The 60,948-nt window shown below is 32.4% G+C and overlaps 5 protein-coding genes across 15 annotated transcripts in view; 2 read left to right on the forward strand and 3 right to left on the reverse strand.

Moving 5' to 3' along the window:
* Positions 1-568, reverse strand: part of LOC117689894 (uncharacterized) — a 1,016-nt gene extending 448 nt beyond the window's left edge. The window contains exons 1-2 of the mRNA XM_034472308.2: positions 346-568; positions 1-87 (exon numbers count right to left, since the gene is read on the reverse strand). The exon at positions 1-87 is cut by the window's left edge and continues 93 nt beyond it. Coding sequence (XP_034328199.2) covers positions 1-87; positions 346-456 — 198 coding nt within the window. The 5' untranslated portion in view covers positions 457-568. The remainder of the gene's footprint in view (positions 88-345) is intronic.
* A 2,618-nt stretch (positions 569-3,186) lies between these two features.
* Positions 3,187-6,708, reverse strand: LOC105319938 (chromatin complexes subunit BAP18). Of its 4 annotated transcripts, none has more exons than XM_034472307.2 (7): positions 6,592-6,704; positions 6,258-6,352; positions 5,967-6,017; positions 5,603-5,784; positions 5,162-5,251; positions 4,891-4,929; positions 3,187-4,416 (listed from the first exon to the last, which is right to left on the reverse strand). In XM_034472307.2, the coding sequence occupies exons 1-6, from the start codon at positions 6,607-6,609 to the stop codon at positions 4,895-4,897; spliced, it is 471 nt and encodes a 156-aa protein (XP_034328198.1). In that variant the 5' UTR covers positions 6,610-6,704; the 3' UTR covers positions 3,187-4,416; positions 4,891-4,894. The 4 variants fall into 4 exon arrangements, with proteins under 4 accessions (XP_034328198.1, XP_034328197.1, XP_011415976.1 ...); XM_034472306.2 differs by having other exon boundaries at positions 5,916-6,017; XM_011417674.4 differs by lacking the exon at positions 4,891-4,929 and having other exon boundaries at positions 5,916-6,017; positions 6,592-6,708.
* A 173-nt stretch (positions 6,709-6,881) lies between these two features.
* LOC105319936 (major facilitator superfamily domain-containing protein 1) lies at positions 6,882-20,484 on the forward strand. 2 transcript variants are annotated; one of them, XM_011417673.4, is made up of 14 exons: positions 6,882-7,186; positions 9,294-9,502; positions 10,009-10,076; positions 10,723-10,831; positions 11,144-11,246; positions 11,633-11,731; positions 12,465-12,576; positions 13,980-14,036; positions 14,299-14,455; positions 17,465-17,562; positions 18,428-18,540; positions 19,020-19,067; positions 19,435-19,504; positions 19,756-20,484. In XM_011417673.4, the coding sequence occupies exons 1-14, from the start codon at positions 7,021-7,023 to the stop codon at positions 19,772-19,774; spliced, it is 1,428 nt and encodes a 475-aa protein (XP_011415975.3). In that variant the 5' UTR covers positions 6,882-7,020; the 3' UTR covers positions 19,775-20,484. The 2 variants fall into 2 exon arrangements, 1 of the variants encoding a protein (XP_011415975.3); XR_004602065.2 differs by lacking the exon at positions 18,428-18,540.
* A 10,563-nt stretch (positions 20,485-31,047) lies between these two features.
* On the forward strand, positions 31,048-46,598 carry LOC105319935 (buccalin). 6 transcript variants are annotated; one of them, XM_011417669.4, is made up of 3 exons: positions 31,048-31,201; positions 45,302-45,451; positions 45,666-46,598. In XM_011417669.4, exons 2-3 carry the CDS (start codon positions 45,414-45,416, stop codon positions 46,336-46,338), a joined length of 711 nt encoding a protein of 236 aa, XP_011415971.3. In that variant the 5' UTR covers positions 31,048-31,201; positions 45,302-45,413; the 3' UTR covers positions 46,339-46,598. The 6 variants fall into 6 exon arrangements, with proteins under 6 accessions (XP_011415971.3, XP_011415972.3, XP_065926231.1 ...); XM_011417670.4 differs by having other exon boundaries at positions 31,081-31,201; positions 45,305-45,451; XM_066070159.1 differs by lacking the exon at positions 31,048-31,201 and adding an exon at positions 42,543-42,666 and having other exon boundaries at positions 45,305-45,451.
* A 6,864-nt stretch (positions 46,599-53,462) lies between these two features.
* On the reverse strand, positions 53,463-57,803 carry LOC105319934 (collagen alpha-1(II) chain). Of its 2 annotated transcripts, XM_034472303.2 has the most exons (6): positions 57,696-57,803; positions 56,797-56,936; positions 55,973-56,062; positions 54,589-54,723; positions 53,777-54,480; positions 53,478-53,743 (listed from the first exon to the last, which is right to left on the reverse strand). In XM_034472303.2, the coding sequence occupies exons 1-6, from the start codon at positions 57,711-57,713 to the stop codon at positions 53,577-53,579; spliced, it is 1,254 nt and encodes a 417-aa protein (XP_034328194.2). In that variant the 5' UTR covers positions 57,714-57,803; the 3' UTR covers positions 53,478-53,576. The 2 variants fall into 2 exon arrangements, with proteins under 2 accessions (XP_011415969.3, XP_034328194.2); XM_011417667.4 differs by having other exon boundaries at positions 53,463-54,480.
* Between the last annotated feature and the right edge of the window lie 3,145 nt (positions 57,804-60,948).

The following is a 60,948-nucleotide window of genomic DNA, read 5'->3' on the forward strand; positions in this document are numbered from 1 at the left end:
TACAGTACAGTACAGGGGATCAAAATGCTCCATTTTAGTTATAAGATTTGATGGGTCCGCCAATTTCTTTTGACAACTTTTCCAGTCCTAAAAGATATGATCCTAATTTTATAAGTAAAACAAACTACTTACATGTACGTAGTCACGTGCAGCATTGTTTATGAAAGGGATAGACTCATGCGTAGAAAATCACGACCAAAAAAAATCTGCCAATCTTCAAAATCATAATAACGTTATTCTATATAGGTAAAATTCAGAAGAAAGGTCTGTTCCGAGAAAATAAGGGGGTGTCCCCTCCACTATTTTGACACCACGTGTCCGACATCAAATAGTATGTTCACTTACTTTTACATCCTCCGATTGGTACACGAGTAAAAGAAATGCCTTCATGACATCTACAACAACTTTTGGAGGGCTACAAAGACTCTTTAACGAGGCAAATGTCTTCTTGTCCATAACTATACATACACATTGATCTTTCAATACAGAATAAGGCCTTTTATTTAAACGGTACTTCTTTAAAAATTCGTTTAATCATGGCAGTAACATTAAACATGAATCAGGATTTTAAAAAATTGAAATCCCTTATGACTTAACAATGGGTTATTCCAATATGACGAATAAAAACTAATTGCCGATAGATTTAAATACTGATTACTTGTTAAATCTAATATACTAGTGTATACCGGTAATCCCTATTTGCAAAATCTGAGAGAGAGAGAGAGAGAGAGAGAGAGAGAGAGAGAGAGGCACGATTTAAGCTGAATTTTTAATGTATAAAATCTTAGAAGATTTGTCGAAATTTCAATGTCGACTGTCTTGTTAAATAGAATTTCAAGTGTCAAAAATGAATCTTAGTTCCAGGAAGAGTATATAGGTGCAGGTGTATAATATCCCTAACTTTCAAACCAAATCTTCATCTTAACTAGTTATTTATTCTTTATTTTGCCTTGTGTCGGAGATTTGTGAGGGGGGGGGGGGGGGTGGGTGGGTGTTATCGTCGCAAACTACTGCAAATATGTACGATTCTCTCCCATCTGGAGAGAGCTATGCTAAATCCGGACCGTGGTTTGAAACGATGGATCTGGATGGGTGTCAAATTTTAAGTTAAATCAAAACACGCCCAATTCTCAAAGGTGGATGGTGTTTGAGGTGTAAGAAACGGGACAAGCGTTGCAATTCAAACTACCTACATGTAGATATATATATATATATTCCAATTTAATAAACAAATATCAACTACTCGTTCCCAGTGTGTACGCGGGTTACGTATTTTTAGGTCACCTGAGTAAAGTAACTCCGGTGACCTATTGCTTTCTGTTTTCGTCCGTCGTCGCGCGTCGTCCGTCGTGCGTTAACACGTTAACTCTACCGCCCCCGGGGCAACACAGGTGGGGCCAAATATGCACCAAAAAAGCCAAATTTTCAAAATTTTCTTCTCTACTCCCACACATGTGAGGAAAAAACTGGTTGCATGGTTATGATGTCCATGAAGCCCTTACCAAAATTGTGAAATTCATGGCCCCTAGGTCAGGGGTTTTGGCTCTGGGATGGGGCCAATATGGCCATATAGTAAAAATGTATTGAATCTTAGAAAATCTTCTTCTCAACTCCCATATATATTTGTTAAAAACTAAATGCATGATTATAATGCCTATGAAACCCTCTACCAAAATTGTGAAATTCATGACCCCTGTGTCAGGTGTTCGGGCTCTAGGGTGGGGCCAATATGGCCATATAGTAAAAATGTATTAAATCTTAGGAAATCTTCTTCCTTACTCCCATATATATATTTGTTAAAAACTAAATGCATGATTATGTTAATGAATCCCTCTACCAAAATTGTGAAAGTCATGACCCCTGGGTCAGGGGTTTAGGCTCTAGGGTGGGGCCAATATGGCCATATAGTAAAAATATATCAAAACTTAAATCTTCTTCTCAACTCCCATATATATTTGTTAAAAACTAAATGCATGATTATAATGTTAATGATTATGATGTCCACTAACTCCTTTACCAAAATTGTGAAATTCATGGCCCCTAGGTCAGGGGTTCAGGACATGGGGGGGGGGGCAATATAGTGTTAATGCATATAATGTTTAAAAATCTTCTTCTCTATTCTCACACATCTGTATGAAAAACTGACTTCATAATTATGTTTACCAGGAAGTCCTCTACTAAAATTTTAAATTTCATGTGCCCTGGAGTATGGGTTTTGACTTTAGGGGAGGGCCAAAATGGATGTATAGGTGTTTTAAAATACACATAATGTTTAAATATTATATCTTCTTTACTCCCACACACCTGAAAGGAAAACTGAATTCATGATTTTGTAGACCAGATCTATTAGTTTTTTACCAAAATTATAGATTTCATAGTTCTTTTTGAAAGATTTCAGCCATGGAAGTGGTCGTCATTACAGATTTATAAATTTTTCTTACTCCAGAATGAAAACTAACTCAATGCAAATATGAGATTCCTAGACAAGTTTCTGTATGGGTTATCTGCTACTCAGGTGACTGTTAAGGCCAATTGGCCTCTTGTTTCTGCAGTACTTGCTGCTTTCATACCTGCATGAATCACCATAGAAAAAATAATTAAGATAGGCCTGCATAAATTTATGAAGAAAATACTGGTATATTAATAACGCACATGAGCTGAAAACTCTTGAAAATGAGCTTTTCCGATCTATCTGTCAGTAAACTTTATACATTTATGCTACCTTCACTAGAGCCACGAAGCTTTCACTTTTTTTTTAAAACAGGGCTAGTCACTCTTCCAAGGAGTGTTAATATGAAAATATTGAAAATAAAATGTACATATAGCTTCACATCTTCGCTAGATAAAGGTTTCTGATACACAACATTCCTTATCAATATGTTATACATGTATTTTTGGCTGGCGAAGAAAGCTTTAGATCCGTGATAAATTCATGAATTCATGATCATCAATTAATGCAGCTTCGAAACTCCACATAATTTTGACAAACACAACACGTAGAAGCAATGAAAACATTACTTGTGCATTCATACCAGTTTCGTGTTCTTTCCGTTTTTGAATTCGTAAATTTACCTGGGTCAGATTGAGGTCAACAGTTGGTCATTGTTGGTCAGATGAGCGATTTGGAACACTCAAGAATGTGCATAGTGTTTCAACACCAATTTTTTTTTTTTACCAGTAAATAAGTTTTAAAGTAAATCATTTATTTCTGTGACAATGGTTTACAATAAAGAATGTACATTTACAGAAATAAAACACCTGGTCCATTGGACTTTTAAGTCAATGATAATTCTAACTACATATGTGAGAATTTACTTTGTACAATTATAAAATACCACTCAAAAAAGAAAAAAAAATCAAAACTCTTTTCTTTGGTTCACAGTATTTAATAACGTAATTCTTCTAAAACACCAAAAAAATGATAAAACATTCACATCTAATGAGGATATAGTGATACATGTAAAATATGAACAGTAAAACTATTCTAAATATCAGATATCGACTCAGACACGCTCCAATGTGAGTGAGCCACAAAGTACTGTAGTACCAACCCACGGATTGCTAATGTGACATGAAAACACATTTTGTAAAGTTTAATTGAGACATAGTTATACAGACAAGAAAAGGTATTCCATGGAAGTCTAGCACCAATTTCTCCATCACGCTTGTTTTGAATGAAAAATTATGGAAAAAAAATGCCTGCTAATGAACAACATACATTTTTCCAAAGGTTCAAAACATTATTTAATTAACACATACTGTCTAATCTATGGGTATTTTTTTTTCTTTTGAATTCATTTGTGATATTCTACATTTTTTTTGTTCTTGTACATCTCAACAAACTGCATCTTTCCTGACATCATATTAAAGTTAAGGGTAATTTAATTTTCATTCTGAAACTCTGTGTAATTTTGAACTCTTAAAATATTTTAAAAGGTATGTAGACATATCAGGGGCAACAACCAATGCAGTAGGCATAGATTTATTACATGAACTTGTAAATAAATTACTTGTTTCACATATACATGTATTTTGTTCACTTTGATCAACTCACATTTTAATTTAAGTACCAGAATTGCATGTATTCACTTTTTCATAATAAGACAATTTTTAAATTTCGACAAGAAAATTGAGCAGAAGAGGACTAGTTATCTCCCAGATTAAGGTGAAGACAAGTTAACTCCCCTTCAGCATGAACCATCAATAAAAGTGGAGAATAAATATGATTACGTAACAGGAATCGCTTGAATTTCAAGCCTTTAATCCAAACAATGTAAAATCTGCAGATCCAAGTGTTGAAATATAAATAATTGCCGTTCACTCATCAGTGTGTCACAGAAGACCTAACTGTTAGTAAATGCTGCCATGGTCTGGAACTCTTAACACACTGAGTTCACAACATGCTGGAATCTACATCTACAATAAACAAGTAAGTATTCAGAAAAAGAAACATATACAGTTAAACTTCATTATCTTGAACTAGACAGGATGGTTTATTAAAAACTTTGAGACATCTAAGTACTAGTATTTGTGATATCAAGGGTAAAATACTTAAAAAATATCCATTGTATTCGAGATATCAGTGTTTGAGATATCAAAGTTCAACTTTACATATTTTTTGATTAAAAAATATAATATTTCAGAATGTTTGGTTCATTTTGCTTTACTGTCATATTTTTTTGTAAGTCTTGATATGCTTTTAAATTCACTTGTACTGTAAAACAATATAATATATTAATTAAACCGCAGTTTAAAATTCACAATAAGGCATGCAAAATTTTGTTTGAAATACAAAGACAAAATAATAAATAAAAATAATAAGCAAGTGACAAAGTATAAAAACGAATGCAACAAACTGTCAAAAATAACTGTATAAAATTGATATATAACCTTATTATTCCACTCTCTCCTGTTTTACAATAACTGTCCCTAATTTAAGAGTTTATAAAAAATAATAAAGCTAGATTTTACTTCTTAGCATTAATATGAATTTTATTCATCCACTTAATGATTTGTTTAAACTAGTTTTTATGTTCATCTTGTCATGAAAAGATAAACTACCTATCAGTATCATAAACACATTTTTTGTCTATATAAATAGAAATTGCTGTGATAATTTTATGAAATTAAAAAGCAAGGAGTAAAAATAATTTTCTCTTACCTGAATCAAAATCTAAGCGTTTTGATGAGGAAGAATCTCCTTCAATATCTACATCACTTTCAGGAGCATTTAGAGCACTTAATGTCACATCTAAAATAAAGATAGTTCAAACACAGCCCTGAGGAGTTGTTTTAGACATCAATATCTACATATGAAATTCTTTTATCGGAATATCAAAATAAATAATCAGAAGTAATTACTCTTCTTCTCACATGAATGATATCTGTGTTCAACTATTCATATTGTCATGCATTATTAGTAGACAGTTTGTCTGTATTCATATTTTGCATCAGATTCTTGGTGTGATATTTCAACTGACAGTTCACATTGAGAGGGATATCTTATGCATTAAAGATGCATTTTATAAACAATAATTTTCTTATCAAGTTAGCACTCTTAAGATCATTTACATGTATCTAATTTGAATATTAAATCATGTACCATTTTGGGGTTGCTTTTTGGGCTGAGATTCTACTGAAGCACTAACTGTGGCTGTTGTAACTGTAACTACTTGCGGAGTCTTTTCTGCTCTCACAGCTTGCTTTTTAGGGGATGGTTCTGTTGGCTGTGGAAGTCCTGCATCTTCATATGCCTTCCTCTTCATTTGTGTTTTAATTTGAGATCTAAAATTTAAAAACTTCAAAAAGTTTACACCTGAATCTCTTTGTCACTTTCATTCATCCAACACTTTTCTTCTCTGCATCTTTTTGAGCTTCTAATGACTATAATATAATTTTTTAATTATCTGACTTACATAGTCCTAGTTTTTATTATTTCACTTATATTGTCAAGATCATCTCCAAACCGTTTGACAGCATTCTTCAGCATGTCCACTTCATGAGGGGTCCACTTTCCACTAAAAGAAGATAAGTATATAGAAATTTGATTTTTTAAAACAAAATAATGGTCATAAATATTACTGGTAAATTAAAAGTATCCCATTTTGCCATTAGACCATTGAACAGTTAAAGTTCTGTTGAAATATATTGTGATTAATCTAGCCTCTCATAACAATTCTAGACTACAGATCATATGCATTGTTCAGGCTGGAAACATTTATTTTTATTTCAAGTAGACATTCTTTTCTTCTGATCACCTTGATGGACTTTGTTCTGATGTAGGGTGAAGTTGTAGAGTAAGGTCCCCTAGTTTTGTAAAGGCAGCACCTGCTGCTGTGAATATTTCACCAACCTTTAAGCAGACACACAATTTATCCGGTTATTAAATGTAGTACATGTCAAAATACATGAATGTGTAAAATTAAACCTACAAACATGATAAGGAATAAAACATAGTTATCTTGCACAATGCAAGTGCACATGCAGTGTGACTGAACGCTAACGGTGAATTAATTATCTTTTAATGCAAATGATCTTTCATTTGGGAAAATGATGAATAGGTAATTTAATTCTCGCTTTAACAAAATATACCTTGCTTGCAGAACTCATTTCTGCTGTGCAGTTTTGTGCACAAAAAATTAACAAAGTTTCTTTCTCATGAGAAAACTGTACCGGAAGTTTACACCGGAACTATTACGTTAATCTCTACTCAAAGAATTCATTATTATTTTTTTATGCTGATAATATTTTTGGATAAAAATGATCGTTAAAGTAAACAATATAATATCGGCATTACTTTGATGATCTTGAAACAGCATATGATTTAGAAGTCGTAACTTCGAACGAATCTAATTTTTTTTTAATTTAGAGGCTGTACGTTACTATTTTGAGAGATCTCGTGACCATAACGTATGATGATATATAATCACAAGTACTTTGAAGAGCCTGACACATAGAAACACTCGACAATGTCCTCGACTTAACAGCACATTTTCACATCACTGATTCCACGGTAGAGAAATGACGGATTCTCAGTCAGAAAAGAAGCCCCTGTTGGGAGCAGTGAATGAGGGAGACGATGGGGAGGAGGAAGTTTTGGATGGATGTGGAGGGACCATGGCATGCAACCCCCACCGTCCCTTGCATCGATACCTGGTGCTGGCCATCATGTGCTTCCTCAGCTTTGGTGAGAGCTATTCAATAAACTCATTAGATCCATGTTTTCTGTTTAAATCCCGAAATTTAGAAATTTTTGGCAATTTTAATATAATTTACTACAATTAAGTAGAGCTGCATATTTAGGTCTGTGTATAAACCATGCGAAAAACTTGAATATCAAAAGTCTTAATCATGTATTAAAGGATGTTGATCCCAGTTTTCATATTTTTATTGCGTTTATTAATTGGTTAGTTCATGGAACTGGTTTTATGATAGATTTATGTTTTTTTTCTTATTTAAAAATGCCTATAGCTGCAGGTCTGTAAGTTAATTTGGATGGAAGACCAAGGAGCTATTGCTCCTTATTCTTTTTTACATGTTATAAAGTTGCAATTTACCGGGCACAAAAGCTTACACTAGTTTTGGACTGATTAATCTTATTTTCCAACCCATTCTTTACAAATATTTGATTCCAGAAAATTCCTTGAGAAATTTTACAATCTTCGCTTTACTTGCTTCAGATATCCTTCCCCAGCTCTGTTAAGTGAAGTAGTGTAGTTTGTTGTAAAATGTCAACTCTCGATCTGCACATGAATTTAACACACTTGATTTTTCTAGGCCAGTTAGCATTGTTTAAAAGAAAATTTGAATGTGGAAAGTACAGGGACAGCATCAGTAATAAATTGTCGGAAGAATTCAATGGAATAAGTACTGATTATTGTCACAGAATTTGTGTGGAAACAAGGTTAATTAGTCCACAACTATCGCAAGTTTTTCAACTTTTTTGTTTGTCATAAATTGCAACTGAAGTACATGTAATATGCATTTGCCCATTAGTGATTTTCAATAAATAAGCCATTCTGACTTAAATGGTGTAGTTACATGCAACAGTTTGAATTCTACCATGGTGTGCAGCATGTACATGTAGATCTATATATTACCAGAGGAAGTAAATCGAAGCACCAAATACACCGTAAGTGTCCTTGAGTGATTGATACATTACTTCCAGAGCTAGACGTATTATGTTATGGGAAACTTGAGAGACCTTTTATCATCGATACCAAGTGGTTGATATCATTACATTAATGTTAGGGGTCATATTATCATAATAGCTAGGATTATCACAAGAAATATGTAACAGTATTATTATTTGGTTAAAAGTATAACCAAAGTTATTGCAAGTGAGTTATCTATGACCTAGCTGGCTTATACCAGTGTACTAATGATACTGCATTGAAATGAAAGGAATGTCTCGTGTAAAACCTCACATGACCTAACTTGACTGTGCACTTTGAAACTTCAGAAAAATGTGATAACATAATTACCAGTATTAAAAGGTGCATTAACTATTTCATAATATTTCTCAATTGAATTGCAGGAATATCTATTTCTGACCAATAATAACATTTAGTTTGAATAATTAGAAAACTGTTAAAGTAGATTACGGTAGTTTTGGCATTCTTTGAAGGTGAAGAAAAGTCTTTAAATGATTTAACACCGTTGACTTCAAAGACACACATATATACATCATGTATAGCTGGAGAAGGTTTTATAGAATAAAAATTTTGTCCAAAAAGATAGGTATTAAGAGCCCTCATAACATGAATGTTTCAAGCATGTACAGCACTTCACTTTACAATACCCAAATTATGATACATCATATATCATCTTAACGTAACAAGCAAAATGCGTTCAGATGATTTAAAACAGCTGAAATACTAAACTGATATAACCCCATCACACTAAAATAAATATTGTGTTCCTCAACACAAGTTGAAATTTGCACTTTTACATATAAGTACATGTAATTGTAGATGCTAGCTCATTTATTAGATGATAGCTGAATTGCATTTTTTGTTGTAGATTTACATTTATTGATCAAAAGTAACAGTTACATGTTTACAGTAAAACATGGTTATAGCGAACATGCATATAATGAATTGACGCTTACAGGGAAGTGATTTTCATTCCCCAACCCCCATGACTTTTTTTTACATGTTGTAAACTTTACATATATAACAAATTATGCTTATAATGAAGTAAAATCGCCTGTCCCTGGCTCTTCGACCGTTATTATATACCAGTAAGCGTGTTTTACTGTATATGTCTTCAGTAAACATTTTCACTATTTCCAGGGAGCTACTTCTGCTATGACAACCCTGCCGCCCTTCAGGACACGATGATCAAGGCCCTGGACATCTCGGAGAGCACCTTCATGGGCTTCTATTCCTGGTACTCTTGGCCCAATGTCATCCTCTGCTTCTTCGGAGGCTTTCTCATTGACCGTGTGTTTGGGGTCAGGATGGGGGCCATCATCTTCTCCTTGTTTGTCACTGCAGGACAGGTAGAGATCAAAACTCGTTCACATTACAGTCGCTATATCCACTGTAGATTCCATATATATTTTTCACAAGTACTTTATTTCGTGAATCCACTGTTTTGTATCAAATTGCAAGAACATAAAATTGTGAGCACCATACCTTTGTGAAAATGTCATGTAGTTCACAACTGACTGAAAATTTAAAATCCGCAAGAGATGCTTCTTGCAATTTTATGCGGATTTTAATTCCTCATGTTTAATTAGGAATCTACAGTTCTCAAATTATCAAGGGTCTCAAAGTGTTTATAATTAAAAGCATTTCAAAGACCCAGAACTGATGGTTGTTTTAAAGCTTTTCAATGAAATTGTTCATTACGCCAGCCGTGAGCTTCGTTAACATTAACATCACCTTCACCTTCACCTTCAGAAAAATTTTCATGCACTGTTTGTACACTGTAAATGCTTTTAATAAAGATTAATATCTTTTAGGAAAAATGACGTATACATATCAAATTCTAATTATTCAATAGGTGTTGTTCGCTGCAGGTGCCCTTGTAAACCATGTATGGCTGATGAATGTGGGCAGGTTTGTTTTTGGGTAAGTGAACAGTGATGAGAATGATGCATTCATGGATTGCTATTTAAGTAAACATGGGTGTGATATAATGATTAATTAAAAATCTATAGTGTGTATGATTAAAGATTGTCATTTTTACAATGCATTTCATTTTAAAATGTATTTGTTTCGATTTAAGTAAGGAAATGCCATGGTATACTAATTTGGGAAAGGGAAATACATGTAATTAAAAACTCCAACCAGTTGAAATTTTCTCAGACCATGATTATTAATGACTGAAGCTGCATGTGTTCTTAAAATTCTGAAATTGGTTATGTGACATATCAACTTTGTCACAGGTGAATGTTATATATTACTAATGCCTATATTTAACTTATTAGCCTTTTGGTAGTTGTGTCAAATGGGAATGTGATAAAGTTTTTTCTATTTCCTTGTTGGCTATTTTGTCAACACTTACTGAAATAAACAGATCTGACCAGCTCTAGTGCTGTTCCTTCATATCTCTGGATATTTTACTTGAGACCAGTGTCATTTTTTTGTTGTTTTAATCGATGCAAGTAAATAATTACATATATTATAATCAGAGTCCAAGGTCTTGTTAAAATGGATCTATGAGCTGTGACCTTAGATCTACTTTTTTATTAAACATTTTATTAATTCGTTACAGTATTGGTGGGGAATCATTATGTGTTGCCCAAAATACATATGCTGTCAAGTGGTTCCAAGGAAAAGAACTCAACATGGTGTTTGGTCTTCAGCTGAGCTTTTCTCGAGTGGTGAGTTTCTTTGTCTTAAAGCATAGTCAGGTCTTAGATTTTCCAACCATATACCATAAAGGTTTCATATATACTGACTTTTGAATACAATGTACTTTTATTATTAGCAATCACTTTACTTTATAATTGAACAACTGATCACTGGGACTTTTCACATCAGAGCTTTTGCTGATAAATTTCAAATACAGGACTGCTTTGGGGCAAGAAGTATTTGCGATGATGACTCAAAATTTTGCAAGGTTCACCAGAACCTCATCATTTTAATGCACATGAATTTAAATTGGTTATCACTAGCTGTCATCACCATTGTAGGGAAGTACTGTGAATATGAACATCATGCAGCCCATCTATCAGTGGATCACTGGATTTGGATTCAAAAACGACTACACGGACCTAGGAGTGGTCCTTATGATTGGTAAGGGAGGCAACTCAGTGCTTCACTTACTGACTCAAAACACACCAACTGATACCCATATACACATGTATTAATTAGTGGAAAAAACCCCACATGAAATGGCATGCAACAGTAATGTAACCGTTATTTGAAGTACCGGTACTGGTACATTTCTTGTTTTGGCTTTCAGCATAGTTATCTGAATACTGGTACTAATGCAGTAAAGTAATTACCAGTAAATGTCACTATTGACTTATATAGTCCTGAAAATATTTTCTTATTGTATGATGATTAATCTCATAAAAATCGTACTTGCTCTGTTATTCTGCAGCATTTGATTTCCCCTCTGTATTGTATATACTTCACAGTATTTTTTCTCATTTTTCTATTGTTTTTTTTTTCCACAGGAGCCATCATGTGTGTGTTTTCTCTGTTCTGTGCTCTAGCGTTGAGCTTCTTTGACAAAAGAGCAGACAGAATATTAAAACGAGCTGCTGTTACTTCAGGTAAAAGAAATTAAGAGATATACCATAGATTCCTTTTTTTACATGAGTACTTTATTCCTTGATTTGCTGATTTGCATCAAATTGCAAGAATATAAAATCGCCCACACCGATTTTCTAAAAATAATTTTATGTAGTACAGGACTGTCAGAAAAATAAAATTGAGATTTTAACATTCACAAGGAGTTGAAGGGATAATTCTTACGATTTTATGCTGATTAATTTAATCCTTGAGTTTAATTAGGAATCTGCAGTATTTAAGCTGAAAAACAGTCTGAAACCTAGAAATGGTTGTAATGTTTACATGTGTATATACTTTGGGAAAGATAAGGTTTAATTGTCTGCTGACCAGGAGATATACAAATGTTCTCTTGTTGTACAGGGAAAGCAGTTTTGTTATATGAATGAATAAAAAAAATCATCATTGTATTTCAACAAGGCAGTAAACTTAAAGTCTGCTGCAAATATACCTCCAGCAACATTTATTAATTAGGCATTATATCATGTAGTTTCAAACAATGGGTTATTTTGTACAATCCCTAACTGAATGCGGAAATGTATAGGGGTACTTGTCTAAAGATTTGAAAGCGATAACAGATCTAGCCTCAACATTGCTCTGAAGACTTCTTATTTTTGTGGTATTTTGAAATTTTTGGCATGTAATTATTATAAATATTATTGTGGAAGCTCTTGCATGAACTTACAATACAACAACTTTGACCTTTGACTTTTACAGATGAACAGATCAGGATAACAGATGTGAAGGACTTCCCCTTGACCTTTTGGTTGCTGAGTATCATCTGTGTAGGCTATTATGTAGCAGTCTTCCCATTCATTGGTCTAGGACTGTAAGTAAAAATCATATATTTCTTATACATGTCTTTTTATGTTGTACGTGTATTATAGATTTACTTTCTGGTGTGACTATATAACTCAAACATCATAATATGCTTTATATATAATGACCTATTTAATATTTTGATTGTCGCAATTACGATCAAATGTTTCCAAATTCAACCAATGATATACTGTAAAAGCCATGTTATTTCAATTATTAACTATATAATATTTCTGACAATAAAAAAATTACTTGAAAATGACATACCAGTAACTGCATGTTAGCAATGAAGCAGTATTTTGGAAGGGAATGTCTTAATTGCAGCAGAATGTGGAAACAAATATTATAATGTGCAATTTGTTTGCATTTATTTTTATCGTTATGACTTGATGTAAAGCTTTTAAGGTAATCCATCCATAACTAAGGTGAATTTAACAATTTTGATAGATTTTAACTATTTTGAATATCTATTGAAATTATTATGATGCCGACATAAACCAAACTCGGGAATATGTATGCAGTTGATAAGATGAACTTTTTGCACTTGGAAGTTTTTTAAGGAGTTGTCTGCCCCTTGCAAAAATAAAAAAAAAATTCAATTATCAAAAATATTTATGGTAAATAATTAATTTTTTCAGCATTATCAAAGAACAGAAAAGCTTTTGCAACTTTTTACCAAGAGATTTGTGAGAAAATTATTTGTGCTATAAAGATATATTTAAAAATGCATTTTTTCCCGTAGACTTCAATGTTAACCTCAAGATGGGACAAATTTGTTAAAATTCAAAATTTTTAAAAATTTTAAAGATGAATCTTTATTATTACATAAACCCCTTAAAACCACACTAAGATTTTAGTAATCAAACTTGCAATCTATTAGATATGAAATGTGGATGGACAACCTTAAAAGAAAACGTTCATTCAATAAGCATTAATGCTATAAATTTGAAAGTTGTGTACTGTCAATTATTACTAGAATTAAGTTGCAATCTCTTACAAGAGTTGCTGTTCCTATTTCACACGTAGTGATGGCCTATACAATTAACAATATCTTTGAAAGTAGATAAAATCGAAATTGAATTTAATTTGATAAAGGGAGAATGGTCATTGTCTTTAAAAAATAAAAATAAATTCCTTGAACTTGTCATCCCAGTGGCAATTTACATAAAAACTTTGATTGTATAATATGTTTCATATTTCTATTAGTGGATCAATAGAAATGATTCATTATGTGCTTTTTAAAAGGAATTTTATTAAAGCAGTTCAGCACCTGTGTTAGTTTTGAATATTGAAGATGTAGGTCTTATTATGAGACTTGGTTTTTTAAAATATTACGTAACAGAACTTATGGTTTCACTTTAAATTATTCAACTTATAAGTTTATCAAATGTTACGTATCAATTTTTGTTTTAGGGTATTTTTTGAAATGAAGTGGGGATTTGAACCAAGCTTAGCAAACAATGTAAACAGGTACATACATGTATTATCATATACTGAAAGATTGTAAATGACTTTAAATGTAAAGATGGAAGCATTTACAGATAATTTCAATAAAGAACAAATGTGTAAAAATTCATTGTCTTAATAATTTGTCAAGATAGCTCACTACAGTATGTATGGCAATTTAAATGTTTTGTTAAATTTTTGTATCAACCGATTTGGTTGAATATTATCATTATTAAAAATTGCACTCTTTGAATAGCCAGTATCAATGCTTTGAAATATTTTTCAGTTTAGTGTACATCATCTCTGCAGTTGCCTCCCCTGTCTTTGGTTTTCTGATTGATCGAACAGGAAGAAATATTTTCTGGGTCATTCTGGGCACGGTTTGTACCATTGGCTGTCACGCGCTGCTGGCATTTACATTCCTCAATCCATATGTTGGCATGGTGAGCTACTACAAATGTACTGTTTGAAATTCCATAGCATACTCTAGCTACTGCTAAGTCCTTTGATTATAAGGAGTAATGTATTTATACGTAGAGCTTTATGTTAAGGATACCTGAACAAACACTGTTCCGTACAAAGTAGAAAGAATAATCTTACCGTGACCAGGCCCCGTGGCCATGAAACTTAGACAAGCTCACTTTTGATCTAAGTCTCATTTTTCTACTATATATTCCTTGTGGAAAAGTAAGACTGAGATCAAAAGTGAGCTCATCTAAGTTTTATGGCCCGGGGCCAGGCTACGCTCAGGTCTGCAGGACGTCTGTCACTTTAACGATAGAACATTCTATCTATGTACAGAGAGGCCCATTGCTTTAGTACATACATGCATTAATTAATAACCATAAAACATACTTTTATTGAATCAATTCTGTTATTCAGTAAGGATTGGGAAACGGGCATATTGCATGTACTGGTGTACCCATTCCTTGAATACATACATTGACTTATGATTGTAACTGATGTCACGCTATTCTCTCTGAGAGGCAGTTAACAGGGATGGTCCTCTGATAGAACGTTTAATTGTTAATCTCATTAACAAGATATTTTCTTGATCTCCTACGAATGATAAGTTTACATACACATGTTTATCCATGACTCATCAATTTTGTTGATTTTTATGAAGTACATGTGGTTGAATGTCAATAAACAAAAGGTGACCTGAATCATCATTTACTTAACGTAAACAACTCAAAGAGGATAAATCAAAGCATGTAAATTCAGCCTGGTGTGATTGCGAGACCAAAGTTGTTTGTGAAAAATATTCTGTGAGCAAGAAGTATGTGTACACCTAGTAGATATTATCTAACTGAATAAAAATGATATGGATTTTCATCAGTTTGGTTTAATTGGGATTAAATATCATGACAATTCATATAATCTCCAAGCACTTTTGCGACTTTTCAAGCTTTTCAAGCAATATTTTAAAATAAATTCTGTATACTGGTTATTTAAAGTATTTAATAACTTTCCTTGACACAGATAATGAGATTTTATAGATCTATTTTAGAGATTTGGAAAATACACTCCTTATGACATCACAAAGGACTATGTGCAGTTTTATGCATTATGCATTGCCCTCAAAATCAAAGTTTTAGAAAGAGCTTTAAAAATAAGGTGAAAGATAGTTAAAATCATATCGGAAATAAAGGTGTAAAAGGTTATCACCACAGTGACGTCTTAATGTAGAAATGACATCATGAAGATTGCATTATTTTGATAAATTGATGTTTTGTAGCAAAATATAGGTGTTTTCCCATGGTTTTTCGACTGGGAAATATCGAGCACAGGCTTGCTCAAGTACCATTTTTTAGTATAATGTGTATAACAACCTGAAGAAAAACATATGTTAAAATTGCACTTGAGCAGACCTTTGCTCTATACTTCCGAATGCAAAATATAGAGCAAAAATGAGAATATTTTCATTTTTTTGCAAAGAACTATATATGATAAGAGTGAAATTTGGCCCCCATAATTCGCCATTTTTTAAGTGTTTCGGGTACAATAAAATGTTAACTAATTTTTTAGAAGAGTTGATATAAAATATATTTTTCATCTATTTATTTGATTTATTTGCACTCACTGGCAGTGTATGACGTCAGAAGTGACGCCATTTCTATAATTCAATCAAAATCAGCCAAAAATTGACATTTTTCTTATCTATTTACGAATGGGAAATATAGAGCGCATGCTTGAACAAGGAAAATTTTTTTGTCACTTATTAGTCTTGGCTAGATACATCTCTAATTAAAATATTTTGTTTGTTCAAGCATGCGCTCTATCCTTTCGGAAGGAAAAACTGCTTGAATACAAGCTGTTTTACGCTAGAAATGCAGAAATGGCGGGAAAAGGTTGTCTTTACAATGTCATATTTCTAAATTGTGAGCACTTGAACCAAAATGAATATAATGTAAACACATCACATACATATCTGTACTAAAAAAACAAAGAACGATAGTAAAATGATGATGTTCATTTTAGGGGGCCATTTTAGGCCCTTATCATATATAGTCCTTTGTGGGAATTAGGTCATTTAGATAACCTCATAGATAAACAGCGAATGAGCAATGATGACTAAAATCAAGATTTAAGTTATAGGCATCCTCTATACAATGATTTGTGAAGATTTGATTTTTATACGATACTACAGTTGAACTTTGATATCTCGAACACTGATATCTCGAATACAATGGATATGTCGAAGTGATTTGTAAGTCCCAACCCCTTATTTATAAAGTACTTTACCCTCGATATCTCGAATACTCGGATATCTCGAAATTTTTAAACAGTCCCATCTAGTTCGAGATAACGAAGTTTGACTGTATTTAAAAATTGGTTGAAATCGTGGGCAGATATTTGACCTTACCGAACATAGTCCTTTCATATTTGATAAATTGTAAAATGTCTTGTACTTTGCGTATACCTTAACAGATAATTCTGAATAAAAAGTCTGGTAAAAAAAGAAACTTTGCATCAAAAATAAAACTGGCCTAAGAATTCTAAATGATATCTTTAATTTTTATGAACATTTGTACTCCGTTAGTCTTGCCATAACGGTTATTGTAAACCAACTTTTATTCACTACAACTTTATTTCGTGATTTACTGGGGATAAACTAGTGCACGACAACTAATTTTTACAGCTAAACCTTAACCAGACCCTTGCTGTTATATAACAAGTTTCTGACAAGGAGTAGTTCGCTGGGAGAAATATTTGAGACGATGAGGCTTTTTTGAGCCTCATGAAAATTCCTTGCACATAAATTAAAGTTGGTTTACAGTTTGGTTGACACTGTAAACATCACCCACCCTGTAATTTTTTTTACCGTTTTAATTGTTTAATTGTAGACTATAGTTTTTTAAATGTTTGCTTAATATGTAAAGATGTCAGTGAATGCTTCAATATCCATTTCCTCTTCATAATATGTAACTTCGCTTTTTTTTCTTTCAAAGTCCTGTATGGGATTAGCCTACTCCATCCTCGCTAGTGCTCTCTGGCCGATAGCCTCCCAAATTGTACGCAATAGTCAGTTGGGGACAGCTTATGGCATGTAAGTAGAATAAAAACAATTCAAGCATCTGAAAAAAATACTCAGTTACTGCTTATGGCCTGTAAGCATGAAAAAAGCTCCTAAATTTTGACTGATAAAAACCAATTCTTTTTTTGATCAACCATCTGAAACAATATTCAGTTATGGCTTACTTTTGGCATAACTGAGTAAAAAAAAATTATATGAATAAAAACAAATCTTTTTGATCTACTATTTGAAAAATTGCTTAATGGCATGTATGTAGGTAAAAAAAAAACTTTTTTGATATGCCATCTGAAAGTGGTGTGAAAAATTCATTATTACCAGGAGTGAGCAAAAAAACACATGAATTCATTTTAAATAAAAAAAATTCCTAGAATTCTTGGAATTATTCAACAGGCACACAACTCTCAGAGGAATGTATCAACAAAAAAAAACAAAAAAAATGAGCAACCTTGGATTTGCTAAATTAGTCTCAGGTTTTGATGTTAGTGAAATTGCTCTGCAAGTGATGCATACATTTCTTTTAAGTTTCAAAGATCAATATGTGAAGTGTGTATATTTTAAATATGTACATCAAATTGGTTTGAAGTATGCAAATTTGCGTATGACAAATCTCTCTTTGCTATAGACATTCAATGACAAGCATGTCGCCAGACACACAAAATCTGCTTCAAATGTCTCATCCTTTGCTTTCTCTAAAAAAAAATAATATTCAGGTTATATAAGGAACAAATAACTATATTTTGATAAATTTTTGAATGGTTGGACTTTGACCAATGAAAAAGCACCTTGAACAGTCTATAATTTTTCATTTAATGAAGAATTAACCCTTATACTTGTTGATCAGTTAATTCTTTAATGGTTGTCTGGGTCTGTTTTGTAGCATGCAAGCTATACAGAACCTGGGCTTGGCTGTGATAGCCATCGCAGCAGGTGCCATTGTGGACTCTAGCGGCTATCTTATCCTAGAAGTCTTCTTTCTGGCATGCCTCTGTGGTACGTTCACAACTTGATCTGGCTTGTCAAACATTTTCATATATGGATACATGCTTAATTTTGTCCCATTTGCTCCAACCTTCGTTGGGAGATTTCAAAGCAGTAAATCACAAATTTTAGGGAATTGAATTTAAAAACATAGTTTGGATATGGTGTAGTCCAACTTTTCTTCCTGGCGAGTTTTTTTGCACATTTTCGGATTGAGATGCACTGGTTTGCAACAACTAATTTTCGTGATCAAGAAAAGTTTCTCACATGCATAAAAAAGTTCGTTTACAGTATTTGTAATGAGCAATTTGGGACTTGCATGTATTAATACTTTATACAATATTTCTCTCTGAAATTCACACTTTAGGAATAAACCTTTATCTGCAAACTGAAAATTTAATTCTATGTAACAAAGGGATTGTTAAGATTTCTAGTGCACACTGTCTGCTGTCATTGAAATTTTGGTCTATAATTCTTTTATACGATTTTAGTTGCCCTCATAGCAGCTGTGATGTTATATCTAGTGGATGCCTCTAGAGGTAGGAAAACATTTCTACCCCAATCCTCAAAGGGTTCTGAGTTGATAATTAAGAGTACTTTTCACTTAAGTCATGAACAAAAAAATTGAAATATCACAATAATTTTTAGTGTTGAAATCTTCTTTTTGTAAAATTAAAATCTCAGAAGGTATTGATTATAATATACAATTACCGTAATTTTTTTTGTACATTTTACAATGCTAAGCAGTGAAAGAATGTTGACTTAAAAATTTTTATAAGGCACCATACCAAGAAACTGTAAACTGTTGACCCCCTGTGGATTTCTAACCTTTTCATACCTGATTCTTATCAATAAGTCTTTTATAATTTTTGGGGGGTTAAAAGTAAGTTATGATTTTCCATTCAGGTGGAAAGCTGAATAGGTCAGCCAAAGAAAGGAAGAGGTTAGCAGCTTTGAAAGAGGAAGAAGAAGAAGAGTAAGTACTAGTATATGATGTAGGACTGAACTTCTTCATCTTCGCTAGCCAAGGGTTTTCGGTCCACTCCGTACCCCATAAACATTCATGGGGAACGAAGTGGAGTGAAAACCCTTGGCTAGCGAAGATGGAGCTTCTTATGATATTTACAGCAAAATCTAGAATTTGATTAATACATGTTTCAAAAAGCCTTACCAAGGAATGGACAACCTTGATTGATGATGTTGATTTTTTTTGGGTTTTTTTTTCAGGAAGAAGTTATTAGACTGATGATAACACTGGTGGGAGTTTGTCTATAGTGAAGTGATGATTTGATTGTGTAAAGTTTAGCACATCTGAAGACTCGCTGGTAAACATCAGACTCGTCTAGAAGGGGTTTTTTTTCTTCAGGTGAACTCCATGAACACACACCATAAAGACACTGAAGATTTCTCTAGCTGAATATGATGAATTACCGTACCTCAAACCTTGGTGCTTTTCATTCACAATCATTAAAACATTTACGTCATCTCGTTAACATGTCTGAGACCCATCCCACAGAATCTTACTAAGTTAGTTTCCAGTTCAATAAACTTTTTCAAAACAGTTATTGCTACGTGAGAGACCGAAAAGTGGTTACCTTAAATCAACAAGAGTTACTAAAGGCATACTTTTATCTACATATACGGCATACTTTTATCTACATATACATGTATATGTAGATTTAGTGGATTTTGCAAATCTGCTTATTCATCGTCAATGAATGAACAACAAAATTGAACTACATGTATGTACTACCCCCCGGTATTTGTCTGTGTAATTTATATCAATTTTATTAAATAACAATTTTTGTGTCTCAATACCTACTTTGCTCATGATCGAATCATGCAAAACATGTGATATAAAAACCATGATGTCATTATGATGTTGTTGTGATGAAAGTGTGCATTGTTGCTTGTGTACAAGTACATGTATTTTATTTTATTAAATTTAAGACATTTTTTGTCTTCTTGATTGTTTTTGCAAGTGAGTTCCTCAAAAATGAAAATTTTAGGTAAAGGAAATAATCAATATTGTCTGTTTGTTTATCAATATTATTTATTTGAGTTCAATGAGTTGTTTTCTAATCCTTGTAAAAATAGTAAGGAGTCTTTGAATACCACACAGTTTGGCGAATATCTAAACAATTAGGTTCTTTAACTGTGTAGTTGTGACTTTAATTTGGCATCCAATACCACGCACAGTAGGGTTGAAGAAACTTTAATTAAATCAACATGCAATATTTTGCCAGGTCATTAAGTAAATAACCTTAAAAAAAATACATCTAAAAATATCATTCTTTGGGTTCCTTCTGTTTTAAAAGTGTTTTTAAAATAGGATACCGCGCGCAACACATAGTCCGAAATTACAAATGCCACTTTAATGATATATTGAAGCAAATTAATTGAAGAATACAACGATTAATTAATTATGTCTCTAGACATTTCTCAACATATCCAAGTGAGGATTGAACCAGCTGCAACTTGTGAAAAACCTTGTCCGGGGGGGGGGGGGGGGGGGGCATTTTTAGAATTTGGTGTCACCATAGCTTGTATATAGGTGTATTCGCTGTGTACAGGTACAGGGCAAAGGATTATATTAAAAAAACAACCTATACATAACTTTATAAATACCAGCCATTCCCCAAATACATACATGTATTTATGAAACAAATAAATACATGTACATGTATTTATCAAATATCAACGTTTGAAATGTGTTGATATCAAAAACATGAGAAAAATCCTAAATTACATTTGAATTTGCTTTTCTGTGTTAATTAAACATTAATATATACGAGTGTAGAAATTTGAATGAAATCTAAGACATCCTCTTGATCCAGGAAACAGGACCTTAGCCTAGTGCATGATACACAAGCGGTTGGACGATAGAACATCCTGTCAACCTAGGAGTCTGTATTTATGTTCAATGTTTAGGTCTGTCTACCCCCCCCCCCCCCCCCCCCCCCCCAAATCATCAGCTTATTCGGTATTTGTGTAAACGTATGAGTCTTGGCCGAAGACCGTATTTTAATACTTCAAAACTTGACAAATTTTAACTTGCAAAATAATTTTGACAACAAAATGATTTTTGTATCGCGTTTTTGTAAACTAATATTTGTTACATAAAAATATACTAACTAGTAACAATCAAACATTTCAATCATTCAAAAAAAAAAAAAAAATAAATCGAGACAGAATGAACTAAATATGATGTTAAAAATTCAAATGATCTTTTGTTTTAATAAATTAATGGGATATTCTACTACATATATATAAAAAAGTTTCCTTGAGTTGTATACATAGGGTAGTTGCTGACGACCATGTATGATCCCAAGACTCTCAACTGAGAGAAGACTGACACACATGGACGTCTTAGATTTTGAAGTGATATGGAAACTGCTTTTAACATAGGGTCCCATCTATTATTAGGGAGCGCCTACGCTGCACTTGGTATAGTCAGCAAAAATCAAAGTACTGCCACTACCAGACAGAGATAAATTACGACTGTGACGCACTACGGACGATGAATTGCTCACTATAGCAACTAACACATCAGATATATATGGCTTCCCCCGCACTGCAGGACTGATGCACATTGCAGAATTGTTTTAAATTATATTGATTTAATGAAATAAAGTTTTGATTTATTAGTGTAATGCTATATTTTAATATTTGCTTGCTGATGTATATTTTATTGAAGTGTTCAAGATGGCGCGTTGGGCACAACAATAGCCTTACTTAGAATTGGTTTTGTTTTGAATTATTAAATAGTTAGCTCGTTGTCAGCAACATTGAAATATGTAATAAATATGTTTAAATGTATTTATATTTCATAACACATTATGGAAAATTTTTGGTCTGTTTTTTAAATGGGCATTACATATCGATATACTCACCTGCTCTCTTTGTTAAATCAAACGGCAAAATCTCTTGTGGCCAAGATCACTTTATATTATAGTTGACTTTTTAATGAGCATTTAATCCATTCCTGGCTAATAGCATTTTGTTCACTCAGAAATTAAAAAACAAGCAATGTGTGTGCATTGATTGGTGATCGATATAATAGTCGCCATAATGACAAGACTGGTTTTAAAGTCATTGCACTCTGCAAGTGCTTTTTTTTTTAAACATACAATATAAGTTAATGTTTTCATAATAATTGCAGTTTGTACGTGTTAATGTTTAATCAAATAATCATACAAAATGTAAGATGAATTGTAAATTAAATTTCCTGTTCAGCTCATCGAGACGAAGTCGGGGAGAGCTTTTGCTACACCCACGGCTTCGGAGTCCGGACCTGATTAAAGTTTCTGGGACAGGTCCTGAATCTGAGTACAGTAATTACTTATCCTACCTTCACCAAACTTTGCATGGATGGTGCATCTTGACCTATTTAGGGACTTACAGGACTTCTATGCTGAATCTGCGCCATAAATTTCAGATGCCGGAGGAGGTTATGTTTTTCTGTTTTTTTAAGAGCAGGTTAAAGTTTTTGGAGCATCTGCCCTTTTATAGCCATGTCTTAATTACTATTGATCTTAACTTCACCAAACTTGCATGGATGGTGCGTCTAATGATACTTATGCACTTGAATTTGATAGACAAATCTGTTACTACTGGTCATATCATTACCAAACTTGCACCGATGGTGCGTCTTATGATACGTATTACAGGTTTGAATGCTGAATCTGAGCCATAGGTTTGGGTTGCTGGACGCTATGGTTTTTGGTGATAGTTAAAGAGGCATGGTCACGATTTTGGTCAAAAATTTCTTTTCCGATTTTAGTGTTGACAATGCTTCAGTAAGGCATTTTTAATTAGCAACCAAAATTTAAGTGTCATTTACTGAGTTATAAGCAAGTTACAGAGCTTACAATTCTTTGCTATGTAAGCAAAGCTTAATTTTGTTTACATTTTGAAAGTCGAAGTATAAACCACAGTTTTACACCTAAAATAAATGTGTTAAATGTTAGAAACTGTTTATTTATGCTTAAAATGAATAAGAAGGTACACAAATCAGCTTGAAAAAGAATTGTGAGCCATGTATCTTGCTTTTATCTCTACGACTGACACTCAAATTTCACTATTTGATCATTAGAAATGCATTCCTAAGGCATTGTAAACATTAAACACAGAAAAACAGAATTTGACCAAAATTCTGATCATGCCCCTTTAAAGTCTTTTGAGCAGGTGCCTTTTGATAAACAAATATTAGTTTATATAATTGTTTAATCTTTACCAGATTTGGAAATATGGAGCATCTTGTGATACTACACATACTTGGATGCTGAATCTGAGTCATAGGTTTCGGATGCTGGAGGAGGTTAATGCAGATTTGAATTTTGAAAAGATGCTGTCCCGACCAACTTTCATGGTTCATGTAACTTTTATTTTAAATGGAACGAACAATGTGTAACAATCTGACAATGTGACGATATTTTAGGCAATTGAAATTTTTCTTATAGAAATAGCAAAATAGGAAATAGCACATTTTCGGGTTTCTGCTGGAACACCGTTTTTTTTTAATTCTAGATTTATACATCGGGGTCACGTGACTTCGCGCGATTTTGTTAGCCGTTGATACTTCCGGTGATGGCTGAAACTGGTGAAGGAGGAAAAGCGCGGTATTTTTGCGCAGCCGAGGGGTGTCATGTAGGAAGGTATGGATTCATGCACGATATTGAATTTTTCGTGCTTTTGCAAGTCAGTTGGCCTCCGACATTTTTGGGACATTAAAAATGAGACTCTGAAAGTGTATAGTTTACTATTCGATGAGAGACCCCTACGGATAAGGAATATGAACATTTTTTGTCTTCTTTTTCGACATCGATTTCCGGTTAAGTATTGGAACAGGTCCCATATCTAAATTATCACTAGTAGTAACTTCATTTCTTAAATACTAATTGACTTAAAAGACTTGGATCCAAAATCAGAGCCAAAATTTTCAGATGGTGGAGGAAGTAATTATATTGGATACTTTGGTATTTTTAGTAGTTTTATATCTGGTAATATAAATGATTTTGTATCATATAATGTAGTTCTAATATCATGTGATATTAATTTAATTGACTTAAAGATATGATACATTGAATTATCTTGTAATACAATGTCTATGTATAATATATAATATTTGTAATATAAATTTTTTAAATTTTATTTGATATGGAATGAATTATGTTATACAGTATTAGATTTATTTGATAAGAATTAAACTATACTTTTTTTTTTATACTTTTGATACATGTATAATATAATGATGGTGGTCTTAAACATTTGATGCATTGTACCTATGTTTCAAGAGTGTCAAGAATTTAAAACTAGTTCCCTAAGAATATTATACATGTATTTTTATATATCACATAGAATCATTAATTTACGTAAAAGAACGTGTGATTTACGTATGAATTCTAGATGTTGGTCTTCCTTTGACATTTAAATAATTGCACATCCTGTAATTTGTCAATCATGCTTCCTGTCTTGTATCTCACCCTATATCAAATAAGGACAGGAATTTGTGCAGCATATTAGTAACACCAGCAAAAATTCCAACTTATTAAACTAAAAAATACAGAAAGACGATCTGCCGATCATTGAACTGAAAGGTAACTAAAAGATGGTTTCCTCTCGCCGTCTTTGCGGTTGATCACCTGCATATATTTCCGTAGTCAGTCAGAAACAAACCTAATAAGTAACTACACTCTTGTTGATATAGCAACAAAAAGGTCTTCAGTTCTTAAATACATGTTATATATCTGTAATCATTTGCTTTTTATGTAGAGAAAAAAATCATGGATAAAAAATTTACTGTGAAGGAAATTTTCAGACCTAACTTCCATGTAAAGCAACGAAAATGATAAAAAAATATAATCAATTTTGGAGTACTTGCTGTGACGACCGAGATTACGCCGAGTCAAACAAAATACTTAAAAATATCTACATACATAATATGTCTTTCTTTCCCGAAAGTTTGGTTGTTCAAGCCTGTGCCACACCTGCGATCTTGTTGAGAGGTTTTTTGTCTCGGGATTGGTAACAGACAAACGGAATATTGCTGAATGCAAAAAAAGTTTATAATTCTTGTACATTTAATAGAATAATGTTATTTTTATACATTAATTTTATCTTCTACGTTTATCAGGCTAATCATAACACCATAGAAATCACTAAAATCTCTTAAATCCTGATTTTTTTCCGGAATAAATGCGTTTGTTCCATAAAAGTTTCGTTTCTTGATCACTTACAGTTTCTGAGATCTCGCGTGGACAAACTTTGAAAAAACAAACAGACCCCAAAACAAAGCTAATTGAGATATTTTGAGATATCTCATCGAAGGTAGATTTTTTTGTTTATTTAACATTGCATAGATGTCATAAGTAATCATTTGAACTTAAATACCATGTAAAATAGAAAAAATGAAAAAAAAATCTATATTTGGAGTCCTGTGATGACCAGAAGTTACACAGAATCAAACAGTTTAAACACATTTACATACACATGTCTTTTATCCCACAATAGTTGGTTTTTCAAGTTTTTTCGTCTAGGGACCGAAAATTGAGGAAAGGAAATCAGTTTAGAAAAAATTAAACCAAAAGTGCCTCGAGGTATTATCATTTTCTATCATCACTTAAATTTTCAGGAAAATCTATTCAGTCATTTCTGAGAAATTCTGCTGACCAAAAAAAAAAAAGGGGGGGGGGGTAGTAAGAAATAAAGTCACTGTAAGGTATTCCGTTGAACACGGAAGACTTTAATAGTACATTCAAAACCTTATATCATCTATATAGAACCTTATATATCATCAAGCTCCTTAGCATCTTCGCTGAACCCCTTACATACCATTGTCTAATCTTCACAGGATCGTCTTGCCTCGATCTCATGATCAATGTAGCACAGTTTCCGTTTACAATCCCCCATAAGACCTCTCGACCATTCCACCTCATTTCATATAACTTCTTTACTTTAAATTATCAATGTATCATTCATTTCTAACTTTAATCATCTACATAAGACCTCTTTTTCGTTTCTCGTCTACATATAAAACTCTTCACTACATATCGTCTACTTAAAATCTTAACCTGAATTTAAACAAAATTCATCCCCCTCCTTCTTGGAACAATTTTCTGGATCCGGGCATGACTTATTATATAACTATTAAGTTTCCTTTTCAAATATCATAAAACACTCTTTTTTTTTAAGCATCACACAACCTGCCTTATGAAATAAGCTACAGAATATATAATATTAGTATATATAATATCAATGACAAATTATAGAGAATATCATAAAACCCCCCATTGATTTTCAGTTATTATGCAAAACTTGTTTGCCGCTCCCTGGTTAACCTTGCTTGTTTCCGGTCCTTCAAAGGTTTATGTTAAAGATCGGTTTTATTTCATCTTGGTAATTAGGTCCCTAACAATTTATCCCGAAGTTTCAAACTTTAATTAATAACAATATTTATGTGAAAATATATAATTTCGAGTTTTTGTATGACGTATGCTCAATGGTAAAAAAAAGTGTTAATTTTTTTCACTAATTTTCAAGGTCAGACAAAATATAAAATTAATCGAGAAAATTTGCACATGGAAAGAAAAGAGACCAATGGACCACATTGCTTGACCAAAGTATACTGCTTGCTAGTTTAGATATAATAAATACAATAAAACGATAAATCTGAATGCGCATTATAGTTTCATGAAAACATAATAATTTATTGTCTCATGAAGTTTTATAAGGTACATTCTATGCTTCATGAAACTAGCCACAAAGACAACCATCAGACGGATTTTTTCCATGTGTTCGTGTACACAACGCAGCACAGTTAATGCACGTGCAATAAAGCTATCGGTGAATTTATGTGCTGAAAACATACACACTTTTCTTAATAAAATGCTTTCTTTGGTGTTGCAAACAAACGCTTAACTGATTCTTAAAAATACAAATAATATATTCGTATCACTAGGTGTTATTCTTAATTTATAAAATAATGTATATTCTTTCCAAAGTGACCTGATCTATTATGGCATCTCCCTGGGCTTCCAGAATAAATACACTTTAAGTTCTGTAAACCAGCTACAGTAGAATATAATGCGATTTACTTTCTATTTTTTTTTTAGTTATCATATTTTTTATATTTCCTTAGAAACTGGAACTTAGCCATAAATGGCGTCTCTTTGACCTCTTTGCTAACTGTATGACTAAATTTAAAACTCTTGTGCAGCAACTTGTGCAGCAATGCTTCTATAAGTTTACTGGTTTACGCTTAGATTTTCTACAGCTGTATATTTTTTAAGCACCCCCCCCCCCCAACAGTTGGTACGAATCATTTTTTTGGTATAACTTTCTTTCTTTATGCTTTTTACTCTTTTTGGCTTCAAAATATTTTCCTGATTCATTTTTATATGAAATATAAATAAAATAAAAAAGAATAGAAACTATCTCAAAGGAATTACAATATGAGTAAATAAAAAAGCTATTTTATTGCTTCCATAATACTTCACAAGGCCAATCTAATTAAATTTTGACTTGTAAAACAGCTTTTCTATGTATAATACATATCGTAGAAGAGCGATTTTACAAACCCAATTTCAATTAGATTGCATTCATATTTTATTCAGAGGATTTTAAAATTAAAGAAAAACTTCTAAATCAAGTTTTTATGTAAATTTCAATTAAACTATGTTATTATAGTCTTTAACTAATTAACAATTTGTATTAGTCAAATCGTCCATGACTAATTAAGAGGGGAGGAATTATCACATTGTGAATTTAATGAAAAACTCTATTTCTAACATGACTTTTTCTTTTTCTAATTCTAATTCTTTGTTAATTACTTCAATATTTACTTCAAATCCTCCAAGGGCTGGGGACAAAGCTAAAGAATATAGGTGTTGCTTGTTTTGCCTTAGATAAGCGTCATTCCTCCCATCAAAGAGTCACGGTCGTGAGAGTTCGTTTATATATATATATATATATATATATATATATATATATATATATATATATATATATATATATATATATATATATATATATATATATATATATATATATATATATATATATATCTTTTAACTCTGGACAGTTCCGAGTAAAAAAAACAGTACGGGTGCTTATTGTAAGAAAGAGAGGAAATATTCACAACTTCTGTTTTTGATTAGGCCATTCATCGAAATACAATACTTCAACTTTATTTTTGCGTTCGTTCTAATATTACGTTATAGTCAGGTTGTGACATTATGTTAATCACTCTTAGCTTCTGAAGAATCTTTTTAGATAACGACATAACTTCAAAAATCTGTCTATTGCCTAGATTCTATATAAATTTCACAAATTATAGGTTTCGTGGTTTTTTATAGAATTGTGCATATCTATATCAGTGTTGAGTACTAAACCCCTATAATAGCCCCTTGGTGACCCATGGTGGTTATAGTTACAATATAGGAAGCTTTCGTAACAGTTTGAATCTTTCAGACCACGTGGTTCTCGCAAAGGTTAAAAAACATGCACCCACCATATTTTCATTTAAGAAATTAACAGCAAGTGAAAAAGTTCACCGAGAGATACACTTGGTCAGTCACGTGATCAAACCCTTGAAGCCCGATTGGAAGATGACTGGTCTTTCATTCGAACAAACTGGTAAGCCCGCACCCAAGGAATTATTTAAATTTGTGCCAAGTTCGATTAAAATAAGCAGAGTGATTATGAAAAAGAGTAGGAAATGTAAACGTTTACGTATAACATCGATGCATATACGGACGCCTGGCAAAATGTGACTGAAATTTTCACTCCAGCTTTTAGCTCGGGTGAAATAAAACGACGCTGGTTTATTAGAACTAAAATAACATCTGGAATAATTGAATATTATTGTTGAACTGAATTATACATTTTACATGTAGTACATGAGTGTTCAAGCAATTCATTACAACCAACCCCCCTCCCCCCCCCCCCCCCCCCAAAAAAAAAACAAACAAAAAAACCCAAAAAAAACAAGAATAATGAAAAAGAAAAGAAAGCAAAAAGAAATGACATTGTCCAAAACGATAACTTTTACATACATTTCTAATATTAGAATATATCAAATGCTAACAAGGCGACAAGTCGTTTGTTTGAAGTCTCATTTGAAATTCCGAAAATTGCAATAGTATACCTAATAACATCCACCAGGTTCTCCACAAAGACTTTGAAACACTGTTTGTGCGCGGGATCTTAGAGATAATTAGTCTGTCTCTTGGGAACGGGCTTGATTAAGAAGAACACCATTTGTTGGAGTCCTGGTCTGTTCAATTATTTTGTCGATTCTTCATTACATGGTGTTAGGAGACACATACATCATTCAGGACAGTTTCATGGCCGACTCCGATCCGAACTCTCCGAACCAAACCCCGATCCTGAACTGGTTTTTTTTTCTCCCACGTGTAGTTCAGCTAGTATGTTCACTGATCATACTATACTATATAGAACCATGATGGGGTTTTTTCCTCACCCACATATCTCTTTTCTATTACAATGCAAAACGAATGATGAAGTGTTCAACAGCAGTTAAAAAAAGAAAAACATAAGCTCAAAATCACCTTGCACTTTCAGTAATCAAACTAAATAGGTGTAAAATATAACACCAAAAAATCACTACCGAACATTCCAAACCCTTTTAATTGTATAATACACATGCATAGAAAAAAATATGAAAAAAGAAGTCCTAGTGCCAGAACCATGGGTTACTATTTAATCTACAATATTTCAAACGTTTTTTAAGCTAAAAAAAAATGCATAATCTGTGAACTTTCGAAACAACTTCATATATCACCGTTTACTCTTTCAATACCAGTCATTTTTGTTCCATAAAATTTATTTCTATGATTTACTGAATATGAAGATGTCCTCTGTACTTCATTGCATTTGATATTTTGCCCTGTTTGTAAATGGGTCCATTTTGAAAAAAAAACCAAAAACAAAACAACACAAATCTTAGATTTCATTATGATGCTTAAGGGGTATTGTAACTTTGAACTATACAGAAAGACTTAAAAATGTCAAGGTTTCCAAAATGTTACAATATTTTGATGTTCCTTGTCATAGGTTAAATGTCTGCGAGTCCTAGATGTGAAACATTCTGCAGAATTCAGACGATAGAAAGTTAAATGATTGCTTAGCGACACCGGAAGCATGTGCACGTTTTTTCGGGTAAATTATTGTCTGTTGACACTTAGGTTACAAAGATTCCTCATAGAAGACATGAATTGTCGGTCGTAAATCAAGGGGAATCACCCTGTGTCAGGACGTATATGGGACAATCGCAATGACAAACGACCATCGAATCTCTCCCACCTCATCCTTATTTGATATTAATGCCCGTCATCTTTTATCGATATAGATGAATTTGAAATAAGAAATAAAATGATGGGAATAAAAAAACTCTCAGCTATCGTTTAATTATTCATCATCCTTTTTCTTTGTTATTTTTAATAGGTTAAGGATGCGATGTTGTGACAAGGCTGCAGATCGCAAGATCGATTGCGATTGATCCTTAGCGATATTCGTAATAACATTTAAAGCGCTACTCTAACATTGATTAAAATTAATCTAGCCAATGCCGGAGAGTTTAAATGAAGACAAGGAACCGCTAATTATTGCGAGCAAAATCAGTGGAACTCTCCAGCAAGATCGGCCTCGGAAGGTAAGCTTTCTATAGTACATGTACTTTCTTCAATGAAAACTTCATTATTTCCAGGTACTTTTAGAGATTGAAAATCTTATTGAAATATTTGTTAGGTTTATATTTTAATGATTTAGAACCAGTTGAATATTTCGACTTGTAAATTTTATTAAAGGTTTTGTATACATTTTTTTTTAAATATGAAAAAAAACACGTTCATATTGCGTCACTATAGATACTGACATAACATCTAACTATTAAATAAGCAGGCGGCCTAGCTGGAAAATTACAATTTTTTCAGTTGAAATCTTGCTTCATCGGACCAAGTATTTTCGAAAAAAAAAAATAACTATTTGCTAGGGGACTATTAAAAGTACTCACAACGTCGACATTGTAGAAACATGATACGGGCCGTTTACTCAAAGGTCGACCAATAATGGAGGATTACACGTAATGGCAAGCTGTTTTTTGACAATTTATTTGCTTCTGGGAATAATGATACTGTCTAGCACCTCTAGCGTTTCCTCTAAATGTTACAATACAATTGACTTTTATGATTTTTATCTGACAACTAATATGAAAGACATAACCGATGCTTGTCCACCAGTCTTGCGCTGGGCGATGAATCAAACGGATAAACGCTAGCTTTGAAACCAGATCGGGCAAGATGTGTGCCCCGGTGCATGTGTGGTCCCGATATCCTACATTTGTTGCTAATTACGTCAGAGAAGTCTGTTTAGGAACAACAATGAAATATTATCAACACAAAATGAGCATGCGGAGTTAGGAGAGACCAACAAAAATATAAAGTCGCTTTGTTTAATTATATAGACTGATTTATCGAAACTAAACAGTCATTTATTTTGTCACTGTTGAAATAAATGGTTCTGGCTTCACGATTCATTTTGTTAAATATAAGTTTCGTTTCACGCAATTTATCTTTTAAAAGCTGTTTACACAGATGACTATTATTGAACCACTTTATCCTCCCCCAGTGGATTTAAGCATAGATGTGCTTTTGAACATTCATAATCATGATAATTCTGTTTGCGATTTCTGCTTGAAATTATCTAAACTGTTATAAAGAAAACGCTCCTCTACTGCGTTTTTTCATTTACAACTTTTATTACTATCATCATATTTAAAAAAAGATTCACGTACACATCTTTCCTCCATACTACCAATGACATGTGCAGCTATATTTTTATTCTTGATTAAATTAACCTACACCAAATCTGCATCGAAACTTATTTGCCGCCGCTAATAATTGGTTTATGAACAAAATTATCCCGATGAGGCTGTTAGTAAATGAAATCAACACTTTTATCTGGAGTCTAAATGTCGAAATGCTATACATTGTATATACATTTTTTTTTACGTTTTGAGTGAATCTCAGGAAACTTGTGTTTTAAATTGTCGCTTGATCTTCCATTAAAGGTCTTCTAGTCAGACTAATTGTTCCACTCAAAGTCGCACAATTACAGGTCATTCCTCTTTATTTTCACTATCATCCCTTCTCTGAATTGAAGGAACAATAAATTATCTAATGTTCTTGTTTTGATATCCTTTTGGGTGTCTAACGTTGTGGCAAAATATGAAACAAAGGTAATAAAATAACATTTATATGGTAAACCTTTTTAACAAAGGTAAAACGGATATCGGCCACAAGGATTTTCTGTTGCATAAATGGACGTCCCAGGTGTTACGTAACATGGTTTTGCTGTGTTTTAATGTTTTATTTCTCTAGATATTACATCACTTGTAGAAGTAAAATATTTATCTTTTGTCAAAACTTGAGCGTGATCATATCGATTTACAACAATGGATGTAATCTATTTATATCTTTTGTATTCTTGTGTTTTATTTATTTCGTTTCAACTAAATAACACCCATTTGATTTTTGTTTGCGAGAAGATGTGAACCTTTTGACATTCAAGGTGTGCGTTGCCATTAAGAGTCATATAAACACGATTGTAATTAAATCGAAATCCATCAAGACGAGTGTTGTTTTAATCGATTTTTAATTTTGGCTTTGGTTAACTTTTTTAAAAAGGAATTAAACATACAGTTGTTCTAATTATTAAGACACAGCTTTTTGAAAACGAAACCAATTCCCTTGAGTGTCTCAAACTCTCGAGGCCAGGACTTGACTCAAATGCAAACTAATACAGTATATAATAGTGCCTGTTTGGGAGAGTAACAATTGAAATTATTATACTTTCATGTTTTAAAAATACTGAAATCTGATTGGTTTAGACGCAGTTGATAATCCGTTCTATTACCCTCAGCGTTAGCAACACACTTATCAACTGCGTCTAAACCAATCAGATTTCAGTATTTAACATGAAAGTATAATAATAATAAATAGTGCCTATTTGGGAGGGTAAATGTTAAAATTGACACAACAATAAAATCATTGTCAACCTCCGCTTCGCGTCGGTTGACAATGGTTTTCGAGGGGTGTCAATTTCAACAGTTATCATCCCAAACAGGCACTATTTATTTTATTATACCGAATGTCTTATTTTTAAAGAAAATTTTACTCTTTCATATAAGAAATGAAGTGAATTCTACGGCGAACCGTACGCGCATAATTTACGCGCATGTAACAATTCGTTGTGTTACCCGTTGCCAAGCGAGTTGCTAACGCTGAGGGTAATAGAACGTGTTACCAACTGCATCTAAACCAATCAGATTTCAGTATTTAACATGAAAGTATGATAATAGCAAATGCTGTCCTATTTGGCGCATGATCAATATCTTTTCGAAAACAAATATGCAGACGACCATTCATAAGGTGATTTTGCAATCCGCCAATTGTATCTCAAGAGGTTCATTATGAATAATCCAGAATATTCTATTTTCGAAATGTCTTATTATTTCTCTTTTAAAAGTTTAGTTTTGAAATTTTCTTTGATTTTCTTTTTGTAAAATTTCGTACTCAAAACGAAATCGAAATAAAAACATAGGAAAATATTTGATATAAATTGCCGTTTTATGGAACAAACACCTCAATAAGTTTTCAATTATAGTATATCTTTCTATCTGTTTATTTCAGAATATTTAGCAAATTCATTTATTGTTCAAATTACATGTATAATGTTATTTGTAGAAAAAAAATCAGAATTCCTGTTAGAAAAAAACCCGCCAAAAACAATGGAAGGTATAAAGCTAAATATAATGGCTATCATATACTTTAGTATTACATGTAAAACCAATGCGTAAACCCCTCGGAAGGATACCAAAAACAGATGAGATGAGTCAAGCTTAACTCTGTTCAGATATCTACACTAAAGTAGGGTGCCTTTTTTGTGTTGCACTTTGTTGAACTCTACAACTTAATTAGAAACTTAAACCATAATATTTTAAGTTAAAACTGACAAAAAGTTAAACCCTTATAAGAGAATTTATATTTTTACACGGAGGAATAGAAAGTGTTTCCGTACTGTAACTTAAAATGTTTTAATAGTGAATTATTGATGGCATTCAAATATGCACTCTCCTTTTAAAAGTACCATTTTTTGCCATATCAAGTATGGAAGAATGAAGCACATCGTAATTCAGAAAAAGCAATGTCGCATTGTCATTTTTTTTTTGGTTCAAACATTACTTTGAACTATCCTAAAGTGCTTCGGCTTTCGATATAAATTTTAATGTTGTAAATTAAAACAGGATTGATTTGTATATTGTAGTTCGAAGATAAAAGGCATAACAATTCAAAAGAGATAAGGGACCCAACCGACTTAAGCGTTGTACAAACCAAACAGTCAATTATTAATTAACGAAATGGGATTTGTTCAGACTACCATTGAATGCGAGCAGTTAATTTTTTTTTAACTTTTGAATTCTAATCATTTGCGTTAGGTGAAAGATTCTTCAAATATCTCCTAACTTATTAGAAATTTAAGATACAACTTTTAAAGAATATATTTCAGAGATTGGAGGTACATGTAACTCACTTCATTTTATGACGCTATGTCATAAAATGGCGATTAAAATGTTTTGTTGACTTCTTTGTATCAATCGATTTTGATGAATATCATGACAACTCAGTGGTTAAAGTATCAATCATGTCAACTGCAGACCACGAGTTCGAATCCGCCTGTAGCCTGTGTTGCATATATGCATTTTCACCCCTTGTGATATTTGCCCTTTTACAGTTACATTAAGCGGTTTCGTCCCGTCTTGAATTCGCCCAATCTAAAATTTGCCTGCTGGCGACAAGGGCAAAGGAGCGAAATTGAAAGAGGCGTATATTGTCATATTTATATTATGTGTTTTCCCATTCCAACAACTCCATTGGTGCTGAAATGCTGTTGAAAGCAAACTATATAACATTTTCATTAGAAATTATCAGAACTATCTATGCGAGAGTTCCACGATATGTTAGGTTGATTTTACAGTGGCAACTTGCTTTATGACGACATTCTGTTTTAAAGAGGTATGAAAGCAATTAAGACAAACCTGTATAAACAATTGTCTGTGAAATCACAAACATTTAACATTGTCAAAGTTCAACAGACTGGAATTTTATGTTACTGAATGTTGCATTGCATAAATACACATTTTCCAAACATGGTTTGAAAAACAAAGGTCGCTAATAGGCACGTTGTTAAAAACGCGATTAATTAACCAAGTAATGAATTAATAACTCCGCTGAGGTATTGCAATTTCCAGAGAACGGCCTTTCGAATAAAAGACATTGAACTAATTGAGACAGAATATAGGCATAATCGAGTTGCATGAATTCAATCACTGACACACGCTTTTCATGAAGAATAAAATATACCTAAAAGCAAGTATTCTCTTTGTAATGTAAATAGGAAAAAAACCCCAACAAATAAACGTCGGTGAAGAAATTAATACTTGCTGGTTCACAGCCGATTCAGAGAAAACCACCAATTTTATGTTACAAAAAGTACTTCTTTTGCTATTGTATTACAGTGTACATACAAGTACTAATGTTTCATGATCTGTTTGTCACACACTATCACCATTCAAATATCGACGCTCTTGTCTGAATCTAAACAATTACCATAAATAGCTGATAACAACCAGAATATGAATCGAACGCGTAACGGACTCTAATATGAAAAAAAATCCTTTTAAAGGAAGCGAAGATTGCACGACTAGACGAGGCTTAAAATTTGAAAGCCACTTCTTTATTCTGTCAGCCTGCAATCAATTCATTAGCGGGAATCCAGTTAGATTCTGTGTCGTCTGCGGTAATTACCCGCCAAAAAGACAAGTGATGAAGATGGTGGGCCCTTCACTGGTTTTAAAGTGTAGATGAACAAATCTATAATGAAATATTCATTCCGCTGATAACAAAGTGATACAGTGAAAGAATCGAAATACGGCTAACAATTGGAGTTGTATATCAAATACCGGTTGTCAAAAAAGACATCTTTAGCGATGGTCTGAGAGACAGATTTTTTTATCCTGGCAAGTGGGACTGTTGTAATTTGTACGTTATGACCGGTTTTCAATGGTCAGAAGATTTTGTTGATCAGCAATAATCAAATCGAATTATTGCAAAGCGTTTGAAACATTGGTTTCTTTCAATGACTGTTTTGATTTGGTTCCAAGATCATCAGCACTTGACAAAAATATTGATTTTCATTGCATTAAGAATTCATACTGACTGAGATTCCCAGGCTTTATATGAATATAAATTTTTTTTTAGTTAAAAAAAATTAAGACGAAGTCGTAACACTTTCAAGCATAAGTTTAATGTAGGGAGGCAGTAAGCATAAATATTCTGTTAAAGTTTATCTATTTGATATATTCCCTTATTTTGATATCAATGCAATAATAAATTTTACTTCATTAAAGTGCTTATCATCTTTTAGCAACATTTTTGTCAAGAAAATTGAACTCAAGTTTACCAGACAAATATCTCTTTTCTTAAAAAAGGTTTTTCCAAAACCTACACGTAATAGTTGACAGAAAAATGTTTTGCTTGTTAAAAGCTGGGCTCTCTGACTCATAAAGGAACAGCTTAATAAAGAAAAGTACAAAGATTATTTAATTTTAATATATTACAAAACTAATGTCATTTGTGACGTCATGTACTTCCAGTTGGTAAATTATGAAAATTAAGGTCAGACGACACGTTCCTCAATTTTATATAACATTTTCCAGGAATTTGTTAATGGTTTACTTCCACTCTGACAAGCTTTCTTGCAAAAAATTAGGATACCCTACCAGGCATTTCTGCAAAATTCTAGAAAATGCAATTTCCTATAAAATCTTCTTAAAAATACACTTATATTGCTGGTATAAAAATAAATAAATAATACAGCACAGCGAAATTCACTGTATTGGGCCGGGCTTTGAACTCACAACCTCTAGAACCTACGCTCCTAGCAGAAAGCGGCCACGGCTCTAACCACCTGGCCATCTAGGCAAGTAAATCTTACTCATTTTAAAAATCATTATAAGAATAATAATTTTTATTGGAACTCTTCATTACGAGGAGACACAAAAAAGATGCTCGAGGAACGTGTCGTCTGACTTTAAGTGAGAAAATATCCTGTGTTTCGTTTTTTCTACAATAAAATAACAAAAACAACCCAAATAAATGAAATCCTTTACTGTCCGGCATTTCTTCTATAAATATGGATTGATTGGGACCAAAATTCAGTTTCATTAAAAAAGGCTTTTAAAATATACCGGGTATTTAAGTTATGTCAGTCAATGTCACTTTGTAATTTAAGTTTCGTTTAAACACAATTTGAATAAAATTACGAAAACGTTAACTTTACCGTAGTATAAATAACATTACATGTAAATGTTTTATTCTGTATTGTCTGCGATTTATCAAATTATAAAATTCGGAAAATGTTACCCGTCTCAAAACTCTCACTACAAGCAATTTCACAGAAATCATGGCAGAGAGAGAGAGAGAGAGAGAGTCATTTCAGACTTCTATCATCACCCCGTCAGAGTCGGTTAATATTCAGTTTTGTCGAAGATGTTCCTTCCTTTTTGCAAAATCATTGTTACCCTTTATGACCCTTGTTAGAGAACACGATACAAGATAAATGATAGTAAAAAGTCTCTAGCGTTCCCTACAGGATACAACTAACTCAGATCTTGTCATGCATATTTAAGGAGTTAAAGTGTTTTAAGGGGAAAAATCTAAAAGGTATACTGCTGAATTATGAATTGTTACACAGCTTTCAGAATACAATTCTAGACGACCCAGGACCGACTTTCCTACTTTAACCGACTTTCTCCTTCCACTGATTTCTAAACAAGTAGTATACCAAAGAAGTGAGACAAGTACGAGCATGTACATACCGATCCAAAGGTTGTTGCGGACTCTGTGTCCTGAAATCGCGTGTCTTTCACTGACTGCTTAGTTTATTTGCTTTGGCACAGGCCCTTTCATCTTTGTGTCTGGTGAAATCAGACCAGGTAAACTGACCACCATTTCCATTGTCCAGACGTGTTGTTGTTGTTGTTTAGTTTTTGCTTTTGATTTTCGTATATTTTTGTAACAGATAAAAGAGATCTCAAATTTTCTTCCTTCCTTCATTTTATCTATTTTTTCTTTAAAAAAAAAAACCATTTCCTTTATAACTATGAAATAGCGCATGTTTTTGATTGATGGGAAGAGGTTTCATCTAAGACACGATAGCCCCATGGGGGGCGATAAAAGAAATAAAAATTGGTGCATTAATCCCATAACTGTATTTCAGTATGTTCTGGTTCTTCTTGGTGGTTTGTAATTCTGAAAGTATTTTGGATACCTTAGTGGTTTTAAAACTCGATTTTGATGTATCGTCTATGCCCTATCACTTATCTGTATATTTATCTTTATTTAATGTCTTAAATACCAATGGATATGATATCAACAATTTTCTTAATTGACAGAAATTGCGAGTATTATTTTCTTCATAACAATAATTACATTTAAGCACTAAATGTTATTTTGGCTGATCAGGAGGAAATGGTGATCACCTTCAAATTACTTTGCCCTTACAAATCTGTCGTAACTTTAATGATACCAAATAAATCACACGATATTACGGAATTAGAGTAGTACCATATTTTATGGGCTTCAAATTATTTTTAATGAAATGAATTATGAACTTGGACAACACAAATCCTTTAAAACCTTGACACACAACTTCCATTGTCTTTTAGAAAATAATTATTCTCTTTCCTAACTACATTATCTTTTTATCTCATTAAAATCACATTTAGGATTTTATTATGAATGTCAAGAACGGAAGAACGAAATAAAGCGTGACCTTTTCGAATCAGTCTCGGATAATCTCTGTAAATTGAAATTCATATGAATGAAAAAGGGAGCGGGGCACCATAATCCTTCAGAAATACCTAAGGTGTCCCGAAGGTCTTCCAAAGAATTGTCAATGTGCAAAAATCCCAGATCAGTCCCGAGGAGCCGTGAAGAATCGGATGTAGGAATGTACTATACTGGATTCCCTTTAGTGATGCGATAAAAAGCCGGCGTTGTAATATATCACAGACACCACAGCGAACTATCAAAGGCAGCGAAAATTGATTGTACTTGGAACGGAACGCGTCCGGTTCTACAGAGCGCTTTACACACAGCTAGATCCCAGTGCTTCATTAACAGACACCCGAGAAATTGTTTGACACCGATTGTTTACCCGCGGGAAGAATATTAACATCCAATTTAGTTCTTTAATCATATTTAAAATATCATAAGCTTTAAAGTTAAAAGCCATGATCAAACTTTTTTCTATTTTTGATGACTGCTAATTCGGAACATTGCTACAAGTCGACCATCCACAAAATACCGAATGAAAGAAGATTTAACGTTCAATCTATAAAAACCTTGCTTTGTTACTACGACCCATATAGATATTTCCGGCTTCAAAGCTATTTGGTTACCTAGCGTATGTCAGCTAGACTTCGACATATAAAGCTGAAAAATATTTACTACCAAATACTTGTACATACCTAACATTTGTAAAAAATGAAGAAAAAAATCCCTAGAAATGACAAAACAACATACTGGTACTATGTCTAGATTGACGTCACGGTTGACCTATACCGTTAAGGTTTAGCAATTTTCTCTGTGTTGTAATCACAAGGAAACCATTTAGATGGTAGAAAACTATGAATAATTATCCTGTTCATAGTGTTGTGTGATAGGCTCAGAAACGAAACCCCAACCGAATTGAACTCACTAATGTTGTCACGTGCCCTGTTGCCTCGTGTTAACGAAAAAACCTGGAACGTGCTTTATAATAATGCATGTAATATGACGGAATGAATATCGTGGACCCCCCCCCCCCCCCCCAAAAAAAATAAATAAATAAAAATCTAAGAACTATATTTGATATGGTTCAGTACAAGCCGTCATTTTTTACTAATGTCTAAGTAGTATCGTAGCATTACATATTTTCGTTACAAATCAAAAAGAAAATATCCATCAAGGAAATTCTTGTTATTAGTCAACATTGAATAAAAATTCAGAAGCTTGATTTTCTTAGTAAAAACAAGGGGGCGACATTCAAATTTGTACCTAAATATTAAGTTTTAAAAATTAAATGATCTTCATGATGTCATATCCACACTGTGATTTATTTTTTTTAACATTAATATTCAGCACTTTTAAAAAGCTCTTTTGATTCTTTTGATTTTTGGGGGCAAAACAGGCTATAATACCTCATGTAGTCTTTTAAAGGCAATCCTTCTTTTTTTCGAGAAGCAAGGAGAAGAATTTAATTTTAATGATATAATTTAAACTTCTTTTGTTGTTTTTAACAAGTATGGAGATAGACGTGTGAAATATACCGAGTGATACAATTTTCTAGACTTATTGTAAGTTACGGATAAGACAGGTAGGCGCTTGAGTAGGTGAATCTCGTCGTCATTGAACGAATCATTTGTATAACCATTTATGTATATATGTCTGACTTTGTAATTAAAGATAACGAGTGTAAATTTTAATGATCAAACCAAGAACAAGTATATTAAATGATATATTTTAGCAATGAAATGTTTTCTTTGGTGAAAAATGGGGTATATTCTAGCAAACATTGGAATAAAGAATCATATAAGGACTGTAGTTTTGCTGCAATGGTTGCTAGTACTATATCCCGTAAACAAATACATGTAATCTATTTTTCAAATTTACATTTCTTTTTGAATCTCTCCTTAAATTTGCAGGCAATTGTGAAAATTGTGTTGAAAGTACGTGTTATCGTCTATTTTGATTTGACAATTTTACAAGGAAGAGCCAACTCTTCCAAAACAGTATTTGGTGCATTACAAACGTCTATCAAAGTACATTAATGAATAATTTTTACACGGCGAGTTAACTTATATTTTTGTGGTCATTATGCGTGGATTATTTCACGATCAATCAAAACTTTCATCTTCATTAAAAGTGCTCGACTTTTAATAAAGGTGTAGTAACTTCCATATTTGGAATTGGGTAACGTGTATGCAACAGTAATCTAAAGTATGCTGAGTAAATATTCGATGACAACTTCTGTTTTAAACTTTGTTAAAACCATTTTAAACACAATCGGATTTCTAAGAGACGCAGAAGAAAATGCAAACATAGAAAATACTCCAAAACAGAATAATGTGTGTTTATAATTGCTTAATATTGTTAAATATCCTCATAATATTGTTTCTTACAAGCACATAGATGTGCTGTCTTAAGAAGTACAAATATAGTAGATGAAAACATCAGATTAAAACTGGATTAAATATGAACCTAACTGTCCTATTCACTAACTGTTTAATGTTTATTGAATTCAATTCCTCGTTCTCGTTATGCTCTCGTATTGGCAGCAGGAATATAAACCACTTTTCGTCATTTTTTTGTTCTAATAGATTAATTTGATTTGCCCCAAACATCCATTCATAAAAGAACTTTCTTTCATTCCAACACCACAACATAAGAACCTGCAGTAATTCAACATATTGTTAGTGTTAAAAATCACATGTTTTGAAGTCTAAATCATTCATATGTTTAATGTAAGAACGTTCCAATTGATGACAAACATTTCTTGATATCAAATGACAGCGATCATAAAAAAAATGGTTTTGGTGATAACCGAAAATGGTTACTTTTCCCCCTTTAAGCATGAATAAGTGCAATAAAATGAATTGCTCTTAAACATCTCAACACTTGAACACCAAACCATAACGCCTGTATCATTAAGTGAAACGGGACAAGCATCAACTGAATGGAGAGGAGCAATAATCACTTAAATCAGCCATGTTAAGACAGGCAGACATAAATATCAGCTTTTGGTGAGATGAAGTCGGTACATCACCATAGTTTTGGGTTCATCCTACTCCCTGTATCCAAAACCACGCATGACAAATCTTAACACGTAGGCCTTAAAAGAGTTCAAATATCTGCTTTGCATATAGCGGGGATATAAGCGCGGGAAACATCAGGTGACAGATGTCATCAAACGCCACGATTGGTGCTCACATCTCAGGCAGATCTAACCGCTAATTACGTAAGTCATGTCCAATGAAAATATCTCACTTCATGCGTTTGAATTATTCCGATTATAAAACCAGGAGTTTTAAATACCAGACAAATTGAAAATTTCAAGCCATTTAGATACAGGATTAACTCATATGCAGAATATGGTAAGTTTATAATTTTAAAAAGAAAATGCGATCTATGAATTTCATTTGGTCATATTGCAAATTAAACTCCAATTTCAAAAGGTTTGTCATTTCTATTGAAGGGTATATGAACCCAATCTAAGTAAAATATGTTTTTCGCAGATAAAGTTTAATCACAATGAGATACGTTGCATATGAATGTACATATCACATTGTATGATGCTTGATCATCATCATTTTTGCTGCTCTGTATTGGTTTTCCTTCGGCAGAATCATATAACATTACCTGTCAATTTCCATTTGATTAAAGTTTCCAATAAAGATTTTTTTTATCCATCTGTCATCGCTCACAGGGAAATTTGTCTTTCCTTTGTTTATTTTTCTGAGCAATCTTTCTTTTGACACCCGATTATTATTATTATTCATAAAGTACTCTTCCGAAAAACCCCAAATCAAATCCTGGATTGTTTTGGACCATAAATTGTATGGCCTGTGGCAATCTTTAATGGATGGACAATTTACACCAGGAAAAAGATTCAGAGAGAAATGTCAACAAATATTGAAGGAAATTTGAGCCAATTTTCTTTTCAACATTACTATTCTTGCTTGCAATAACACTATGCGTTCTGTGAGCTTATCTTTTGTAATTTGACAAAGGAAAAGAACTTGTTTTCTTAGAGTACTCCCCCCACCCCACCCCAAAAAAAACCTGTATGACTCAATTTTCTTTTCAAGTAAAACATTGTTCGCCTTTTCCGTGGCAGATATAAACACACGGCTAATTTTCTTTAAGTATCTTCATTATGTAATACAAGACCAATAAACGATTAATGGTTATTAATATCGGTTGCAGTGTTTGCAAGTAAATAAGGCACCAAAATTACGTCGATGAAATAATCCACTAAAAATAATACGATGCCAACAAAACATAATGGTTATTTTATCTGATGTTCGTTTATTAAATAAGCAACAGAGCAGATGTGTTTGTATCACAATCACAGTACCCCTGCTCTTTTACTTAGTTTTGCTTAAGCTAATATAGTATAGGAAATTATCTTATTCTGAACAATTGATTTTGATTTTCTTGTAGCCTTATCAGAACATGATTTGACGTTGGGCACCAATAAACCTTGAACAATTCATTCATTAAACCATTATTTCTTCAGAAGTTTTGAATTCAAGTAAATGGCAAACGTACAGTATTGACGGTTTTCAACGAATTTTAATGATTCTTATCTTATTAAGCAAGGATTTATCAATTTTGAAATTTTTATTTGCATCATTGATATATTTTACGTATAATACAATACATCACGTAAAGATATATCTAAAGGATAGCCAGGACCTTGAAAGTATTTGAGAGGTGTGTAGAAAAAGGAGTCTCATGTTCATTAGATTTATTAATAATAAAGATTAAAGGACATCAAACTCACCAACAAGGATAGAAGATGAGCTGGAATCTAATCACGCATCCAATAAAGAATCTATAAATCATTCTTCGACTAATATTCAGGGTACTTAAGAAAAAGCATAAAAAGTGCAATAACACTATGTGACCCCTGGAAAATATGTTTGCCAACTTGAAAAAATCCCCGAAGCAACGTCTTGGTCAGGATATCCGGTACTATGATTGAGAGTAGAATGAATTTTAATATTGAGCTGGCCTTGGTCACGTTTTTATAAGTGGCGATGATATTTTACGTGAAGTAAACTCACGTGATATCGCAAAATGTAGATACGCAGTTAATGAATGAGAATATAAGCATAACCCACTTGATACTTATTTGTCTTGTTTGCTGAAAGGTAAAAACATCAATGATGTCATTTACGCTCTTCATTTCTTGTTGGAAGATTCAAGTACCAAATATGTTTTTAGCGAAAATTAAAGTTTCATGTTTCATAGGATATGAAACAATCTGCTTATTTTCTCACCTCTCATCGATAAGTAATTAACGCCTTTTTGCTACTATTGTAATAAGTTATAGAATGTGGACCTAAAAGGGTAAACATCCACTCCTCAATTAGTATTGATAACACGAAGAACTACAAGGAGTTTTGCGAAAGGTGTTTGGCAATCATAATGGACAATTAGAAAAAAACTCATATTACAGTCTTTTTACTAGTAAACAATTTATTATTTCCAAAAAAAAAAAGGAATGAAAAGACCGTTTTTTAATTATAAGTATTTGATTTGTAACAACTCCATATTTAGACTTTGAGAATCTTCAATGCTGTTGGAGGAAGAAGAACTGTGACTTAATAATTTTGATCACCAAAGTTACTGATTAACGTTTTACCAAATGACTGTTCATCTATTTTGATAGCTGCACATTTGCTATGACGCAATTGGGAGGTGTTAATGAGATTGAATGTAGGTTTATATATATTTAGATTTGTTCGTATCTTACATCACTCACGGATACCATAGGAGAAGGTACTGCAAACATTTTGGTTATATTGCATACTGTGATCTTTATTAAAGTATTCATAGATGTAATTTGTTAACTTTTTTATTTTTAGCAGAAATGACACCAGATATCTGATTTTGAAATAAGAGAAATTCACTTCAACACACAAAGACTCGAGAATACAAGAAAAAGGACAGAACTCGAACTCCAAAAAAAGACTTCAAATGGCGACAACAAAATCAAATGCAGTTTTGTTTACAACGTAGGTACATTAATGTATGTTTCTTAAAATAAAATAAAGAAAAGTGCAGAGTGAATATGTTGTTATTTTTCAAAATCATTGTATCTATTTTTCTATTTTGTAAAAGAATTAGGAATACGGTAAAAGTTCATATCTTTAGACTTTCCATTTAAAAATGATCTTTTGTTTATTTTTGTAAAAGATGTGTTGCCATTCAGTCTTCGTTTCTTTTCAGAATTATCTATGTCGTTTACACAATCGGACCTATTGCAAGTCAGAAAAGTTTTAGATATGACGAAAACTTGTACCAAGACCAAGACGAAACGCTTGTTGAAAAACGACAATTTGACAGACTTGCGTCCGGGCTTATTGGAAAGAGGAGATTAGACTCAGTGGCTAGTGGCTTAGTTGGAAAAAGACGCTTAGATACCATCGCAAGCGGATTAGTTGGAAAAAGACGACTCGATTCCATCGCGAGCGGATTAGTTGGAAAACGCCGACTCGATTCCATCGCGAGCGGATTAGTTGGAAAACGTCGGCTCGATTCCATTGCAAGCGGACTGGTTGGAAAACGTCGTCTGGATTCCATTGCAAGCGGACTGGTTGGAAAACGCCGACTTGATTCTATTGCAGATGGGCTTGTTGGGAAAAGGAAAATGGACTATCATTCAAACACTTATCCAGATTTTCCTGCCGCGGAGAAAAGGATGATGGATTCCCTTGCAAGTGGATTGGTTGGTAAGCGTATGATGGATTCCTTAGCAAGTGGGCTGGTGGGAAAGAGGACAATGGATTCATTAGCCAGCGGACTGGTGGGGAAACGCACCCTTGATTCCCTTGCTAGTGGTCTAGTTGGCAAAAGGCAAAGTTTTCCTGATTTTTCGAAAGGCGGAAACGAAGAGGACTGAAAACACGGTTCAAGCATTTGGATCAAAAACATTTTCTGAATTTCAGCTATCAAAAGAAAATATTTTAATCATTTAACTATTAACGAACGTTTTTGAATTTTGAACAATATTTTCCTTCTTGACATAAACTGGACTTTAAGAGTTAAAAAGCTATTGTTATATCAATTTACACTTATAGATTTGTTTTGTTTTTTGTAAAAATATATTTATATCAGACTGTTCAAAGCATGCACAAATCATAATAAAAATTATTTTTGGTCGTTTCTTCTTAGTTTTTACTGGATTAAAAACGTTAAATAATTTGCTAGAGTATTGTAAAACAGGTGCGTTAATGAATTCAGAAACTGTGTACCATCAGACAAAAAGTGTTACATTTGATAGGAGGAAAGGAAATAAGGACTTCCTTTAATGATAATACCATCGTCAACTGCAACAAGAACACAGAAATAAAGCGTCTTTTATGGAGGTTAACCCGATTTTAAGTGCGACACATGGTTTAGGACTTCCTGAAAGAATCAGTCTAACTTAATTACCTGTCAGTCTAGATCAAACTTACAGCCATCGGCCCTGTCTTGAAAAGAAATTACAAGCTAAAAATGAGCGAATTTTAGAGTGATGAAAAAGCTAGTGAAAGGTTTTACCGTCGTTTGTTTTTCCAGTGCTAGCAGTGAGATATTAATGTTACTAAGCTACCCTGTTCAGTGTGTAAAAAATTTAAATAACTAGATTTTGTTTACTTCTAGGTAGTAAAATTTCGTATTTTTACAACCAAAATAATGAATAATAGCCATGCTTTAAAATTCTGACAATTTTACCCTCAAATATACCCTTTGCAAATGGATCAATTTTATCTAAGTGACGTCACAATCTATTTGATAGGCCTTTCATTAATCTTTCTAAGAAGGCGATGTATTTCTGTTTAAGACGAAATGGAGAAATTGTTATTGTTTAAAACAAACTACTTTATTGAGAGCCCAGATTTTTTCGTTAATGAATACTTAGTTTTGATTACAGATAAATGCTAAAACAAGCCAGATAGGTATTTTATATTCATGGTATGAAAAAGAATTAGAAACACATTTATAATATACAATCTTTTTTTTAATTTATAGACTATAGTAATCTCTATGAGACAAAAAGTCTCATTCAAAGATACCGGATGATATTCAAATCTTAAAACTAATATTTTTGAATATTTTTTTTTACTAAATCTTATTCCACCTTGGATCTCTTAGAGACCATTTTAATACATTGTATAAAATTGCCAGATTGTTATGGATTCAAAATCGTAGATGAAACATTTCTAGATGAAAAATACAATGGGATACTTCGCCAATATTCTTTTTGGTTGATATTTTCTTGGTAATTGGTGAGGAGAATAAGTTAAAGTAAGGCATGGAACATATACAAAATTTGAATTCCCCCAAAATCTGAAATTCGATGGACCTAGATGATAACTTAAATCAAGTAAAAACATAGAATTCACATGAAAGTGTTAAAAAAAGCCTAAGGTTTAGGTGGATCACTACCTGTCGGTTTACTGGTATAAACATTCCCTGCCCTACTGTTGATCTCTCAGTCCAAATTGAGAGTAATTACACCATAAATGCAGTGCCATAGAAATCTATAAATGACAAGACGACCGCAAAAAATGCGACATGTTTGATTCTTCCCATTAATTCAGTGACTTCTGTTCCTACATTGGGTTGTCAGTGATATTTTCCCAAGAAAAAGCCACAGGGTGTCATTCACTTTTTAGTCACACTGTTTTTTTTTCTTTCCTTTTTTCTGCCGTAGAAACCTAAAATTTAAATGCATTCACTTACTACAAATAAATTTTACCCTTGACATTGCAGACACCGAGAGCTTCAATTTCGATTTCGGCTCGTCGTATATGAGTTGTATTGCTTAGTTATTAGAATTGTATATATCATATTTCTTAAACCTGCAAGGTGTTTTAAAAATAACATCTATTTTATTGCTCTGGAAAATTTCGCACTTCCTCTGAAAGGTAAAATTATTCGCCCGATATCGAATTAATATTGCGTCATTCAAATCGCTTTTGGGATTATTCTGTATATAACTGTAATAAAAACCATAAATTAAAATTTAAAATGTTTCATAGTTTCAAACATTGGATAAACTTTTGATTTATTCTACCGACATTTGTCTGCAATAATAAGCGACCCGTTTAACCTGTCTAGTTACTATACTACATGTATGTCAAAAACCGGAAACTTGCATCCAATGTCATCTAACGGAAAGTGGAAGGTTGAGTTGATTTATTTCTTTTTAAAACCCCCCAAAAAAAAAAAAAAAAAAAAAAAACCCCTGATACAAATTATTATTATTGACAATTTTTTAAAGACTTCTATCAAAATTTCAGCAAACATGTATATATGGCAAACAGGCAATTTATTGCACAAAAGAATGGGATAGTTTTGGAAATATCTCTCTCTTCTAACACAACCTGCCAAATATTTGGTGAATAATAATAATAATAATAATAATAATAATGATAATAATAAAAAATAATTATAATTTTTTTTTTTACTTCTTAGTTTATGACTTCAGTAAATTTTTAAAGTTTGTTAAATTATCAAAAGCTTGTATTTTATCATTAGATACTACACGTACTAGTATATCAATATCTAAAGGTTTTGTGAGCTTTTAAAACTGAAATAGGAATCTGCATCCACAAATTAAAACCTCCTTACTCTAAAATTACAATATCTATAGTATAATCGATTTGACAATATCAAAGACTAAGCATTATCCTCCTGCTGTAATCAAACATGATTTTCTAAAAAACAAAAAAAACAAAACAAAACTTATACTAATGATATAAAATTTAAATCGAGATTCAATTTGCCAAAAGTTGAGAATTAAATACTTATTTGGTTGCCTGTAGAAGCTAGTTGAATTAAAATAAGTGGGAGTTATCATCCTTAGTATACATACAGTGTATGTGTCATGTTCACAAAACTATTATATGTTTTTTATGATCCAGATAAGAACAAGTCAATGGCTTAAAAATTTCTCTACACATATTTGGTATGGTATGAAAACCATTCTTACTCTTTATTTAATAGTGTTTAATTGGTTTTAAAACATCAAAGATAAAGGACATTACGCTTGATGCTAATGATGATTGGAAATGTTCAATTACGTCAAATGAAGAATGTTATGTTACTGAATAGAATATGATAACTGATAATTTATTTTCATTTATAAATAGATTTTCTACGGCTGTTAATGCGTCATATATATGACTAAACCACGACTCAACTGACGCAAACACCTTCTTGTGAAAGAACCAATTGAAGTATTTCTTTAGTACGACTATTGCCATAGGCCCGAAATTGTTCATCTCTTAATTAACCTTTTGAATGATGAAAAATTTGAACCATTCTTTGAATAGAAAGTGTTCTTTCATTCTCCTCTGAACACAAATGTTACCCTACAGTCTATAAAAATGATAACTGAATAGTCTGAGTAAACAATTACATTAACATTCAAACTATTTAAAAGAAAACATTTATATGTTTACCTCTAAAAATCTGCATCGTTTAATTTTCTTTTACCTTTATTTATACTTACATGTATAAGCTATGTGAACATTTCACAATACAGTATACAGACGTCATATTTTGTTTTATGATATGTAATAATCAATGTATTATGTTACACGAATATAGTTCACATCGTGTACTTTTAATACATGTATACCACCTTAAATACACCTTATTATTAATAACCTCTGATCACATGCATTATTAACCTTGCTTGATTCAATATCAATTTTTAAATATGGTATCTTTTAAAAGGGTTTTACTTTATAACAACATTGTGTACACACTCTTCTAATCTCTTAAGACAAATGATAGCTTTAGCCTGTATTCAAATCCATAAATTCGAAAACGTTTACTTTTTAAGTTCTGGACAACGTGTAAATACAAGTGAATGTCTCTGCTTTGACTCATGTTTTGCCGATGATATGCCTTGACATTTGGTAACTGACTCATTTTATTCATTACCTTAGTATAAATCTATGTGTCTGATGTAAAGAAATAAAAACTTGCCTATCCTACGCGATTTAAATAGGTTCCCATATCTTGAAAACATACTAGTATATGTTATGTGCAGATAAATCTGAGTCAAAACATAGCTTTAAGTGTATAACATTACCAATTCTGACGTTAACATGTTCACAAGAATAAATGATTAGAATTTGCTTCAGTAAAGAATACAGCCCACCTCCATATTGCTGAGATTATTATGTATGAATAAAAGCTGGTTTGACTGTTACTCGTTTGAATCTATGGGCCCATTAGTTAAAAAATGTTAAAACTCCTAAAATATCAACTCGTTTGTTGCTCTTTACTAATCATTGTAGCTCGGAATTTGGAAAAACGTTGATGTATCCCAACAAATTACATTTACAAACCATGAATCTCCTTCTCATCATAATAAATAAAAGTCATTTTTTTAAGAAAAATAAAGCTTACCTTATATCATCGACTTATTAAAAAAAGACTTCGGGGGTTTAAACCTGTTATATGCTGCATTATGAAATAACAAATATTGCTTGTTTCTTTATATTATATTAAAAACCCCATATCTCAGATGTGAATTTTTTTCTGAACAAGGGATAATGGTAAGTATGGCTTAAACACTGTTAAAACAAAATGTATCTTTTCTGTTCACTCGTACAAAGAAAAATGCAACCTTTTATACCAAACCTACTTTTGTACACTATAAGATATGCCACAATTTTTGACTTATTTTTTTAACTATTGATTCTAATGATTTAAAAAAAAATTAAACTGACCCTCTAATTCTAGCCATGAAAATGGTTTTATAGCTAAATCGAGATTAAAGTTGTTACAAAATAGGTTATGCATACTAATTTGGTTCGCTATAGCATATTGTTTCACTTGAAATGAGATTTATCGTTCTTTGTGTAGAAACAGTGTCTTAGTCATGTTCACAAAACTGTAATTTCTTTAATACGGTCTAAATGAACTTGACAGTTGATTTTGAGTTTCTCTGCAAATATCTGGTATTTATACTAAATTATTTTTGAATATATTTTTTTAATATCAAGACGAAGGATATTACATTGAACGTTTAGGATAACTGGAAATGTTCAATTACATGAAACGAAAAAAAGGAATATTACTGTATATAATATGATAACCAACTATTTATATTCCTTCATTATTCATTTGTCTACTGTTGTTGATTTATGTCAAAAAGGGGATTATTTCAAGAAATCATTAGACGCAAACATCCTCGTGTGACAGGGCCAACTGGAAAAGTCCTTGGTACGTAAATTGCCATCGGCCTGAAATTGTGCAACCCTAAAAAGAATTATTATTATCAATGATGAAATATTTGATTTTTTTCTAACAATCTCCGATCTTCTGCAATGTTTGATAACTCTTTAATATCCGGATTTTTTTCATTCATTACATAGATCTGCCTATGAACAATTCTATATGTCAAAACGCCATATTAACTTATTTGAAGAAGGAACAGGGTGTTTTGCTAAAATCTTTCCTTCGGCGAATGTAGGTAAAACTCCTTTCCAAAGGTGAAAAAATGAATAATTCCCGTTCATACAAACTTAGATACTTGTATCAAGCCAAACTAAATCCAAGTTACACAGAGTCAAGATTTGAGTTGGCAATCCCCAAATTTTATTTTTAAAGTTTAATGTTTACAATGCTTTTTAAATGTTATTTTAATAACCAAACAGAATTTGAATGTTATTTGTCAGGTAATAAGTGAGATACATGTACATACAAAGCTCACAATTCTTTGTTGTATAAGCACACTTGTGCCATGTTTATGATTATTTTGATCACAAGTACTGGTAAAAATTCGGTTTTAAGCAATATTTCTCTAATTGCATTTGTTTTGGTTACTTGCATATGCCAAATTCCGTGTTGGTTTAAGTTAATTCCGACGCAGCATTCGGTAGGGAAACAGTAACATGACACGGACTTTGTTCACATAATAAAAGAATTTAGGGCTCTAAATTAATTTTTTAACTCAACGACTATATCTCAAAATTTGGTTGACCAATAAAAATACTATCATGTCGCCCTCTACCTTCGACATCGGGCGACATTACACTCCAGTGCTTTACTGTCACCTCGGGGCAAATATTCTGTTATGTCACCCTCGAAGCCATGTAATATATATAATATAACATTTAAAACAATCAAACTCAGTTTAAGAACATGTTTACCTCATTAAAAGTATATTTTAGTTATTTATGCATCTTCATATCTTACAATTCAGTGACTTGTAAAATGTCAATCGGTGCTTTCAATAAGTAAATAATTTTTCAATTTAAACCATCAAGTAAGTTCCTCTGAAGAGCAGACGCTGTCCTCACTTTTACTTAGCTAAATTTCGAATCCGGCGTAATAAATAAGCAGAATTACGCTATGTATTGACGCAAGGGTGATAAAACAGTTTTGGGAGGGCAATATAACTATTTTCTGTTTAATATAACTGTTTCAGGGAGGGCAATATAACTACTTTCATTGTGATTCAGCAAAAGCAGAAAAACTGGGAAACGACTCAGCCCGCATTTCCTCTAATCGCTCTTCAAGCGAGCCACCCCCTACTTCCCCTATTTATCGACAAAATGATTTTTTTCAAAGGTAATAGTAATAAAATTGTCTCATTTGTATTATAACGAGAAAGCAAAAATGTTATATTAAATAATATGTTTGTTTACAATGCTTACCTGAAGTTATAAAACTACACATACACCAAAGGCCGTTACGTACATTATTTAAGCAAAAAATATTTTTTTGTGTGTTTTAACTTTCTGTGAATATGACAAATTTTTCTTTGTCTTAAACAATTTCATGTAATCTCCAGTAAAATATTGAGAAAAAAATCAATGCTCAAGGATATCATACACGCACAAAAGATCAATTAGGAAGTGTTATTTTTACAAGTCATCGCATAAAACATGAAGAATGTGATAGATTCCCAATACATGTATTTGTTATCCTTGGACAATTTTATTTGTAAGTGCATTTGACTTTCCTTTTCTTTGTATTTATCATATAAGAAATGTTAAGCAAATAAAAATAATTTTGTACTGTTTCATTAAACATAATGCGTTTATTCTTGCAAGGTATCTTAAAATTGCAACAAAATTAAATTGGTATTTTTTATCAGTAAATGTATGTTATCTTTGTAAAAACAGGATTTCAATTAGGTGGAGTGGGATCAATTTGTTCCGAACTTCCTGGAGTTTCCTGGTTCTCTGAACTTCCTGGAGTTTTCTGGTTTCCAGGCTTTCCATCATCATTTCCTTTGCCACAATTTCCATCTTCTCCAGGATTACCATTTTTACAGTCGTCATCAGTACTGCCGCCTCCAGGACTACTGCCACCTCCAGGACTGCCACCTCCAGGACTATTGCCGCCCCCAGGATTTCCAGGACTACAATTTCCACAATTACCACAGCCTCCCCCATTTCCACAATTACCAGAGCCTCCTCCATTTCCATTCATTCCATTCATTCCATTCATTCCATGCATACCATTCATTCCTGGTTGTCCAGGAGGTCCAGCTGGGCCTGTTTGTCCGGGTGGTCCTGGATCCCCTTTGGAACCTGGGGGTCCCGCCTCTCCTTTCATACCCGGATCTCCTTTACTACCGTCTTTTCCAGCTAAACCTGGCAGTCCAGGAGATCCTTGATCACCTTTCTCCCCCTTCATCCCGGGATCCCCTTTCATTCCCACAGTACCGTCATTACCCTCCGGCCCTTGAGGTCCAACATCCCCCTTATTACCTGGATCACCTCTAGGTCCGCGCTCTCCAGTTTCACCCTTGGGACCTCTCTCTCCAGGAGGACCCGGAGGACCTTGGATACATGAATCACATTGACACCGATGTCTACCATTACTTGATGGTCTATCTACATATGGTGCACCACAATACTTGAAAGATTTACATGAGCAATATTGAGGCAAATTAATTTCAATCATCTTAAGATTGCTGGTTTCTTCGTCACAGTATATCCAAAGTTTAAATTGTTTGAGGCCATCTCTGTAACAATTACTTTCATAGCCAGATGGATTGTAATAGCCCTGGTTATTACATTTTTTGCTGAAATTATAATTAATCATTTATAATTGTGCATGTTTTGAGTGTATGTAATCATCAGGTTATAACATGTATGAAAACAATTTTAACACGATATGATTAAAATCTTACTTCAGACATTTTGCCACTAGAATCTTTTGGATTTCGGGTTTAACAACGTAGCATTCTTTTCCGTCTTTCTTGACAGTTGTTACATAACGTTGTTCATAATAGCACGCCGTCAGGAGATTGGAGTACTCTTGCTCCCTGTAATATATAATTATATTATAATATATTTTATAAATACAAATGTACACTCCGGTTGTATGCACATATATTCATATAGCATCCCTATAAACTGTAATATGCAGCAACTTAGCTGCAAATGAAGCACTCAGGGTAACTTATGTTGTGGAAATCTTAAAAGTTTTTTTAATGAGCAGCATGTTTTTCAAATGACAAGGACGACAACCAATGGTTTTGATATTATATCTATATAGTGTAAAAAAAGATAATAATTGTCGCACATTTCATATACCAGGGGTATGTACAAAAATTAATTGCATTATAAATATATATATATATATATATATATATATATATATATATATATATATATATATATATATATATATATATGTGTGTGTGTGTGTGTGTGTGTGTGTGTGTGTGTGTGTGTGATAAAGGTAGACCAACGTTACCCTTTCCGGCAGTTTTGTTCAACGATTTTAACGAAAATACACATATCTGTCAACAAAGTGTAACAGAAACGGATAAAAGTGATAAGGATAACGATTTCCTCATAGACACGATGTTATGTTTTACTCAGAAATATTCAAAGGAACGAAAAAAGAAAACAGAATGCTTACGGAAAAATATAATGGGAAAATCTTACATATTTTTCATTTTAAGCTGTGTTTTCAAACCCAACAAACTTAAAAGACGTTTTAAAGTAAAAATATAATGACTGGTTTCTACTACTAAATGAAATTCGGTTGAATTCAAAGATATTTATTTTATGAATATCGAAAATTTAAGCAAAATTTGATGCAAGAATTTCTTTAGACAAAATATAGTAATTATATAGCTAAATAAATTTACATGAAAAGCTATTGTTTGCTTACTCATGCAAATATACTAGTAATATGTTTATTCTGACGAAAAAAGGACACCAAGATTACCTTTATTATATACGCATGTATACATAATGAAAGTGTTTTGAGATCCCCTGTCTTTTTGTTTTTAGAAATCCCATAATTTATCAATTAATGAATCATTCGGCAATGAAAATAACCTTGTTATACCCTTATATGTACTTATTATTGTAACATGCTGTTTAATTTATGTTTAGGAAAGTATAAAAAATTATCATTAAATATACGAATAACGATACTCAATGTTTAAATACTTTCATATTGATGCTTGTATTGATAACGACTTGAAGGCTCATCATTTTATAGAGGGACATACAATCATTCATTAAGGTATATTCTCTTTTGTGTAAAACCCTACTTACTCAAATTCAACGTTCCAGTTTTCCGCAGAAATTTCCTCAATTGACTCTTCGATGTCTGTCTTACCCGCAAGAGCGTCTTCAATTTTTTTGCTGTAATGTTATACCATAAAAAATGTATTAAATGTATTAATATAAAAATATCTTTTTGTCAAATTTCGAATGGTACAGATACCCGTCTTTCATCATTTATATCAGCAGGAAACTGTGATGGATGTATTTTCCATCGTTTTAGCATAACATAATTTTATTTTGCAAAGGGGGACAAAGAAAACATTGCAGCCATCTTTAATTCAAAATAAAAGAATGATAATTGAGAATATAAGATAATCAAAAAAAGTTCCACTTTGTAATTAGTAATAAAAGTCCCTATATTTTAAGATTGTGTGGGCCGTTTTTAGCCTAATGAGAAAATTAAATCGCTTTGAGTAAGAAGACAATAATTTTCTGTTTAGGCGGCTCGATGATAAACATATGCATTTCAATGCTGATTAATTCTTTTTTTTAAAGGTTTATTCAATTTAAACAACATTTACAACTTTTTTTTTGAATGGAACATAGACTTGATGAACATAATTGATCATTTATTGTTTACACCGAAATGAATTTAAAACAGCTGGCTTGATCCTGGCCATTTTAAAAAAACCTTTTCTATGCCTCTGAAAGAAGACCTTTGTAAGAAACGTAGAATAATGATAAATTTACCTAAATAAACCTTAGATTTAAAAAAGCTTAATAATATTGTAAAGCTTGGGTGTGATATCTAAAATTGACAAGAGATGTGTTAAGTCTGTGGTCGTCAGTTACTGAGTAACGTTTTTGGTTACCTGACATCCTCACTTTGTGGTTTGGTACAGACGTTGAGCTTAGGATCCTGAGGCTCTTGGGTCACACAGTACTGTTCTTGACTATATGCGAAGACTGACCACTCTGAGTACACAACCACGAGCATAAACAGGGACTTAAGCTGAAAACGAATAAAAGAGAACATGGAAATATAGTTTATTAAAAATGGAGGTCACCTGTTTCACCAACGCATTGCTTTGAAGAAACTTTGCAACTGATGAGATAGATGCAGTTGTCTGTGTGGCAAGACGTGTTATTAGTGTATCTCTATCTAAAAGACCATGCCGAGTGAATTTAAGGAATCATTTTTCTGATTAACGTGGTAAGGAATTTAAGTTAAATATTTAAGAAACATATTTTACATCAATACAGTTTGAGCGGGGCCAGATAACCAAAGAACATAATCTCAATGATTTGTTCCATTCTTTAACTCAATTATCTACATCTTAGTAAAGAAAATATGTTAATTTTACATAAAAAAGACAATAAGTTTTACCCCCCCCTAAAAAAAATCCCTTCACACCAATAAGCTTGATTCCCCTTCATTTTTGCACCCGTATTGTGACCTAAAAACAACGGTACTGAAGATTTTTAATTAGATCCGATGCGTAATTTGAGATTTATGTAAAGTTATAAGCTATCGATCTGTAGTCAATTTTGTATTGATTTGCATTCGTGTTGTAAAATAGGCACCTATATTGCCGCTCAATATCCTGATATTATTTCGCCATTTCATAACATAGGAGAATACTAGGATAATATCGGGCATATCGAGAACATATTTATCGTAATTTTTAAATCAAAATGTATTTTAGTCCGCGAACGCAATTTTTCCAAATAGAACATACTGGCTATTTTCAAAAGAAGTAAATGAACTTACACCCATTGCTCCTTCCATCTCCTTCTTGGCTATGAATTTGTCTCAAATGACATGAGGAAACGAGCCTCTTTTATACATCAATATTGTGTAACAAAGTTTGATTAAAAAGAAGATAAAATTCAGTTATTGTGATTTCTTGAAAAGATTATTCGCAAATATGTATAATTTGCTCAACAAATGCGCATTTGACACACACACAAAATAATAATAAAAATAATCAAATAGCGATCGTCGGTAGTTCTTTTTATTGCTTAATCTGATGTAAGAGAAAAAAAACTTACACTTGTAGTTACTAGGCAGAACTACATCTTTTCTGACGTATCATTATGCAAATAATTTTTATCTATTTGCAAAATGTTATGAAACTTGTTAAAGTATAAAGCGCATTTGATAGTGAACATACTTTTAAATTTTAAATGAAAGGATCGTTTTAGGCGCCATGGTCAACAAATCACCAACTTTAAAAATTCAGAGATGCTTTTATTTTAGCCATTGATTAAAATAAAGTAAAATCCAATATTTTATCTTTGAAAATCAAAATTAAATTATGCTAAGATCTTAAAAGGGCTCAATGGTCGTAGCTCTTTGAGACTGTATTAATCTCCTCTAGAAGTAAAGCTCTATAAAAAAAAATATAGGTACATACCCAAAGAACTAGGTATAGTTTCAGTTTTTATTTTGTTTTAGAGTGATTATTTAAAATTTCACAAGGAATTGAAATTTAATATTTATTTACACATAAATACCCATGTACTAAGAATCTATAAGATACCAGTTTTTCAGGGGTTTTATTTGGGGGGGGGGGGGGGGAGAAAACTATGTCCGCAGCTGTCACTCACGGTGAAACTCACATTATAACTTTTTCGTGTGTTATCACTCAAAATATATTGACTTTGTTGTGGGCGATGGCTGCAGACAATTCACAAAACTACGAGAAAATGTGCCAAGGTTAATGTGTATAACTTTGTACTTAATGTACATACATATTCAAGATGGTACATGTATATGTGTATTTTTCCTGAGATTAAACTTTTGAATTTTACGGCAAATATTGAAAGAAACTGTACCTTCTTTTTAAATAAGTAAAATATATGGAATTTTAATAATTACATATAGTTTATAGCTGAACAAATTTTATGTTTAGATTTTAGGCAGGTCTAATGGTTATTTGTTGAGCCTCCTTTAAAAAGATCTCTTTTTCTCAAGAAAATAAATATAGACAACAAATGCTATGATCATGTAGCTTCTTTACAGGGAATCCTCTCTAACGTTAAATATATAAACTTTGAAATTCCTTGTCACGAAAGTTTAAACATTGACATTCTTTCATACTTATAAGTATGCTTGCTGAAATTACCTGGACAAGCCGTATCCATACAACATGAATTAAATAAATCGGAGCAGTAAAATCAAATATAAATTTTTAAAGTAAAGAAAATATTGATTTTTAAAACTGATTTATGCATGTATTGTTGCTTGTATAATGTTTTACCGTACATTTAAAACACTGCTGTTTTGTCATTCCTTTGTTTCTGCATTCTAAAATTTTACATGGACAGTCCGATATTAGTGAGCTTCTTAATGACAAACCGTTACCAGTGGTTACGATACTGATATTCTTCAAAATCGGACTGTCTCAGGTAAATCAACAATGAAATTCAATGGCAATGTTTAAAGTACGATATTTGCCTCAAACACTTCTGTGTGAAAAATTATCATACAAAAATTCCTATTTCAAATGTGAAATAAAGTGTCGAACTCATGTGCAAGTAACGAATTTGGCTCATGTACATTACTTATGGAACATAACTTACTTCAAGATGTTTCTAACAGTTTGTTGGTTTGGATTATATATGTCAGGCCCAGTAAGGATATCAAAATTAAAAGCAGATTGATAAAACTAGTGTATGCATGATTGTTTATTGGGGGTTGTCTGGGGGGGTAAACAGGATACAGTGCCTTTTTCATGTATATCTGATTCAACGTTTCGGCGAATGTAAGTACATCTCTTGTTTTGATCTAGCTCAAGGTAATGTAGTCTCATGCATTGTATACAGCTTTCATCTCGAACAAAAAATCAAATACAATTGCCATTTTAGCAATAAAAAGCATCTCTTTTGGGAAGACGGGGGTGGGTCATAAAATGTTGGCAGGTCTAGACAAGCAACACAGTTCAAGTAATTGTCACCTATCAAACAACAATTAACATCGCATTCTTTGCAGAAACATCAACCAACAGAAAATTTATAGTATGATATACACTTATAAGAATATTTCCAACACATTAACAACAACACAACATAGGTATGAACCAGACGAGCTTTGCGGGCAGCTGGCCTTTAATGATAATACATCATCAAAATCGTGTGTTCATAAAATGAACATATAAATACACTTCCCCATGATTGACGTTAAAAACCGCCCAGGAAATATCACAAATAAAATATTTGAAAAAAAAACTATGGAAACCTGTGTCCGAACGCAAGTGTAAATAACGTCTAGGGGCGAATATCGGACTTATTCATACATTATTATCAATATCATTATTAATTACAGATATATCATTCATTAAATATAATAGCGACATCAAAAAACTTATAAAAGAATCTAAGCGTCGTGCGCTGAGTGAAACTGGCTAGAGTGATCTTTAATATTAGCACTTTTATACTGGCCTTCTCATGGCTCTGCCCTGTATTCCTACGCAAATCTATCCGAACAGGTTATTATCATACAATGTTTTCCCGCTATTTTCTTATGTCTAAAACAAACTTTGTTGTTGATATCGGGGATTTCCATTCATTTGTTTTGCTTTCTGATAATTTTACATGCTAATTAAAAATAGAATAAGTTTTCAATTCATAATTCTTGACAAGAATCATATACTAGTAACAATTATTTTATAGATGTGGTTGTCTTAGACTATAACCTAAATTACTGAACTGTTTTTGTTCAATTATTTGCAATATACAATGTACACATATGTGCATATTATTTTTTAAAAGTGGAGGAATTTGTTTTTGCTATTTGAAATGATTTTAAATGATAAGATAAACTTTTTAGGAGGGGGTGTAGAATCGTTCTTCTTGTAAGAAAGACTAAAGATTGAATCCCAACTATAGAAAACGAAAAACTGTTTCTGGGTATCCAAAATATGCTCTAGTTTTGATGATTCGTACATTAAGGAGATGAAAACTGATTTAATTTTGCAATCATGTTTGTTTTAATGTTATAAACCTCAGATACATATTAAAAA

The sequence above is a fragment of the Magallana gigas genome, chromosome 8 (assembly GCF_963853765.1).
Source record: "Magallana gigas chromosome 8, xbMagGiga1.1, whole genome shotgun sequence".
Taxonomy (NCBI): domain Eukaryota; kingdom Metazoa; phylum Mollusca; class Bivalvia; order Ostreida; family Ostreidae; genus Magallana; species Magallana gigas.

Coding starts and splice junctions, on each gene's coding strand:
- LOC105319938 (XM_034472306.2), bottom strand. Junction 5,785..5,915: donor ATAATAAAAACTAGGACTAT/GTAAGTCAGATA, acceptor TTTAAATTTTAG/ATCTCAAATTAAAACACAAA. Junction 5,252..5,602: donor CAAAAAGCAACCCCAAAATG/GTACATGATTTA, acceptor TCTTTATTTTAG/ATGTGACATTAAGTGCTCTA.
- LOC105319936 (XM_011417673.4), top strand. CDS start 7,021: ATGACGGATTCTCAGTCAGAAAAGAAGCCCCTGTTGGGAGCAGTGAAT. Junction 7,187..9,293: donor CATGTGCTTCCTCAGCTTTG/GTGAGAGCTATT, acceptor CACTATTTCCAG/GGAGCTACTTCTGCTATGAC. Junction 10,832..11,143: donor AGCTGAGCTTTTCTCGAGTG/GTGAGTTTCTTT, acceptor TCACCATTGTAG/GGAAGTACTGTGAATATGAA.
- LOC105319935 (XM_011417669.4), top strand. CDS start 45,414: ATGGCGACAACAAAATCAAATGCAGTTTTGTTTACAAC. Junction 45,452..45,665: donor AATGCAGTTTTGTTTACAAC/GTAGGTACATTA, acceptor GTTTCTTTTCAG/AATTATCTATGTCGTTTACA.
- LOC105319934 (XM_011417667.4), bottom strand. Junction 54,724..55,972: donor AACTGGAACGTTGAATTTGA/GTAAGTAGGGTT, acceptor TATATATTACAG/GGAGCAAGAGTACTCCAATC. Junction 54,481..54,588: donor CTAGTGGCAAAATGTCTGAA/GTAAGATTTTAA, acceptor TTATAATTTCAG/CAAAAAATGTAATAACCAGG.